A 72,089-nucleotide genomic window follows, 5' to 3' on the forward strand; every position below is an offset into this window, starting at 1 on the left:
CCCAATCCTGGAGCTTTTTTGAAGCGTACAATTTTCAGGATTGGCCTCCCCATGCTTTGAAATAAGCTTCCTGTGTGGGGGTTGTTCAGTTGCTACCTCTAGTCATGTTGGTCTTAAAGCAAGGAACACATGTATTTATAGTAAAACACATTTTCATATTTAACAGTGAAGAGAAAAAACCCAGAACCCCCAGATTTTATGTACTTTGAAAATATATTTAAAAACATTAAAAATTCTATATTTAAAACATATATTATATGTTAATTGGTACACTTAAATAGAACCTGTATTTACAATAGGCTTCTGATGTGGTTAAATTTTAATGCCAATTTTTCAATAACATAATTATATAAATATACTAAAATACAATAAATATTTTTCTTGTTTTACATGGTGAATATCTTTACCATAGAGAGAACAAGGCCACAGACATTTACTTACAGTTTCAATGGGAATCACTATAAAAAAGCAACAGGCCTGCTGCCATGCATGAAACATTTCTGCCAAAAAGAGACCACAGCAAGACTTTAAAAACAAAACAGAACAGAACAGAACAGAACCAGAACCAGAACAAACAGAAACGAAGAAGAGATTTTAAAAATAAATTTCAGGTCAACACAAACCACCAAACATGTAACTATGATGTATGTTATTGGGTAAGAGAGCGAGCCACTGACCACACAGTTGCTGAGTGTCTCCTATGAAGCCACTTAACAGACATGGCTCTTGGAATACTGTAAGACTGTGATGGGGATTCTTTTGTTTGTTTGACTGATGTCTCTTGGAATGAAGCTGCAAAAGTTAACATAGAGCAGATATTCCAAACATCCCTTAATAGGTTAAAGAGCAATGACAAAGATTAATGTTGTCAAACGTCACAAAACAATCTATGCTACATAAAGTCTTTCTTTCATGTATTCAGTGGTACTCCAAAGACTAAAGGAAACATTGGACAAAAAGAAAGTTTGCTGATGGTATCTTCACTCCCTGAGTCACAATGGACATTCACTTTTGTTCATCCTTTCCCCTCCTAAGATGAAGCAATTGCTTGCCTCTTTTCTGATGCACAAGGAACCCAGATAAGTAACCACTAAGGCATTCACGCTCGGAAGAAGGCTGAATACTAATTCTCACTGGGTCCATTCATTCAGGCTACCAACCTGATGTCTAACCCCAAAGGGCGATGTACAGAAAGGACCCTTGCCGTGCATAGACAGAATTGCAGGAGATTTTTGTGCCCTTCTCTGGAGGAAAATTTTCTCCTGTGTTCTTGCCTCTTTCACAGTGCAAAGTACCTCTTTCGTCTTGTCTCTGCCCAGAACGTCTAGTCTTTGCTGACAATGATCATTCCGTCTGAGTTTTGGTGCCTTTTTCTTTTTTTCTTTTCCTTCTACCAAAACATCTCAAATAAATAAATAAATAAATAAAGAAGTAAACCCCAGACTTCCTGAAGTCTAGGTTCAAAGCAAGTAAGTCTCCTCAAAACAAACATTTTCTAACACATTGCGTTAATTTCATCATCAAAAAATGCCGCATTTGGATCCAAGCCCGCTCCAGGTTAATCCAACTTTTCACACAATTAGGAATGGATGGAGGGCATAGACGGACGCAAGTGTGGGTCTCCAGTGGAGAACCTCTTAATAACGGCTAGGTAATGTAGGCACTTAAAGCAGGGGGTCTAAACTTCTTGACACATCATTCCACGGCCTACTCTGAAGGGTGCTTCTGTGCCTTCCTTTCGGAATGTCTCAAGTACCGTTCCCCACCTCCACCTAGACCTCAGGCTGACCACTCAGAAATTCCTCCTGCATTGCCAGGAAATGGTATGTCAGCTCCACTTAACCTCCACAGGGCCATTCTGCTGCATTTCAATGGCAGTGTGGATTTCTGCTCTGACTTAAGGGTCTGACTGTACTTAGTCACTTTTACCTGCAAAACATTGTTAGGACTTACAATAATTTACCCAATGCTTACAACTTACTTAAAGCAAAAGCAAAAACAAAAACAAAAACAAAAACCCCAATATTTTGGGTTACTTTTTTCTTGTTCTTTTTCTCTTTGGGAGGAGGGGAGAAAAAAAAATCACTGTTTTCTATGAGTGCCATCATATGGCACACTTTCTTCACCTGTTCACAGTGGTGATAAAATATTTTAAAGCGCGCAACTAAATTTTCCTTCTTAAGATAAAACAAAACAAAAAGAAATGACCAAAGACGGAGGAGAGAGGGAAGAATGTACTTGGAACACATGCGGGTCTTCCTGATAAAATCAGCTTTCCCTGACCAATGCCAGAAGGGTGAGCTGGGGACCAGAGAGATGCATCATGGGCAGTGGAGTGTGAGCACTTCGTTCAGTTGCCTTAGTTTTTATTTACTTCCAGTCATCTGATTGGATTTTTGCAAACATCTTTACAACATACAAATGCAGCGTTTTATCAACCAGAATGGATACTGAAGACAGTGTCTCCATCCCTACTCCTGGTGGAACTAAAAAAACAAAACAAACAAACAAACAAAATAAAACACAAAACAAACAGAAATATACCCCTCCCATCCCCCAGCCCCCTAAGCCAGTAAAGCAATGACAACAGCACCTTGACATTGTTTTAATTCCAACGCTATCAGAAGTCGAAAGCAGTAAAACAGAGTACTAACAAGAACGAAGATACTTAGTGTCTAAAATGTAAACGGAATGTTTTGGTTCAAATTTTTGTTCTTTTTTTTGTTGTTTTTTTTTTGTTTTGTCTGTTTTCTGAAAGAGGGACAGTTTATTATCAATTCACAATTAAAGCAGCATGCAATTTATTATTTTTTTTTAACTTTTTGTTTTCAATTCTTGGCAACGGCAACAAACCACAACATTATCGAGGAATGTAATGCAGACTTTTTAAAGTTGTGCGCAAATGACTGTTTCCTTTCTGGTCATGGATATGTCCAATAAATAGATTGTAGAACCACTGTACTGTATAAACTTCATTTATACATGCAGTTCATAAAATTATTTTTTCTTAACTGAATAATTTACCCTGTTATGTATATATACAAATAGATAATTTTTGTCTCAATATAATCTATACACCATAAATCCACTATCTTCCCCTTTTAATGGTCAGTGTACACACACAGGAAGTGTCTATCCTTATGAATCGCCAGCCAATTCTCTTTTTGCTATCCATAGTAAGCGCCCGAACATACGACTGGGTCGTTCGGCATTGCGAGTTCCAGTGCCTTTTGTCTATGCCCCTGCAGCCTTCCTTCGTGTATCCCATGGGATTACACTTGGTCTCGTAGAAATATTGCTTCAGTTGGCCTTTTGATACCGGGACTTTCTCCAGGACCGTGACCGTCCCACCCGACATGTCCACTGCAGTCTTTTTATCTGCCGCTGTAACCCACTCGCTAATACTGTCACACACGCTCAGCTCCCCACGGCGGGCTGGGTCAGAGTGGCGTCGGACCCTCATAGACATGTTTGCGGCATCCAGGTAATTTTTGTATTCCTCTAACAGAAAGAGCAGAGGAGGCTCCAAAGGCACTTGACTGCTGAGCATCACCCGGGAAGTATACAAGTCCGCGTCCTTATGGTTTTCTTCGTTGGGCCGAACCTTCTGGTCCTCATCCAGCAGCTCTTCGATCACGTGTTCAAAAGTGTCAGCCAGCGACGTCGTCAGACCTCTCGAACCTGCCCTGGGCCCATTCACGCTCTCCAGAGTCCCATGGGTCCGCACACCTGGGTAGGCCAAGCTGCCCTGTCCATGGACGTTTGCCTCCTTCATGGGCGCAGCCTTCATGCAACCGAAGTATGAAATAACCATAGTAAGGAAAAGGATGGTCATCACTCTTCTCACCTGGTGGAACTGTGGGAAGGAAGCAGAGGGAGACACAGAACAGGTTAGAGCTTGTTTGCTCCTGGACACCGAGCGGCCCTGTCTGATTGTAATTCCAGACCACTCTGCGAGGGTTTTTTCCCCCCACCCTAATGTCTTAGTGATCCACTCCAGCTGCAGGGGACAAAAATCAGTGTCAGTTAGTGTGCTGTATGTGGCTTAATGTAAACCAGAGACATGCAATGTTTTCCGCAAGATTTACACGTAAGCCTGAGAGTAAACGGTTTCTAAGCGAGTGAACACAGCTTCACGGCTCCCACTTCCTCCTGCTTTAGCAGCTTTGGGAGTTTAATTTTTAATGATCTCTGCTCACGCTGTCACCAGAAACACAATCACAAATGTTACTAAGCAACAACTGTAAGTGGAATAGTAATCTTCCTTTCAAGTCAGCAACACGGTCCTTGGTAGGAATGTGTGAGGGAACCAATAGTGGCTCCAGGGCCAATGGGTCTCGTAGCTCTGAGGAGTCTGAGCAAGAACCCTATAATAAAACAGCAGACAGAGCTGAGAGGGGCCTTTCTCTCCCAGAGAGGATGTGGCAAGTTTGGACCACCTGTTTTGCAGCTAGGGGCCACACAGGACTTGCCTGGTGTCAGGGAAGAAACTTTCTATTGGAACTAGAGATAACCATCTCCGAGGTTCTACTCGGAGTCTCAAAAGGTTTTGTTTATTTCCAAACAATTCCTTTTCAATAGATTGGTTCTAATGATATGCCTGAGGCAGGTCTGAAAACAATGGGTCTCTTTAGAGAAAGCTGGATTGTCAGCAGAGAAAAGCATTTAAGCCAGCACCACTGGGCCTCACGTGCAGACTGCCCTCACCTCACACTCAGCTCTCCCTGACTCTCAGAAGGCACTTAGCCTCAGGGCTTATTTAGGTTAATTCGGAGATCTAACTGAGAAAGCTCAATAGCTCTTTATAGGAACACCTCTACTCCCCGCGGGTGTGTGTGGTGTGTGGACATGCTGTTGTCATACCTTTACCAACTGAGTAGTGTTTTACACACTTTGGAATAGGTAGCCGGGGGTTCTTTCTGTGCATTTGCAGTTTCCTACAAAGTCTCCCAAGAGCACACCGCACAGTTAAATCACTTCTTGTTTGCCGTCAGCTGCCTTTGCATCATAAGCATGCTCTACAAACCCCATTAAAAGTGAATAACAAGCAAAATTAAAACATACCTATAGACCAAACCAAGGTTACGTCAGGTGGTGGAAGACTTCGAATTACTTACCTGAAGCACTGTGCCCCTTAGTAGTAAAGAGTGGCTTCCTCCTAACTTAACACACTAAGTTTATTTCTCCTTATCAGCCCAGGAACATGAACTTGTAAAGACATACACGTACACCACATGCACTGGTTATTAGGCTGGGTAAATCCACAGGGAAGTATGTTTCTTCCCATGATGTGTTGCTGAGCACAAAAACAACCTACCTCCAATCTATAAGATGCAGAAATGGTCAAAATCCCTAGTACTAAAAACTGAAGTTTCTATTGCTCACTTTTGAAAGAGATAGCGTATTCTAAGTCAAGAGGCTTTATATCATCCCCAATACAAATGTCCTCATATATTCACCTTTGATTTGCATAAATGGTAAACGGACTCAGAACTGCCTAGACTGGAGGGGCAGCTGAGCAGCGAGAGAAGGTGGCCACTATCGTATGTGGTACCCTGGGCAGGGAACAAGAAGAGCTTCTACTACACACACTGTGGCGATTCTCATTAGAATGGGACATGAAGGCTCTCCCCAAGTCTACAGTGGCATGAACATTACCTTGAGGCTGCTTTCCCTCGGAAAGGCGGTGCACACAATAGTCCAGACTCTCTGTTAAAGACTCCACCAACCACCCAGAGGAAGCACAGTCAGACAGGCAGGAAAGGGAGTGAGACATCTTGAATTTACAATCCAGGCAATGATTTAAGACTAGTGCAGCATCCTTCTGAAAGAGGCTGTCATCTTCCTTCCTGAGGAGACTGGACACTCTACCTAAACCCTTCTCCCCTGTTCTGTATAGCATCTCCACTACTTGGTCACCCTTAGTGAAGGGTATTGAGCCCCTTGCCCCTCTGTGTCCTAGGACTTTTTGTTGCTTATGTTTTCTGTAGACTATCTTTGCAGCCCTTAGCCTAAGCATGATGAGCCAATGTCAGATTTTAAATTGCTCAGAGTAAGAACTGTTTGTGTTTGCTTGCTTGTATGTTTCGTACTACTGACTAATCGAAGTTCAATATGAATAAATAGGTTGCCAACACTAACAAAATCTATAAATAGACAGATTTTTCTTTAGAGAGACTTACTTGGACCACATAGTGATTTAAGGTTAGAAAGGCAAACTGCTTTGAGGAAAACGCACCTGTTAATATTGCTAATATCTAAAGTTTTAGGAGGGTTTGTATCCAGTACCATTTCAGAAATGGATCCTGCTTGGAGGTTTCCGATCTGCACAGGTGGTACTTACGTCATTGAGAGAAAATTTTTTCCCAGTATCCCAAGTCCACATCTAAAGAACCCAAGGGGCTCTTCCAATTTGAGTCAATGGAAGGACACATATTTAAACTATTTTATGTTGGTACATGCTTTTAAACACAGCACTCAGGAGACAGAGACAAATGGATCTTTGTGATTTTGAGGCCAGCCTATTGGCCAACCAGGGATACACAGTGAGCCGTTATCTCAATAATAAGTAAATAAACAATTATTTTAGTTATCTATATCTCATTGGTGAAGATTTGCCATTATTGGCTATTTTTATATCACATTTGACCAAATTTAAGATACTTTTATTTAAAAACACACAAGTTTAGGCTTGGAGAGATAGTTCAGCAGTTAAAAGCACTTGCTACTCTTGCAGAGGATACCAGTTCCAATCCTAGAACCCACATGGCTGCTCAGAACTGTAACTTCAGTTTTAGGAGATCTGATGCCCTCTTCTGGCTTCCATGTACACTGCACACACATCGCACCCATACATATGTACAGACAAAAAAAAAAAAAACACCATATATAAAAATAAATTTTTTAGCCAGGCAGTGGTGGTTCATGACTTTAATCCCAGCACTCGGGAGGAGAGGCAGGCTGATCTCTGTGAGTTAGAGGCCAGCCTGGTCTACAAGAGCTAGCTCCGGGACAGGCACCAAAGCTACAGAGAAACCTTGTCTCAATATATATAAAATATATAATAATATATTTTAAAGGCCTGCCAATTTATGCTCATTGAGAAAGAAAACTATGCTTTCAAACTTTGCTTTTTCACTTCTGACATTGATTCTTTACTAACACAATTCTTTTAGACTTATTTGGATATAATTTATCCTGTATAACTTTGATGTACACATAAAATAGAAAAACAAAAAAAAATGAAGGCAAAGGAAGGTATATAATGATTGGCTAGCCAAGAATAACAAAATGATATCCACAGGAGGATACAATCCAACTTAAAATGTTGAAACAAAAAAAGAAAAAGTTGAATTTTAGAACTAATGAGATCAAGACATAAAAAAGTTACCAAATGACTGTATGATTTAAAATCTTAGCTACAGAGGTACTGAGGCTTCTTAGCTACAGAGTTAGAAACTTGTTTTATAACTATTACACTAATGAGTCTTTGGGGGTGGGGGTTGAAATAAGGTTTCTCTGTATAGCCTTGCTTGTCCTAAAACTAGCCATGTAGACCAGGCTGGCTTCAAACTCACAGAGATCTGCCTGTCTCAGCCTCTTGAGTGGTGGGATTAAAGGGATGAGCCACCACCACCCGGCCACTGATAAGACTTTTCAAGTTATGTTTTTCCTCAACCTTTCATGGGTCTCATTTACCTTTTATGTTTTTATCATTCTGATAAGAAAAGTAATTAATGCTTTGTGTATTATTCTCTCATCAATTACATAAGCAAATTCCAAGTAAACAATTGACATCTGAATACATATGACTTAGATCTCAGTCTAAGTCTACATATAAATATTGCCCCAAGCTGAGCATCTAAATAAATTCCGTAATTAGCTAGATGGTAACAGCCCCACCCCTCTCACACCCTCTGAGTGGTAATCCAGCATTTTTTCTTTTTTTGGCCTATTTGCTGAAAGGATTTAGAAAATGCCTTGAAAAGTGACTCAATACTTTTTGTGAGCACACTGCCACGAAGTACTTTCCTGTTTATTATATGTTACTTCCTGTGTTCCCCAGGATGGCCTTGGTTCCAACCTCCATCCTATTGTCTTGGTTTCTGAAGTGTTGGGGATATAGACAGACACCATTGTGCCCAGCTGTACTCTGTTTTCTAACTATGGTTTTCTGATATTTTGGGTCATCTTGGAGTTGGCTGAAATGTTCAGAATAAATTCTTATATAAAGTTTAATGACACATTTCCTGTATAACCTTCAAATCTAGTCAGTAAAGGCATTTACTGATGTTTCCTTTCAAACATTCTACCAATATCTCTTTCTCCAGCACACTGCCGCTATAATAGCCCAGTCTTTGTTATCTAACTTTTTGACTACATGTCCCCGTGTTGTTTGCGATACCCTTTCTGCCCTAGAAAACTCCTGGCAAAACACTCCTGTATTATTCTCTTACACAAAAGCTTACAATGGCTTCACTTCTGTTCTGACCAGGCCAGGTACTTGAGGGTCTTGGTCATCACTGGAAATGATTTGATTTTCTCTGCAAATAGAAAATTTCTCTCCTCTATGCCTCTAGGAAACTGAGTCTTGGTCATCTTTTATGACCTGGTTTAAAAATTAAAACTTGCCATACCTGCCACCTTCTCTAATTATTCCAGCACACACTGTCTTCTTTCCTCTCATTAATTCTACATTATTATCATCTTTAGTACTTCATGCCCCCCATATCTCTCATTAACAATACTTAGTAGTTATGGCCAGTCTTCTGTAAGTAAATAAGCTCTCCAAGGAAAGGGATCATGTCATATCTCTCATACTGCTAATACAGAAAAATTGGCCAGGCAGTGGTGGCGCACTCCTTTAATCCCAGCACTCAGGAGGCAGAGGCAGGTGAATCTCTGTGAGTTCCAGGCCAGCTTGGCCTACAAGAGCTAGTTCCAGGACAGGCCCCAAAGCCACAAAGAAATCCTGTCTCAAAAAACAAACAAACAAAAAAACAAAAACAAAAAACAGAAAAATTGTCAGTAATAATCAATAAACATCCATTTATTAATCCAAGAGAAAGAAGGGTTCTGATGTCATTTTTTCACAAGAAGACTTAACATTTGAATGTACTGAAAGCTTTAGCTAAATTCTTGATAATTTTTAGTGTATAATATAAATATACATATACATATATATTAGGTAAATTATAATTACAAATTTTAAACTTAGCAATTTAACAGCTGATATTTATCATCTACCAAAAAATTCTCAAGTTTTAATGGAATAAAACATTGAGTTATTAAAAAGCAGAAAACACTGCGCTACACGCAGCTCTTTCAGTGGATCAGTGAGTGGGAGGTATGGGTTGGAGTCAGTGCTAATAGCAATAATAATGAGAGCAAAATTTGGAATGTCTATCCTTTAGCTTTCTTTTCTATACTCCTCTAAATTCTTCCACTATATTAGGAAGACAAAAGACTAATAAGGGTTTCCGAATATATATCCAAAGCTCTGCATATGAAACGCTCCTCACAGACTCTACGTCTAAGGCACAGTCCTTGGCGGGTGCTATTTTGGGAAGTACTGGGAACTTTAGGAAGTAGGGTCTTGGTACAGAAGCAGTCAGTTGGGACACCAGAGAAGCATATTTTGTCCATGGACCATTTTTCTTCGCTTTCTGACTGTCATAGGTCAGAAGCTTCCCTCCACCATGCCAGTCATTGGTTGGTAAATATTTCCTCTTTTCAACTTTTTCTCTTCGGTAACAAAACCAATACAGCTCAAGATAAATCTCATCATCCAAAAACAAAGGGACTGTGCAGTGCTTCTATGTAGATGATTAGTCTACATAGTTATTTTTCCAAAGGCTTAACAGCAATCCACTCTACCCTACCTATAAAGTTCTAGGAAGACTTTCTTAGCCTCATCTCAGTAAAGTTAATATAGTGTATGGCACTTTTTTAAAAAAAGGCATCAGTGAGGTAAAAGGAAAGCTTAGTTAGAAGCATGACTCAAAAGACCTAAACATCTGGCCAGAAGATATGCATGATCGCTCGTTCCTCTACTGCAGTGCTACAATAACTGTGTTGTCTAAAAGATTATAGAACATTCTTAATCTTCTTCAAATTGGATTTTCACAAAGAGAGGACAGTTCATGTCATCATGATCACACAGGTACAGCAATTACACTTCAGACAGAGAAGTACTCTGTAAAAAGCTAATAGATCACTGTCTTCTCACCCAAGCTCTTACTACCAGAAAACAATGCCAGTTTTTGAATATCAATCACAGGAAAGAGAAAGGCTTTGACAAAAAGGGAGTTTATAAAACTTGGAAACCCTTTTACACAGTTATACCATATCCCAGAGATCAACGATCTGAAGCCAGCACCATGGAGGACTGCTAGAACTGTTTTTAGTCTTTGTCATGATGCAGATGGTCCCCTTGTGAGTTGAAGTGTTAATCCTCACTGCAGCTATGTACAGAGGTGGGCTTTTAGATAGTGAATATATCATGAGGGTTCTCATCTCATAAATAGATATACCATTGATGTATTAATAATTAAATGGTCAATGGTGCAAGGTAGAAGCCAAAGGAGGTAGGCCCTTCATCATGTTCTGCCTTATAAAGACCAACAAGCAGTGGAGCCAGTGGATCATGAAGTAAAACCTCTGAGGTGTGAGGCAAAATAGTCTTTTCTCCTCTTTAAGTTAGTCATATTAGAACTACATTTTCATAGCCAAAATTGAGAAAAAGAACAAAATAACCGTACAGAAAAACCAGGAAATTGGTAATGAGAGGACCATAAAAGATTTAACTGCTACTAATTTCTTTGGGTTTTGTATGTAAGCATGTAACCAAAGAAAACACAGTTTAATGACAGGGTGAGTAATTTTAGACAGTCCCATGACTACCAAGGATGATGATAATGTTAAAGAAAGATCAGCTAATATTTAATTCTGTCATAAAGGATACAAACTTATTAAAACCACATTAATGGAAATCTGTAAAAATAACACTAAACTGTTTAACTTGAATCTGATTTCACTACATCCCTATATCAACCTTACTTCTGTTTGTTCAATTATAAGGCAAGGGGTCTATCTTCTAGTTCCATAGTCTAAGAAGGAAGCAAGACCAATGTGGAAAAAAAATACTGGGAAGGAGTAGATGAAATTCTAGAAGGGGAAAGATTCTAGGTAAGAAAGGAAGAGATAATCTGTAAGGATTTCAAAGGATTCGGGGATCTCCAAATAAGACAGTAGGAGATGATGTTTGTTTGATGGAGCAGGTTAGAGGTGAGAAAGAATGGAATTAGAATATGAAGAGAAGAGCTCTGGATTAGAAGTAATAAGAGACAAGTCCAAACAATTGGCCAACTTCATAAAGTTCTAGGGATGATAACAAACAGATTGGAAGCTCCTTTATGGTCACTGAAGAGCCAGTTTCCTGAGTAGGGAGGACTGTTTAACACTGTCCACCCAAGACTTCTTGGATTGGCAGACTAGAAGAAACAAATGAATTCAACAATTGCCTTGTTATTGAATAGTGAACTTAAAAAAAATAAATACTAAGTAGTTGTTTACATGTGGAACTATGGATCTGAGTCAATCTATTTACTGAAACATGTTTCAAGATGGGTGGTCACAGAAGTGGGCAGGATTAGGTAAAAACCATCAGTAATGTCTGGTTTGGCAAAATAACAGGGCATAGAGAGATGGAGATAAGGAAAAACGACAAACTTTCGTTCCAATTATATTTGTACTGAACTCTGGTTCTATGGCTCAGCACTTTTAATTCAAAGCTCTCCAAGTGCTTTGCAAATATTAAGTAATTAAGACTCATAGGACCCAGGGGGTAAAGGTAACTATAATTATCTCCATTTTGTGCTGGAGGAAAGAGAAGCAGAGTTTTTAATCAACTCATCCCCTCAGTGTGGTTCCCTTGGTAGAATGAGGTCAGAACCTAGATTCCAGGAGAAGTTTGGCCTTACACTAAAGGTACTAATTTGTTTCTTCCTTCTACCTCATTTCCGTGTTATTTTCTCATGGATTGCTAAACCAAGATTCAACAAACAAACAAACAAAAAATAAGACAACACTAAAGACACCCACACGTTTCTCAAAGAAAGTAATTGAAGTTGAAATTCATGATTAAAATGGAAAAATATATAGTGATCATTACAGATATTCACCTAATTAGCTGGTTGTCTATTTGATTGAAGTTAATAAATAGTTTTGAAAATAATATTAGATGATGCAGATGTTTCAAAGCTTTTAGAAATATCTCTATAATATGATTTTTAAACCATTTGTATCTTAAGATATTCTGATACCGTTGAGCAAGGGTTAAATTTAGGGATTAATTTGAGTAGACGACGAAATGTTGTTTTGAGGCGTGGCTTTGTTTCCAAAGGAGATTGTGAGATAAATTGGTGGACTGAATGGAAAAGTCTGTCCACGATTATGGGTGGACACAATCCATATCATTGACTGGTCCCCAAACAGAACATGAGAGAAAAAGTGACTGAATATTTCTTTCTGATGCGGGAGAATTGTCTGTATTCTGTCAATCATATTTTAATAAAACGCTGATTGGCCAGGCAGGCAATATAGGTGGAAAAACCAGACAGGAAGTAGAGGTGATGCAATGAGAACAGGAGAATTCTGGGAAGCAGGGAGGTTCCTCAGCCACTCCTGCGCAGACCACTGAAGAGGCAACATGTAAGCTGTCACACTGAGAAAGGTACTGAGCCATTATGGCTAACATAGATAATGATAATGGATTAATATAAGTTACAAGGACTAATAAGAAGCCTGACCTAATGGGCCAATCAGCTTTATAGCTTATAGAGATCTCTGTTTGATTGATTTTCCTTGGGGCTTGCTGGCTTGTTGGGGTACCGGGCGGGACAGAAACCCCAACAAGTCGGCCCCCACATGTTACATCTTTCCTAACTGTTCTACACTCTTCTTTTCCAAGGCTCATTGTCATAGAGAGACAAATTCTCACATTAGACATCAGAACTTTCAGATCTTTGGACTTGTACCCTGATCCTCAGGCTCTCAGACTTCAGACTTGGACCAAGTCATGTTACAGCACAACAGAGTCTACAGTTTGCAAACAACCCCTCATGGACCTCTCACCATCATAATTAAATGTGCCAACTTCTGTAATTTGCCTGTGTTCAAACATCTATAACTACATTGGTTCTGGAATGCTGAAAACCATAATGCAATTTTCTATAAAACATAGTCTTTCATATCAGAGTACTCTAACCCCCTGGCTTTTCCATGGCGTTGAATGACACAAACTTTATTTAATGATAATATAAGAACCAAAGAATTTGATGAGTCTTAGTATATACCTGTAGTAAAAAAGGATAGGTAAATTCCATCAGAAAAAAATGCATATTTTACTGAAATATTGATTTGACAGATAAATTGACATGCCAACCTTTGATAGAATGCCAATCTTCTGCTATCATCTTCTACTCCCCTCCCCTAACATAAACAAAAAAACATGATTTTCCCATTGGCAGAAGACTTACCTTTGTTTTTGGAGAAAAACTAGGTGACCTGCTAAGGACAGAGACTGAGTATTCTCCCTGGAATTATTACCCTGAGTAAGTTGTACAGTATACTATATCAACTAGATTCACCAGATACTGAGCGACCCAATTCTTTTTCTGTTGGTGCTATTGGCACATAATTTGGGGGAAGGTCTTGAGGCATGTGACCTCCACATACACAGTATGGTGCCATGTACACACATTCACATACATGGATGTGAAGGAATGCTCACATATTATACATTCAAACAATAACATAGATTCAGTAAGAGCTTGTTGAGAAAAATATTCCAACAAAACAAGAGATTTGTGGATTTAAACTGAAATTAGAGTTTTAGAAAACGTAGGTTTCCTAATTCAATGTACTCCAACTAATGAGCCCTTACTTCTTTCTGAAAGTGTGATCAATGAACATAGTGCGATGACACCACCAAAGAACTCATAAGAAGTGCAGAATCTCAGCTTTCCCTCTCTCATCTGATTTCTTCTATCCACTGTCAGAACCTGCAGTTCAACTAGATTCAGGCACTTGAAGTAGATTAAAAACCTCATCAAAGCTGAGAGATGTAACAGACCAAATAATACAGAGAAAGGTGGCCAAGGAGGGTGGAAGGAAATGGGCTACATCAAATTGAGCACTATGGTACTGTCTTAGTAAGCCATGGGGTTACTCACCGTATTTCCTTTTTGACTTCCACACTCATTGCTCATTACATGGGAAAATATTGTTGCTTTTGTAAAGGTATTAAAAAAAAAACAAAAACTTGACTCTCTTTTTTGCTAACTGGCTTTTCTACTCTTTTATAGGTATGGCAAGGGATATACGGGATGCCCATAAATGAGCATTTATAGGGTACTGCTGATATAAATCTGGACTGTTATTCAATTAGTAATTTTTCCCAAGTGCTATGAGGCAGATGCAAACATATTTAGCCTTCCTAATCACTTCACACAGTCTGATATCACCCACTCAATGAGAACCATGCTGGAGATGACATGACTAACTAGATCTGAGAGTAGATTTCCAAGCACTCAGCCAGATGTCATGTTGCTTTCAGCCAGATGTCTCTGGTCCTTTGTGTTCTGAAGTGGTAAAGGAGAGACAGAGGCAGCGAGAACTCACCCCCACAGGCAGATTTATTTTTAGAGCTGGTCCTGAAATCGACAAATCTCCAGCACTCTCTTACCATGTGCACATTTCATGTATGATTCAAAGTAAGATTAAGTCCCACTCAGCTAGGCAGTGCTGGCAACAAAACCGTAATATACATTGTACGTGTATGTGTATGTATCAAGGATTAGAATTATTCCTCCAATTTAAACCTGTTACTACAACAAATGCCCAGTAGGTAGCACAATTTCTCAGTTAGCACCTAATATTTGAAATCAGTTGCTTCAAGACAGAGGTGCCTTAAATGACTTTTGGAAAGTTAAAAAAATGAAAGAAATGCTTAAAATTTTTGGAATTGAACACAAATATGAGGGAGTTGTCAAAGCAATTTTTTAAGTAGAACTGGAGTCTGGTCCACTGTTGAACTCTTCATAAAAGATTGTGAAGACTGCTAGATTCTAAACACCAAAAACTCACCAGGTTCACCAGTTCACACGTATACGCCATGCACTGGGAACCCCGCCAGTGTGGCAAACCGTGTGCAATGTCATTGGTCTGACATGACTTTGAGTCTTACTTTCTCAGGTGATGTCTCAAATACTGTTGAGTTCTGTCTTGAAAGGGAGGTTGAAAGGCCCAGATGGCCACATGCTAAAGGACTGCCTTTCTCAGATTTTACACAGGCGCATCTATAGGCAGAGAATAATGGGAAAGCAAAGCAGGACACTGTCTTCTTGCCTCCAAGAGTGAGCGGGCTGTGCACCAGAAACAAAATGCAAGATGGAGAAAGTAGCATTCTTTGTCCGTAAAGGGAGAGCATGTGGTAACTCTTAGCTCTGAGGATGAAGGGAATCCCCTTTAAGTAGTATTTTTTTTTATCATTATGTGTTGATTGGAAACATTCCAGGATCATCACAATTCAAAACAATAGAGAGAGAAAGGAAGTGAAAGCAGTCTGCCTTATTTCAATCTTTTTTCATAATTAGGTACTTTAATCAAATTCTGTCTGTAGAGTACTGTTGAACAGCCCTGTGTTCCTGTCATCATATATTATCAGGATTCTTACTCTTGAGAACCAACACATCACCAGAGACCACAGTTACACAGCCACACAGCCACACACACCTAATGAAGCCTGGAGCATGGTAAAGACATGGACTTGCCAGCTTTTCTACAGATGAATCTCTTGTAATGACTATCGGTACAATTTCCACTACAGAAAGAATAAGTATACAATATAAATTTATAAACATAAACCCATCTTAGGACCAAACTTGTAGACTTAACATAATCTCTTCAGAAAGATGACTATGTTTTATCTCAGCAAAGGATCACTCTCGATTAGACTGTATCTTCTGGAAACACAGAACACCAAACTTAAAGAAGTGAAGTAAAAATATGTGGAGGAAGAAACTAGGAAGATAAGTTGCCTCTGGCAACAGAAGAACAACATTCCTTTTCCAATGACCATCATGATATCCTGGGGGAAAGATACACTTAGCAAGAGAAGGTTACTAACTCTTTGTTGCTCACCTTTAAGACACCATTTTCCGCAATCAGTTTGTTCTACTCCACTGAGGCACAGAGGCACACACCACAACCTTTCTCCAGCGATGCAGAGTCATACCGTACAAAAGTGTGTGGGTAGGAGGCAAAACATGTATGGACATGCAACCCCATTCTGTAGAAACTCAATGCTCTGAGTATTAGCGAGGATTAGCCTGGGCACATGGAGAAAACTGGTGGTTCCACACATCCAGTTGTCCTTCGGGTTATACTTGCAACCAACTCTATAATTTCTTTTAATTGCTTACTGCAATGCACAAGAAAGCGCTCATTATTTGGAGCTTAATGTGGGAGGAAAAATAAAATATGTTTCCCTGCTCACTGCCTCACTCCAGCTCTCAGTTCCTCTAAGTGTTACTGGAAGGGAATTTTGTGCACTGTGCATAATCATCCACATGAACCATATTCAGGATCCTGACTGTGTTCTGAGCTAAAACATTGAAGGAAAGCAGCACCATCTCAGATGACGTGGGATCTATTTGACTAGTCAAAACATACCACCACCACTGAAGCCCTGGTGTGGGAATAGTCAAACCTGTAGTGCCGTGCGTAGCAGGGCAGTGAGAGCTCCAGCCTTCCCTCTTTTCACCAAATATAAGTTTCTAGAAGTGACATGAAAACTCACATCGATATATTTAATCTAAGTAAAGGAATGCGGACTATGTGTCTACCTATACTCTCTAAATAAAAGACATTGTTGGTCGTAGTCACGTGGGAGGAGAACGGAGTTTCGAAGATGCTCTGGGCAGCTGTATAAATACTAAGGATTACTAATCTGCTTTTATTGTGTCAAATGGCCACCGAACAGTTAATGCTCATTAATTAGTAGTCATATAATAAAATCAGCCACAATTTACAACTGTTGGTTTGGCTTTTCTGTATTGATTCAGTTGTGGATATGGTGATTTCAATTTTGAACGTGGTGAAGATATTCTGGAATCTCTACACTCCATATTTTTTGATTTACTTCAGCAGAATCCTATATGAAAACTTCTCATACACGATGTGTTTAAAGTCTAATTCCATGGAGTTTGAATATAACCCTAAAGTTACTTTGTTACTCCCTGTCCCTAACATGGGGTTACTCCCTTAAGGTGCCAATCATACAATACATACAGGCCAGGCAAGAGTGTCAACGTTATGCATGAGGGTAACTCGTTAGTTATGCCACATATTTTTTTCCCTGGGAATTCTTTGGACATTGAAACATAACCACGTTCTTTATAGACCACTAACATTGCTACCAGATGCTTCTCTGCCAACTCAGCTGGAGTAAGAATGATTTCAATTAAGACCCAAATGCTATGTGCCTTTAAAGAAACATGCCCGTGACATAATATTTTTGTAACACCTTAACTGAATACTTCCCATGTCTGGATGTCTAATACTATATGACACCTTATTTTTGACCTCCTTCCTACTTTTTAAGACTGTAGCTTAGGGGCAAAGGTATTCCCAGAAAGAAAATTCTCAAATGTAGAATTTGAGGAATTTTGAATTGCAGGACAATCTCAAATGTATTCTCAAGAAGTAGTGAAAGCCACAAAGGTGGCAGAGGAAATGGTTCAGCCTGAAGCCAGCAGCAGTCTCAGGGCTGGGGGAGGGGCGACTGACATCTTTAATTCATGTGTTAAGTCATATGACAAATAGAACATCTTGCTTCTAGCCATCATCAGCCCTTGGAAGAGAGGAGACTCAGAGAGAAACACCTCCAAGGAGCCTGAGAAGAGACTGGAAATGCCTGCTGTGAAAACCTTTGCAAGTATCATTAACAAAATCATGTATGTCTTTGTCACTGTACATCAGTTAACTTTTGGAAGTCTACTTCCACACCCAGGAACAGTCTCTTGTGTAGACCAAATACACTCATTCCTGCAACTCTCTAAGTTCAACTGCTCTGCAGAGAGGAAGAACGTGATTTTCTTTTTAACATGACCCTGCCAGAATTCTGCTTTAGAAAATCTTGTTTAGCCAGGGATGGTGGCTCATCTGCAATCCATGCAGTGAGGAAGGAGGCAGAGGCAGAAGGATTGCCCCAAGTTCAAAGTCAGTCTGGGCTGTGTAGTGAGTTCTGGGCCATCCAGGGCTAGAGTGAGACTATTTTTCATAGGCAAGCAAACAAGTATGAAAATGGATACATGGATGCCTGTGTGGATTGGGTAACCACTCTGCCATGCTCCATTTGCCACATTCTCCTAGGCAGTGAGACTGGCAGAATTTCTATTTTTCCAAAAAAGGCACACTATTCTGTGAGAAAAAATGAACCCGAGAATCAACCCAATAAGAATGGTCAGAGTTATGGGAGGATGACCTAGAATACATGCCATTCACAATGTCAAGATGCTATCTGAGTCATAAATCACGCTGCTTTCATATGATTCCCTATTTGCATAATGCAGGAGGCTGCCTGGCAACACAGAAGACAAAGTGTACTGACGGTGCACAATAGTTCCGTGCTTATATTGTGCTCTGGAATTTTAGTTTATCATATAAGGTACTAATTATTTAATTATGAATGCTCTTAGCAAGACTTCTCTGTGCCTGGAGGTGCATAGCTTGAAGTCAGCCCTGGAGATGAGGGTGGTAACAGAAAAGAGAACATTGAAAGCCAAGGATAGAGAATATCATGGTGGAAAAAAAATTCTTTTCTGTTCCAATAAACACTTGAGCTCTTTAGAGCCTACCTTGCTGGTCAGGTGAATAATGAATGTATGCCCAACTTTCCATTACAGAGAGTTCTGCAAGTGGCAACGTCGGCTCATTCTGTATGACACCAGAGTTGTCATAAGCCCATGTGCACAGTGAGACATGATGCCTACTGTGTCATGGTCCCACTGATTTTAGACAATGTTCACTTGGAGGTGTCTCTCCATTCCTCATCTGACAGCAGCAACACCATAGATAAATTTACAGAGAGACGGATGTTCTCATACACTGTTAGTGGGAGTACAAACTGCTGCATCCTGGTTAGGAAGTTTTAGGGAAATGCTATCAAAATAGTAAGTGAACTTTCCCACAATATAGGTGCTCCACTGTCAAGAATACATATATAGATAGGTGCACAGGTGAAAACATGCATATACACACATGCATGAGTACACATATACGTAACACATATGATCAACAATTACAACATGTATAATAGAAAAAGCCCAGCTTTCGGCTATGGGAAAATAGAAACACAGTAATTACATAAAGTCAAATCTAGGCAGCTATGAAGAACATGCTCTTTCCTTCATAAGATGGAATGGAAAGGTCTCTGAAATATATTTGTTTATTAAAAATTTCCACTTCCTCCCCACCTCTCTTTTCCCTCCCCCTCCCTTCTTCCCCCTCCCTCTCCAGTTCTAAGAGCAGTCAGGGTTCCCTACCCCGTGGGAAGTCCAAGGTCCTCCCCTCTCCATCCAGGCCTATGAAGGTAAGCATCCAAACAAACCAGGCTCCGGTATAAACTTTTAAATGAACCCAAGGCCTAGATGGTGCATGCTGGAAATTTCTGTATGTGGGAGGAAGTGGCAGGATGACCAAGAACTCAAGGTTGTCCTGAGCTACACAGTGAGTTCAAGTCCAGCCTACACTACACAGGACTCTTTAAAAAAATCAACTAATTAACCAATTAACTCACTAAAAAAGAATTTTTTTTAAAAAAGTATTTAACCCACAGACTTCACTTTTGAAGGCCCCTATCCCCACTGTCGTGGTGTTGTGGTACATTTTTTAAAATTCATCTTTTGGTACATTTCCCTAGAAGAAATTAATAGAAGGGCAGGGATGGAGCCTGGGAATTAAAGACACAAATTCTGATCTTTTCTCTTGCATTTTGTATAATGCCAACCCCATTAAGTAGCTATTTGACCATTTTTTACCAGCAAAACTGAACAAACTCATAGGTGGACAGATTTAAGGACCTGTGCCTCGCCTCTGTGATACACTGAAGAGTAAGAATACTAACCTTTCTGGATTCAGAGCCTCTTTGAAAAAGAGCTGGTATATGGGCAAGAGGTAACTCTACAAACAACTCTTGTGATGCACAAACAGAGGAGGGGAAGTATTTAAGATGCTGAAATAGTGAATAATAAAGTGAGCTTCCCAAAGAAAGAATGAAAATACAAACACAAAAGAACAAACTGCCATACAGAGACTTCAAGAAGAAGGCGTGTGGTTAAAGGATTCCATGTGTGGTTATCCTCGGTGTCTTACATTCTGTGAAGTCTAGCAGCGGAACTTTCCAGGCAGTTGTAGTAGAAACTCTAAGGACACAGACATGAACATAAACAAGAGATCTATGTTGAACATAAGACCCCGTAGGACGGCCCTTACTCTGTGAACAGCACAGTTGCTGGAGCAAGTGCCCACTTCACTCAGGTGGCTTCCAACTTACTTCCAAAATCAGATGGGAACTTCAAACATTTCTGGAAGTGTTCCCCAGATTCCCCAGAGGACCATTTACCCGAAATTAGAGACTGAATGAAAAACCATTCTTTAAAAAAGGCACCTCTGCTCAAAAAAGAAAAAAAAAAAACCCTTCTCATCTCCGTATGTACAGTCATCTGGAAAGCAGACTCACCACTAAACGGATGGTCAAAGCTGCCCCACAACGTTAAACTAATCAAGGAAATATAAGCGTTGCTTTCCTCACCTTCCTGGAGTGAAACATTCCAAGAGGCTGGAAATAACCACATGTTGGTGCTGTAACCTGGGGCTGACTGGCAGTGCTCTGACTCCCTGCCAATATCCAGATGCTGGGACAGAAAACCAGCTACTTGGAACCCAGGAAAGTAAGTAGAGCCCACCTTTCTATTTTGATTAGTGAGGGCCTCTCTGTGAAGCCCCTGGTTCTTGGCTCAAGCAGGGTCTAATCCTGCTTCCAGCTGTGTTTGAGCTGGCTAACTCATACAACACACACGAGGACCTCTCATTAATGGAAGGAGGGACCTGCACACATCACATAACATAGAAGACAGATTTAGTGGGACCTGTCAGTGATATTAATCAAAGTGATGCTGATGGCAATCTGGCAGGAGCAATCACCCTCAGCTAGCACTCCTCCGAAGCAAGCCCTCTTGAGCAACAGAGGATGAGGAAATGATTTCCCTAAACATACTTGCAGACCTCAGAACTTACACACCTTTCTCAAGATCAAAGGGCAAATAAGAGGTAAGTTGGAGCCAAATTTAATCATTAGACCCAGGAAAGGCACCAGGCATGGGCTACTTCATGCAAGTTCTATTTCAGAAATATTTCTGTGATATAAAGAAAACGGACTACCCTTAGATGCTTTAAATCATGGCTTCCGACGACAGCATTGTCTCCAGAGCTCCTGACATCTAGTCTGACAGAGACACGATACACAACAATGATTTAATGGTTATACAGTTAACCACTATGTTTGAAGATGCAGAAAACAACTCAGACTTGTCATGGACAGGAGCCTTTTTGGTGGGAACAGAATTAAAGAACTGGTGTAATTGTGTGAGGAGAAAGTAATAATCAAATTAGACTCAGAGAATTGTAGGAGACTTCTGATCTTGTTATTGTTGTAAAGTAAAGCTCATTTAGGCAGTGTGCTAGTGAGGCATTTTGCTTCTTTTTCTGGATTTGAGACGTGCTAAGAGTATAGCTCAGTGTTAATGGCAAGTGGCAGTCTAAACTTTACACATATTAACACATTTAATCCCCCACTACCCTGTCAAGAGTTTGAAGCACAGAGTAAGTGACTGGCCAGGATCACAGACTTAGTGGATATCAGACAAACTCCACCCCTGGGTTCAGGAATATGTACTTTGGTCTTTTGCTCCTCTTTGAAAGTCTCTGATAAAAAATTCCTTCCAAGTCAGAACAATATTTAATAGGCCTACCATTCAGAGTCTCTGAACATCTGGTTATTTGGAAGGCTGCAAATCTCTTCTAGCCACGTTCTAATCTAGGTATTTGGGCAATGAAGTAACTGATTAGTCCCTTTAAATCATAGGCTATTAAGTTTATGTGGCTTCTAGTACAGGAGATGTCAAATCTCCTGTTTCTGTACAACTGTGCAAATTGCTAAACACAATACATTCCCAGGCTCAGTCTTAGATTCTAGGACCCCACATCTATTGCTAAAGGTTTGAAGGGCATTTCTGATGGTTATGAGGTTTGGAATTGGCACTCTTTATGTCCTATTTTACTTATACCTCCAACAGTTCACTTACCTTGACCGTCAGCTTTATGAAATATGTGCACAAAATCCCATATCCACCCCCTTTGTTTTTGCTTACAATACTTTCACATTATAAGGAAATCATTATCATGAACATGAAGACTATAAAGAATGAGGTGGGCTAGATGTGTAACCCAATGGGGACATTTAGTTAGCATGCTCAAGACTCTGGGTTTAATCTTTAGTAGAAAAAAAGAAAGATGAAGAAAACGAAATATTCAGTAAATTCAGGAGAAACATTTTGAAATAAATATTAATGCTATTATAATACATTTTAATGATGAATAAATGCTTAGCTGTTGCTTTTCTTCTGTTATAAACTATGATTTCCAAAGTTTAACAATGGGAAGCTTTGCACCCTTTTAAAGGAAATCCACCTTTCACATTACTCTTTGCTGAATACTCTGAATCGGGAGGCAGTTGCAACTCTCCACATAAGAAATTGGCACAGAAATATTTGGGGAACTGATACCTTCACAGGAAACAAGCAATATTTCAACATTACTGTGCTATGGACTTCTACCTATTAACTTTTTTTGAGAAAAAAAAAATCACTTACCAAGGAAATTTTGTGGTGTGGAGAGTCAAAAGATCTCTAGAAGGGGTGCGTTTGAGTTTGAGGAGCAGAGATAGCATGCTGTTTGCCTGTTCTGCAACTAGATCAGAGTTGCATATTTTACACACACACACACATGTACACATACATACACGTGCATGTACACACATACGGGTTCTGTGTATGATTTTATTAAGGAAAAATTATGTGGTACTCTGTCACGCTTTCTAGGTTTTACAACATGAACCTAGAGGCTAAAAGACACATGTTTGTTTTTCCAATTTTGTTTCACAGAGCAGATTAAGAAGTAACTTCTACCACTAGACAATAGGTTTGTATTACATAGGAGGCCAGACCATTTGCTATCTACTAATCATACGGGTACCTCTACCCCAGTTCTTCCTTCCTTCTTCTTTTTAAGATTCACAAAATAATTATGTGAAAACTTGCTTCCTTGCATGTTGGGAAGTTAACTGTTTCTGCGTTGGTGATGTCAATTATGCTGTACTTATATGGTGATAAAGACATGGCCCAGGGGTACAACAAACATATCAACATGACAGATATTTGAGTAAAACCACTTCCTGAGTTCAATATTAAGTAAACCAATGATTTGCTTCTTCATTTGTGTATTATACTTCTATAAGCTTGGCCCAAACTTGCAGTAGCTCCATGAACAGCTCCTGCTTATACTGAACCTGCAATTATTTAAAACACTCAAGTTTGCCCTTCCTGCCATCTGCTGATAAGTCAGCCTCCAAGTCCATACCCTTAGCTCCCTATTCTGTCCTGCCGAGTTTTTCAAAATTCAACAAGGGCTGGGACAATAGCTCAGCTGTAAAGCACTTGTCTCCAAATAGCAAGGGACAAAGTTCTGTCCCCATACACCCCACAACAAGTGAAACGGCGTGTATTTGTAATCCCAGCACCACAACAGTGGAGACAAGGGGATGCCTGGAGTTCAACGGCTGGCCAGCCTAATGTACTTGGTGGGCTCTAGGTCAAGGAGACACCTGTCTCAAATAACAAGGTAGATGGCATCTCTAAGGAATGACACCCAAAGTTTTCCTCTGGTCTCTACACACAAACATTGGCACATGCTTCCGCCCACGAACACACATAAACATATAATTCACATGCACACAACAGACACAAGAAATGACAGTATTTCACATTAAATAAATGTAAACGATCCAACTTTTATCTAGCAGCAGAATGCCTGCAGTGTCTGTTGGCTTTATGTTTTGATGTGATAAGCATATCGTCTGTGCCTTCAGACACATCATCAGCCAACACTCCGTGCTGGGTGTGCTTTCCCAGGGTTGCATAAGAGAGAACACCTTGGAGCCCTTGGTCTAGGAATGTGGCCTGGGACTCTGCCAAGCATCTCCCTCCAGCATCATGGCTGTAGATTTCTCAACTTGCAGAGTCTACGTAATGTAAGATAAAGTCTGTGTTTAAAAACACATCCGATACATAAGTGCACATGTGAAAACACAGAGAAAGTTGTTTCAACTTGGGCCCAGGTTCAGGTTTCAAAGGCAGAGGAGTCCACAGAAAACGCAGTTGCTGAAACAGAAGCTCTGAATCCAAGACTGTTTAGACTCAGTGCCAGGTGACAAAACTTTACTGAATGAGAGTTTCCTTCTCTTTTTCTCTTGGGATGAGGTTGGGAGTAGAGGAAGGTGCTTTCTCCCTCTCTCCCTCCCTCCTTCCCTCCCTCCTTTTCTCCCTTCCTTCTTTTCTTTTTTTCTTATTTATTTATTTTTCCTGAATAAGAATGTTTTCTGATAGCTCCTATGGAGGTAGAGTATAGTTACCTTTTTTTGTTGACACACTGTCTGTTCTTTCTTTCCAGACACTGGCACACATTTAATACATACTACATTCAGTGCCTGAAACACGCAGGAACCAGCATCACTGCTCACACCCGAAAACTTAAAGATAGTAAAAAAAAATTCCACCCTTAGTTTGCAGTTTCTGTCTCAATCAGCTTTAACATGTCAGATATTCTGACCATAATTTCATGAGTGAAGTAAATCACGCATGGAAAATTTTAGAACTGAGTTAATAAATGACTTTTATAATAGGTGCTGGAGAAAAATGAATATTATTAAATATTTCCTCCAATTTTTTGCTTCCCTGCCTGCCAAATAAATGAACACATTTTTTTTTCTAAAATTATGTCATTCTTTCATCAATGACATCAACAAACATAGAATCTCAGGCAGCTACTAATAAATCTATCTGTTCCTTTAGCACCTTTTCCCAATGTACCCCCTTACTAGCCCTGTTCTGGATGCTGATGTGAGATCATGCAGAGGTTCACTAACCAAACATAAGTTTATGTAACTGGGGAGAAGTCTGAGTCAACTTAAAATTACTGATTCCTGTTTTCATTCCTTTTGGATGCTATTGACTCCTAGGCTGATGGTATCTTTATCATTTCTTTCTACTTCTTTTATTTTCCTTATTTTTGAGGGCAGGGGTGTAGTGTGAGTGGAGTGGTATTTACCGGTGATGGTCCATGTCTTTAATATCAGCACTCGGGAGGCAGAGACAGGCAGATCTCTGTGAGTTCGGGGCCAGCCTGGTCTATAAGAGCTAGTCCAGGACAGGCCCAAAGCTACAGAGAAACCCTGTCTCAAAAAAACAAACAAAAAAATCCATTTACAGTTTTACCAAAAACAATCTACAGATTTAATGCAATGCCCAGCAAAATTCTTAACAGACCTTGAAAGAACAATACTCAACTTCATATGGAAAAGCAAAAAACCCAGAATAATCAAAACAATCCTGTACAATAAAGGAACTTCTGGAGGCATCATGATCCCTAACTTCAAGCTCTACTACAGAGCTACAGTACTGAAAACAGCCTGGTATTGGCATAAGAACAGACAGGAGAAACAATGGAACTGAATCAAAGACCTGGATATCAATCCATACACTTATGAAAACCTAATCTTTGATAAAGAAGAAAAAAATATAAAATGGAACAAAAGGAAACATATTTAGCAAATGGTGCTGGCATAACTGGATATTAACATGTAGAAGAATGAAAATAGATCCTTATCTATTGCCATGCACAAAACTCAAATCTTTTCAAGTGGATCAAAGACCTCAACATAATACCAACCATATTGAAAGTGGGAAGTACACTTGAATGCATTGGTATAGGAGACCACTTCTTAAATATAACTCCAGTAGCACAGACACTGAGAGAAACAATTAAGAAATGGGACCTCCTGAAACTGAGAAGTTTCTGTAAAGCAAAGGACATGGTCAACAAGACAAAACAACAGCCTACAGAATGAGAAAAGATCTTCACCAAGCCCCCATCAGACAGAGGTCTGATCTCCAAAATATACAAAGAACTCAAGAAATTGGTCATCAAAAGACCAAATAATCCAATAAATAAATGGGGTACAGTCCTAAATAGAGAACTCTCTACAGAAGAATCTAAAATGAGTAAAAGACACTTAAGGAAATATTCAACATCCTTAGTCTTCAGAGAAACGCAAATTAAAATCATTCTGAGATTCCATCTTACACCTGTAAGAATGGCCAAGATCAAACACACTGATGACAACTTACGCTGGAGAGGATGTGGGGTAAAGGGAACACTTCTCTATTGCTGGTGGGAGTGCAAACTTGTACAGCCACTTTGGAAATCAGTATGGTCATTTCTCAGAAAATTAGGATACAACCTACCTCAAGACCCAGCAATACCAATTTTGAGTATATACCCAAAGGACGCTCCATCATACTACAAGGACGTGTGCTCAGTTATGTTCATAGCAGCATTGTTTGTCATAGCCAGAAGCTGGAAACAATCTAAATGCCCCTTGATTGAATAATGGATAAAGAAGATTTGATCCATTTGCACAATGGAGTACTACACAGCAGAGAAAAACAATTATATCTTGAAGGTAAATGGATGGCTCTAGAAAAAAACATATTCAGTGAGGTAACCCAGACCCAGAAAGACAAATATAATGTGTACTCCTCATAAGTGACTTTTAGACATAAAGAAAAGAATACCAGTCTACAATTCACAACCCTAAAGAACCTAGACAACAAAGAGAATCCTAAGAGGGACATATATGGATCTAATCTATATGGGAAGTCGAAAAAGACAAGACCTCCTGAGTTAATTGCGAGAGTGAGGATCATGAGGTAGGGTAGAGGGGGAAGGGGGAAGAAGGAAGGGGAGCAGAGAAAACTATACAGCTAAATAAAATCAATTAAAAAAAATCCCACCCTACTTATTACCGTCTATTTTATTATTAAATTTTTTCAAATCATTAAAGTTAGATGGGAGATGAAAGACATTCCTTAAGATCTTTCTACTCCATTTGTTTGACTCTTTGTATCTCAGAAAGTGGAATGAATTGCCTTTGGCAACAGAGTAAAATCAAAACCTTTGTATTCAGTGGTACAGTGCAAACCCTTGAAGATAAATAAATGAGGCAGTGGGGAAGAGCAACCCTTGATGACTGGCAGCTAATTTTGCACTGACTAGCATATTAAAATTCTTAAAAGAACTTAGTGTGTAAGTTTGAGCTGTGGAGTTCTTTACTTTAAAAGTCACCTGCAAGGACAGATGTTACTCCATCTTCTCCCTCACCCCTTGACACACTTCCCGAGTCTGCACAGGGTGGCAAGGAAGGTTAGTCAGTGAAGCAGTGAAAAGTTTGTGTGGCAACAAGCTGGCTTCCTGGTGCGGCTAGGGAAATGCTTTAGTAGGCACTATGACTTCAAAGTTGGATGAATTTCTTAAATTAATTTGAAATGTTTTTCTAACTTTTATTACAAACTTAGCAAATTTCGTATAGACAAGTTACAATTAAAAAACAGACTGTTGTTGTGGTGGTGTTTGTGTGTGTGTGTTAAAAACAACCTGAAGTACAGTGATTTAAAAGGAATCATGTAATTTTTACGTATTTCCTGGTTGTATTGAAATTAAGATAGCCTCCTTTCCCTGCCCTCCTTTTTCCAAAAATGCAGAGGCATATCAAAACCACAGAAAGTCGTCATAAAATCCCAGTCAAACCAAAGCAACCAAGATGAAAGCACATTTAAGAGCTCTGAGGTTCTGTAAGCTTTCAAAGCCAGGACATTACTACCATGACAACCAATGAAAAGCTCTTTCAAGTGAACCTTTGGGGGAAACTATGTAACATTCGTTACTCTCTGGGCTCTTTGGAAAGAAACTTTTACTTTATTATGCCTGCCACTGAAGCTTGTAAACTATGTTACCCCCTCAGTCTGTCTCCCATTCTATACCCCTCCCCCTCCCTCCTCCAATGCAACCCATCCAAGAACTTCAGCCCATCTATAAAGGAAGCCTCAGGGCCATAAGCTACTTCATAGCTATCCACTCTATTTGGTCAGATTTGCCTCACCAGCAGTGTGTCTCATAGTTTGTATTTGCACTTGAGTATTTATATAAATGAAAGTTGCCATAGTACTTGTGATAAGTTCTCTCTGTGTATATATATATATATACATATATAGAACATATATATCATGTATATATGTGATATATATTGTTATAAACTATGTATGAAAACATTCCCTTCCCCTAAATAATTTTCAAATATCAATGCAACTACTGAGTTTCATTATTTTTCATCTGCCAACAATGACTCCATACATTCAATAATTGGGTCTATAACTTTCTGAAGTTTCCGGTATCCCTGGGATGGAGTGATGGAAATCCAGTGATTTCACTGAAATAGGAAATTATTTAGGATTTAATAATCTCATGCCCTAAATCGAAATTTGAGGAACTTTAAGAATGCACATCCCTAACTTTAAAAGTCCTAAAGCCTTACTAATGGCTCCAAGGGTTAACTTCCTCCTGCTAGTGACAGAAGGATTCCATTTGCCAACATCATTTATTGCTTAGCATTACTCTAAACTAGACAGAATAAATGCAGGCATAGTGTAACCGGTATGTCTGCTCATTCACTTCTGACGCCCATCTGTGCATGTCATCCATCCTAATAAAGAAAATTTATCATAATGCAACTTAATGTGATTATCCTTCAAATGGCTCCTGCCTCCATTGAACAACAGCCAGCATTTTTAACTTGGAATTCTGCAAAACTCTCTTCTGAATCCTCTTTAAAATGCAATTCACAGCTTGAGATCACAGAGCCTGCCAGTGGCTGAATGACTGCACTAGGCGGCTGAGAGTCCTTCAATTAAGCAGCAATTTTGCAATTAGTGGAAACGGAGTGCTCCATAACAATTGTTTGAAAACAAGTTGAGACAAGTGAGCAATTACCCTATTAAAGAGATATACTCACTTTCACGGGACTAAAAGAGCCCCCTCACACAAACCGAAACCTTCCCCACAAGAAGACAAACACAGGCTGGAAACTATGTTGTAATCATTAGAATGAAATCAGTACAATATCCCTGTTGCAGCAGCAGTCCCTTTCACAAACGACAATCAGAGGTTTAGCTGTGGTCCCGTTTCTGTGTTCTGTTTTCATTCAGGAAATCCACGACTGCTCTTTGCTCTACTCGAGGACTAGATTTCTACATTTTAAATTCTTAATGAAGTACTTGTGTGTGACCTTCCCTTCCAAGGTGTACATCTTAGATCTCTTGATGCTCAGATGCTTAGATAATGTTTATGGAACCCAAACCTGGCTGTGCTACACTTTACAACGTATAGGCATATCGAGTTGAGTGGGAGAAGGATGGGGGAGGGATTTTACTGAAGGCTCTAAAGATGAACGTAAAAAAGAATGAAAACAAGCTGGTTGCTATACTATCAGGTGGGCGTGCTCAGCCTGTTCTATGTGCTAAGCTACAATCCAGAGCTATTTAGATTTGGAAGAGATGTGATTATCAATCATTTACATTTTGACTATTAAAAAGTTGGAACTCTTACAACATTTTGGGAAGCAGGGAACAGCTTACGTTCTAATGTTGCCTCCCACCCCCTTTAAAAAGAAAACCCAAGGACTAGGAGCTAGGATTTTAGAAATTTGCATTTACATTTATCATGATTTCTCCTCCCAGCAAGCCAAAATGAACTAGAAATAACCCAGCTCCTTCTCCCTCTTGGGACCTTTAGGAGATTTAAACAACCAATTTACATAGCACAAACGTGTTCTGCGATGAGGCTGACTGCACTCTGGGCAAATGATCACTTTCTAGGTGCTTCTTGTTTGCAATTAAAAGTCACATGCTTCCAGGGCATCATAAAACAGATTTCCCAGATGCCTTAATTTCTAGATGCATAAAGGTTGGCTATTCTTTCGAATGACCTCAAGTAGCACCCTAATATAAACATGATGTCTAACTACCAACTTAGCCCTGAATGGGCTGTGTGAGAGATTCTAGAAGTATGTGAAAAATTACTGTTACTCTGTTTTAAAAAAATGTTATGTCTAAGTGTGTCTGCAGTGGTAATGCTTCAAGATGTGTACGTCATGCACACCAGCCTTGTTTGTCTGGAAATAATTTCTTTCTTCCTAAATCATTTATAAACAGGAACATTTTAATTACTTAAAACAGTTCTCTATACAACATGCGTTCTCTGCCATAGTTTTTACTATTAATATTTACCAATGTGTCCCATTTTACAAAATAACATAGAAGAAAAACAGAAAACAACTTTATGGTTCTGGAATTCCAATAATGGTAACTACCATATTTCAAATTCCAGTAAAGATTACATTTCAACAAGTGTCTGCTTCCTTTTTCTTACCTTCAGAGGTAAACTTGAAAAATATAAAACAAAACAAAAACTTCAACCTTTTGCAAAACCAGGGAACTGCAGTAATTACTTCAAAAACTCCCTAGTGTTATTTCAGACCCCTGTGCAACGGATTAAGTCAATTATGTGTAACAACTTGAAGCGCTCCTGTTCTAACCTCAGATACTTCCGACCTGAAAATCTGTCGCCTGTGACAAACTTAGAGGGGTCCGGATGCTTATTGGAATTAAACCCGTAAATAAATAAATAAATAAATAATGCAAAAAAACAAAAATCAATCGTAAGATCAAAATGGCTTTTGACCTTATAACTAATGTATAAAAAAATCGATTTTGGAGAAGAATTAAAAGAGGGTTATATTTTTCAGTAAGTTGATCTAATTGTTGGGAAGGGTAACTCATTTAACCTTTTTTACATAATTGGATAACAATGATTGTTCCTAATTATACACCACTTTCTTTGGAAATATAACTTCTTGAAGGCTTAATAAACAGGGAGAAATATGCTTCTAGCCAAGAACAGCCTGCATTCTTGTAAAAAAAAAAAAAAAAGAAAAGAGTTCATTGGTTTTTGTTGACACTTAGAAGTATATTGCGCGATACGGAGAGGACCCTGAAGTGAGATCCATAAAGTCCCAGCTCATCGTCAAGGGTGGATCATCAAAGTACCCCAGCGACTCAAGGAAAGCAGCGCAACAAGTCAAAATTCCCAACCCGAGCCGCACATCTCAGGAAGCTGGTTCGAAACACCTTTCAACAAGTTTTTCCTTACACCCCCCCCCCACTCAAGATCTGCAAAACTGCCCCGAAGAACCTCCCCACCCCCATCCGACCGCCCCCAGCAGCTGCTCTTGGAAGAGTGGCCGGCAGAGGGCACCCTCTACCTTCCTAGCGCAGCTCTCCTGGCCCTCCTCTCCTCCCTCTTCTGGATCCTCCCTCTTTACCTCTTGCTCTCCCCCACCCTCCCCAACCCGTCCCCATACCCTGTTTCCCAGTCAAGGCTCCACCCCCCCCCAACTCACCAACTGTTTTCACTAAAACACCAGCTCACCCCCCGCAGCCTGAGGCTCACCCACCCCCAATCGCCCCCAGACAGCCCCGGGGCTGCAATTCCCCCTTCTTCCTCATCATCAAGCACAAAGCCCAAAGACCCCATCCTCAGTTATTTCTTCTAGGCTTAGCTCACTCATCCATTCCTCTTCCTGTTTCAGCATCCCCAGAAACCAAAACCAGTCGTTTCATCCTCCAAAGATACAAATCTACTCCCCAACGAAAGTCAAAACTTTCACTTCCTTGGGAGGATGCCCTAAGGGAGGCGCGCAAGATGGGCAGAGGGTCGGATGCAGGCTGTCCGGGAGTTCTGCAGATCATTTCAGGCCCTAAGGGCAAGAATGGTTCCAAGGCTTTCTAGTTACGTTGGCCTTGGACCAGTAAGTAAGCTATGGTATTGCTCCCTGGACAGCAGGTGACAGTGTACAGCCTGTGTGATGCCCAGGGAAGGAGACGAGGGCGGAGGGCGCAAAGATCCACTCCCGAACCCCACACCACCGAGGTCCAACTCCGTTTGGAGAGTGCCTCGCTGATGGTAAGGGATCCCATCCCAGCCCTGACCCGGTGCCCTCCGTCTGAGCTCCCGACAGCTGGCGCCCTACATCTCTCTCACCACCCTTCCTCGTCTGCGGGACGACTTCTGGGATCCCCTGAACGCAGGCTTAGCTCCCATGGTGCAAGACGTCCTATCCCCTTGGCCTTTTCTCTCGCACTGCTGGAATTCCCGGGGTCCCGCTGTCCCTCCGGGCCGTGGGCTCCAAGGAGAACGCTCCTCAGGAGCAACCCCGCCCCTCTGCTGTCACAGGACGAAGGTGAAGCCGGAGTTCTGCAGTCCTACAACTTCTCATTCCCCCAGCCAACTTTCCCGGGCGCACGCGCCGCCGGCTCCCGCGCTTAGCCCCACGCCCCGCAGTCGCCTACCTCGGGGTCCACACAAAGCTCTCGGATCCCCGGCAGCGGAGTCACATCGTTGTCACTCTCTTGGCCCCTGCGCCCTGCCCCGGGCCCGGTGCGCTTTCCCGTCCGCTTCACAGCAGCGGTGGCAGAGGGAGGAAGCCGGTCTCATCAAAGATTCCCCAGGCGGAGGTGGCGCGTTGCCCCAGGCGGCCTCCTTCTCCAGGCCCGGGAGTCCCCGGCGCGGCGGGGACGGTGCGACTGCCAGCCAGCGGGTGCGCCCTGGCGCGGCGGCAGCGGCGGGCACCCAGAGCTCAGCCAGCGCCAGGCACTGGGGTCAGACATTTAGCTCTTCGGTTGAGCTTCGATTGGTCAGACAGCGCCGCCCCTATCCCCTCCCTGCTCCACCGCGCCACCGATACCCGTTCGGGGCGGCCGCTTAAAGGGGACGCTGCGCCTTTTCCTCGTGGGGGCTTAGCCCCCGAGAGTCCTCTGGGAACTCCTGACCGCCCCGCACCGACTTCTCGCCATTTCTCCGGAGCTCGCCGCTTAACCCCAAAGCCCTGCTTCTGCTCTCAGCGGCCTCCCCAGGGTGCCCTGAGCTAAGAGGGGTGGTCTAATCCCAGTTTCCAGGAACCCTGCTCCTGGCAATGTGCCCCAGAGCAGGAGAAAGCGCATGTGAATTCCAGGCGCCTAAATCTTTTTTCCCCCAGGTTTACAACTCTCCCCATCTTTCCCATCCCTGCACCCAAGTTCTGTGGGAGAGGGCGCGCGTTTCCCCCGCCCCAGACACACCTTCCCGCACCTTTCCTCACCACAGAGCTAGGAAAAAAACGAGCACACAATGAAATTGCAGAGTTTGCGGGGTTATGGTTTACTCCTCTACCTTAAACACATCAGCTTAACCAGAGTTCGCGCCCTGACCTCTCCGGAGTTTGCCTAATAGAATTCAATCAAGATAATAACAGTATTTTTTATTAATGAATAACCCCGGATAACATTACACCAAGTTACTGCTTCTAGCCGGGAAGCCCAGGCAATGACAGACCTCACTAAAGCCATATGCTTCCCAGCAGAACAAACGGGGGGGGGGGGGGTGGAGAAAGGGAAAGAGAAAGAAAAGAAACCCACCTTTTTCAGTCACTACTTGTCAAAGTAAACATCAAGACAGCTGCTCTGGGGAAAACCGGTCCCCAAGGTCCTAGACTCTTACTATATTTTCCCCCTTCTCTTCGGTTAAAAGGGGGAGGGGGACGAGTCTTTGGTGGCCGGTATGTACTCCTGTTCTGCAGCAAAGAAGTTAAATTATTGATAGTGGAAATTGCATGGCGGAGGTAATACTCGCACGCCTTCAGCGAGAAGCTCCATTTGATCTAGGCAGAGGCTGGGAGATTTCATGCTAGCTCCGGGGGTGGGTGGGGGGGAGCGGCCGCGCGAGCAATCCTCTCCTCGGTGAATGGGAAAGTGGGTGGGAGTCCACGAGAGGGCTCCACGCTGCCTTGACGTGAGCCGTCATATGATACCTCCTCTGCCTCGAAATAGACACTCTAGTGCACGAATTACCAGAATCAGAATTCCGCGCATTTAAAATGATACATCTTTTATTAGAAGAATTCCGTTCCAGGGCCTTTCATGCTTTGTAGATGTTTTCACTTCCAGTTCTAGCGAATGCACACACAGACACAAGCCAAACCTTTCATTATCTGGGCAACAACACATCCAAAAAAAAAAAAATCTCTAAGGAGAGTTTAGGGTGAGGGGTGGGTGGGGTGGAGTGAATTGCCCACTAAGCCCCTCCTCCTCTGGAGTAGTGGTCTTTACGCTTTTCTTTTGCCTGTAGTTGAGAGAGCAATTACAAGACAAGGGGCTGGAGGATTTTTTTTCATTTAGATGTTTGATAAACTCTGCCCAGCATCTACCTGGAATCCTGCTTTATTAAACGTTCCTCCTTTAATCCAACCAATTAGTAAACACTGGGACAGATCTTAATTTTTAAAAGAAAAAGAAGAAAAGGAACAAGAGGGCATTACTGAGTGCGGGAGTGTGGAGTACCCACCTCTTGTTAACATAATCACCTGCATGCGTTCATTAACGTGTGTGTGTAGGAGGGGGTTCTTTTTCTGAGGTTGACCTTTAGCATGGCTAATAAGGCAAGGCCCGAGAATTTGCATTTCAATAAGCTATTCCTTTGCAGACAGTCTCAAGTCATACCACGAAAGACTCATATGTGACTCATTGAGAAGGCAAGAAACTTTGGCACCCCAACTTCTGTGGGCCCTTGTGTGTGAATGTGCATTTTTGTTGAATCTTAATGACTTAATCATTGCTAAGGCAGTGCTGTATGGATGTCTTTAAATGTTTGAACATTAAATTTGCCAGAGGAGAAGAGTTCCTTTTCCCGGATATCTTGTGATTATCAAGAATGAGCTAAAGAACAGAATATAAGATATTATTGTAAACTGAGCTTCATTTACCCAGGGACTGATAGTTAATAAAGTGAATTTACTAACATTTGCTATTTGAGAGCTTCCAAAACCTGCTGACAGACACTGCTTCTGTTTTCTCAGCCAAGAACCAGAGACTCAAGATCCCACAATAGTTTAGCTGAGTGCATAGTCATTTACTCAAGCATGTATGTCAGAGATATACCTTAAAGGGCTCAACAGCTCCAGCTAGAAATGGCCCCTGCTTTACTCTCTGCCCTTCAGTAAAGGGAAGTGATCAGAATTGAAGGTCCTTCATAGTCCCTTTGCAAACTGTCTGTGTGAACAACCAAGTTATTCAAATTTATGCATATTCTTAGAGTGTCACTCACAGTTGACATTGCACCTCTGTCAATTCGACGGAGCACGTGACCAATTGAAAGGATCCTACAGCACAGATGGCGGAGTTTATTGTGCATTAGCTACTGTGTATGAAATGTGCAAAAGAAAGAGAGAGCAATAGAGGAGATGAGTTTGGGTTTGGGCCCCTACAAGACTCTCTGTATTTCTTCCTAGGGTATAGGCTGAAGGCAACTATGATTTCTTCAATTGCTATAACTTAAGTCGCTATGTTATAATCTTTCAAAACTACCTGTCCATCTTTTCAAAGGACTGGAGTAGTCCTAACCCCAACTTTAAAAGGATAAAATAGCTTTAAGTCAGCTTCAAACTGATGCCTACTTTCCAAATGTATACTAATCAAGAATGTACACTAACAAAGAACCTGTTGTTATTTATTTCTTTTCTGAAAAACACCCTTGCAAGCAAATGTCCTTGCTAGCATTGCCATTGCTGCTCAGATAGACGCTCTGTCTAATCCTCCATCTGCAGAACTCACATTGCCCTGCTAGCGCTCCCATGGCAAGGCTGCTCTTGTCATCCCCCTCTCCCTTGACATTATAGAAATAAATGTTCGTGTCTTCCCTTTCCAGTGGGTGGTGCATTTTTACTGAGAAAAAGACATACGAGTCAGAAATGCAGGAGTGTTTTGGGCAGAAGATCAAGTGCCAATTCGGATAAGTCTGACGAAATAGACTTCTTCTCACTTTTGAGTATCTCCAAATTTCCTGATTTGTGAATACGGCAATAACTGAGCAGTAAGAGGCCAGACTAAAGACATTTATCTATTTGCCATAGAAAGGTCCCCTTACTCTGAAGAACAACAAAGCCAAGATGAATCAGGTACCAGCACTCTGCCGAAAGTTATAAATTCTTTTTTAGAAAATTCATACTGGTAATATGTTTAGCTAGTTTTGGGGGCCTAAGGTCTAACTTTGAACAGAAGGCATTCCCTTTATTTTAGGCAGACTTGTTATTCTGCTCATGCTGGCTTTGGACTTGAACTCTTGAGTGCCCTGCAGTATAGGTGCATGCTAAAGCATTAACATTACTTTCGTATTTTGCTCAAAGGCAATGTTTAATAAAATTAAACGCGTGTTTTCTTTTTTTTTTTTAAGATTGGCTTCTAACATAAAAGATTGTTATTGGGAGCAAAAGTTCCTTCTAAGTTTGTGATGCCAACTACTATTAAAGGGAACAAAAAAAAACCTACGAAGAAAAGGAATACCATTGCTTTGGGGCTTAAAAGTTAATTTTGAGTGAGTCCAAGTCTTAAAATTCCTTTGGTTTCTTGCCTAATACTCAATATTTCAAGTGAGGCAGAAATGTGACTTCCCATCTATTCTTGTCAGGAAATACAAACTAATCCTCATTACCCAAGTGGGAACAGAGGCAATAGGATCAGATTTGATGCTAACATATTTTTCTATTAATAATTTTAATTGGCTGAGGTCAGTTCTGCTCTCGTCATAAGCATTTTATGTTTAATTGCGTTTACTGAAGTCTCTTGGTTACTTCCATCTTTATTCTTCTTCGAAAAAATGTCTAGTATCAAATGAAATGACCCCAAACACTGCTGAAAATTAGAGGAAGTAATTAACATAGGAAAATAGTAAGTAAACAGAAAACTTCTCTGAAGAGTAGGGTGACAAATATGTTTTCAAATCCGTGCTGCATGATTTCCAAGGTCTAGTTTCGCCTTGAACTGTGTCAGTCATAGTCTTTCCGATCATTGAATGAGACCTGTTCTGAGATAAATACCTTAAGAGAAAACAGTTTCCTTATTCATTGGGTAGGACTTCTCTGTAAGTGTCTAACAAAGCATAAAAATAACTCTATATCATACTGAGACGTGGCCAAATTAGCCAACACCTGTTATAGGAATTATGTATCCTGGCAGCCTGGTATTGAAAGATAAAAGCAAGGGAACGGGAATGGAGCAGGAAAGATTACAAAGGCCTAGGTATTGAGTGTTGAAAAGGAGGGTGGAAAAAGTCCCATCTGGAAATACTTGTCTAGTTCAAGATGAACACCATAAAAACCATTATGAAGCTATTGAGGCTAATCCCCCAAACATTTGAGAATTGTCTACTTGTGAGCCTTCCTCTAAGTTAACCGATCTTCCCTGAGAACACAGAAAGATTAACAATGAAAGCGACATTAATTTACTCATTATAATATGGTTATGAACATAGTCACAAGGGTACAAAACTGTTGGCTTGGAAAATAAGAGCTGGAGTTACAAACCAGGGTGTTTGTTGTTTGTGGTGGGAGAAGAGCCATGGAAAGCATGGACAAACTTAAATTACTGGGTTTCAGGACAATGAAGCAGATATCCAGAGAATTTTTGAGATGCAACTATTTTTTTTAAATATATGATGGTTTAAGTGAGAGATTTTCTGCTATTAAATGTCACATTTTTCGTGGATAAAAGAAAAGTCTGAAAACAAAATAATCATGGTGCTTCCCAAAGTCGTAGTAAGAGCATGCATCAAGAACTTGGGCTATTTTTCCTGTAATTTTGATATGTGTGTCTTTGTTAAGTGAACTTTGTATTGAAAGACCTGGGCGGGTTGTACAATTCTCTCTTGGTTCTACCTAGACACGTGGTGGTGGTGGTGGTAATGGTGGTGGGACTCCACAGCACATTCATGCAGCAAGGTTAAGTTTTGGAACTGTCTAACACATAATATCAATCTGGAAGTATCCAGAAGTCACCACTTTATCAATTTCAGCTTCCCATCACTTCATGATTAAATTCATTCAATTGGTTATAATTTGTTGGCCATCAACAAAGTGTTAACCATTATTCTACATGTTAGGACACAAACAGATAAATAAAAAAATGTCTACATACTTTAGGAGTTTATCATCTTGGCCATGAGTGACAGTGTAGTTCAAGGGCCATTTGTGAATTTGCCAAAGATAAAAGCATGCGCTGTTTTGTCTTCGGCTTATTATCCAGTATAGATCATCTGCATGTCCCACATATTAGAAACTTTCCTCTGAGGCTGAGGGGTATGTAAGGGTTGGGGGGCACGCTAGAGTTAGCTGGCATTCATGGTGAGCTGTGCTTTCATAAAACAAGCAAAGAAGAATGGAAAGAGTGGTTGAGAAGAAATGGGGCAAGTGATATTTACTAGAGGTAAATAATTTTTTGGCAAATGATTAGGTAACTTTTTTCCTAAAAAGATTCTTTGTGTATGTCTGTGTACCACATGTGTATGTCTGTGTACCACATGTTTGCAGGTGCCTGGGACTGGAATTTTAGGCAGTTGTCAACCACCTGTTGTGGGCTCTAGGAACAAAACCTGGGTCCCCTGCCTGAGCAGTACGTGCTCCTATCTGCAGAGCCATCGCTCTAGCCCCTAGGTAGTTTGTTTTTAAGATAAGCCTGGAAGTGGTATGTGTGGGTGTGTTTATCTGTGTATTTATGTGGATTTAAAGGCATAAGTATATGATTGCGGAGGAGGTCAGATGTCAAGCTTGGGTGTTGTTCCTCGGGCACTTTTCCTTCCTAAAGTACCACCACCTTGCTTTTCTGGAGAAAGGGTCTCTCACTGGCTGGAGCTGCTGGTTAGGCTATGGTACCTGATTAACAAATTCCAGGGATCTGCCTGTCTGAACCTCGACAAGTAACCACACCTGGCATTTTAAATGGGTTCTGAAGGTCAAACTCGGGTCTTCTTAATTTGGAGCAAATACTTTTCAGACTGCGCTGTCTCCCAGCTCCTGGGATGGCTGTTTGGGGTCTTCCTCTCTACTTAATAGGCCTAGCATTATAGAGCAGGGAAGTAGATTAAGTCTCCTTCTCAGAGCTTCTGGAATCTAGCGTTGCTAGCACTTGGAAGCTCCTTCTTATAGCATATTTTCATTGTTGTTACAGTTCGTATCTTATTTCACTTCATCCAACCTTACTGCAGATGAAGAACAGCTGCTTATTAACTTCCTGGTGTTGCTAAGTCACCACTCACACTTTTCTCGTAGCAGATCAAATCTCACAACCTTCTTCGTAAACTCCTGCTTCCAGCCCATTCATCACTTCCCTTCCTCTACTCTGGACCTCCTCCAAGGTCTCCATATTCTTCTGAAAATGTGTAGCCCTGCATTCAACATGTGTGTGAAATTAACCAGGACTCAGGAAACATGGGAATCTTGAGTTATCTGAACACAGCTGTAAGGGGGAAAACCAAGGGAGAAGAGTCAATCAGATTGACAAATCATCCCTTGCAAGTTAGAGACAGACATGGTTGTTTTAGAAAAGAACAAGTCTTTATATCAAAGCTGAATCTTTATCCTTAGCATAAACATGCTGCATTTTTTTTTTAAAAGAACAGATCCTGGACAGGATACTCAGTACTCCGACCCCAACCCAGTCACACACAATACTGTTTAGGAGTAAATGATGTTCAGTGCTCTACTTAGTATCTCAAATTGTGGACTTTTAACAATTAAATTACTATTTAATTGTATTGAATACTGTTTTCAAGTTTGTGTTACCACTTTTGTATAATCTCTTAGAAAAATAAGGGCTATGTAATACTACATTACCATTGAAACTTTTATTCCCTGAAAACCATTTTGTTAACACATAAAACCTAAGTAGAATGAAGTTAATAGAATAAATCTAATCACATAAAAATTACACTAACCAGTCTGATACCTAGAATCACACTTTCCTGTCTGTTTCATCCATCATCATGACTTTACAGTCCACAGCAAATGTATAAAGAATCCAATGTCCTTCCTTGCCCAAATTGGGATAGAATTGGAATAAGTTCTTTCCATAGACCTCAGCATCTTTAACCCCTCATGTGTCTTTAGCATCTCTGAAAACACCACTGACTTGTGCTAAGACTTATCAACATGCCTTCAATCAATCATTTTGAATCATGCTGTTTTTGTAAGTTGCTTCCTAGGTGAAAGATGAATGCAATTTTTCAAGAAGACATCCAAGAAGATTCATGACTCCCTTTTCTATGCAGCTACTTATCTAGAGCTGGTGTTTTTACTTCTGAGTTGGTATAAGACACAAAGGACCCAGATACCATTCCTGGCATTCTCCCAAATGAGATGGATTTCCAGAGAGATTTCAAGTTTGGAGTGGAGCCCTTAGAGGAAGAACACTGAATTGCACAAGGAAAGCCAATAAACATCTTAGTCCCCAGCAGGAACTATAAGCCTGCAATTACGTTTCAGGCTGCGCTTGTCCATTTTCTTCTTCTCCATATCTGTAAACAACATGTAACTTTTGGAGGTTTGTCATCGACTGTGTGTCTTTGGAGAGGGTGTTCCTCATCTGAGCATCTGCAGCACCACAGCCAGTAACAGTTAGAAAAGGCAAACTTATGAAATGGCTTCTAAACACACTAAATCCCAATCTAAACAATTTATAACGTTTCTTACTCAATAACTCTTAGAAGTCAACTCATTTGAAACTGTTCTAAACAAGAAAGGAGTGAGACAGCCTCCATTGGGAAATCAGCAGAAGTGAGTGTAAGAACGTGCAGGTAAGAGCCTCAGACCTCTAGCTGGGCTAGATACTAAGTTTTGGCAAATTCTGTATTGATAGTGTCTGAGACACGAGACCAATTTTAACGGCGAAAATTGCATAAAGATATGCAGGTTAGGTTAATAATTAAAAGAGAGCTTCGGCATTAGAAAGCCACAGGTTAGAGCCCAGCGTTGCCAGATTGCTATAAAATGAAAAGTAACAATCACTCACTTGAAAGTCTTCCATCAGCTAGCAAATATTATAACTAGTGTTTCTAGCCACCAAAATTGAGACTATCGCCTATTGTAAAGAGGTGTGGTGAAGACTGCTTAAGAAGATACCCTGATTGCCTGGTGTGGTGGCACACCCCTTTAATACCGGCACTGGGGAGGCAGAGACAGGCAAATCTCTGTAAATTTGAGGCCAGCCTGGTCTACAGAGCTAGTTTCGGGACAGCCATGGCTATTACACAATAAAACCCTGTCTCAAAAACAAACAAACAAACAAAAAACAAAAAAAAGAAAAGAAAGAAAAAAGAAGGAAAACAAAAAGAAACACATGTCTAAGGCATCTGAAATTGAAAGGAAGGCTTTCATGGCGCCAAGTATCTCCCTCCCTCCCTCCCTCCCTCCCTCTCTCCCTCCCTCCTTCCTTCCCTTCACTCCTTTCCCTCCCTCCCACCCTCCCTTCCTCCTCATTCCTTTCCCTCCCTCCCACCCTCCCTTCCTCCTCATTCCTTCCCCTCCCTTCCTTTTCTTCTCCCATCCTTTGTATTGGGAATTGAACCTAGGGTCTCACACATGCTAGGCAAATATTCTACCTGTGAGTCATGTCCTCAGCTTTATTTATGTATTTATTTTATATTTTAAGATAGAATCTCCACATGTTATCCAAACAGGCCTTGAACTCGCCTCCTTCCAACTTCGACCTCCTGAAAAAGTTGGATTATAGGCCTCCACCAAAAGACCTGGCTTAGAAGGCAGGATTTTAAATCAGCGCAGAAGTCAGAAAACTTTAGGTCTGAAGTTCAGCTTCTCCACTTAAGATTTACTGTGTTTGTTTGGGCAAATGACTTAAACTCCGTGAGCTCTAGTTTCCTTGTTTATATAATTAGGATATAATCTGTCCCCGAGAGTTACTGTGAGGGTCAAATAATATATGTCCAGCACAAAGCAAAGAGCTTAGGGCAGGCTGAATGCAAAACAGATGTCCCCTCACCTCACAATTTGTGTAACTGTAGCCATGACAAACATGGGAGAGACTTCAGACTGGTTGAGTTTGTGGAGGTTGTACTAGCTTTCTGGGGACAGCAGTCCCCTAAGTTAATGGCCAGATCTTAAACTTTGAAGATCTGTTTTGAGGGGGTGACTGTGTTGGTGATCAAACCCAGGACTTAATGTATGCTAAGCAAGCACTCTATCACTGAGCTATATCCCACCTCCTGAACTTCCTATCCTTTTCACAGGAGGCATCAATTTCTAGAGCTGTGGAGTTGTGAGGCCAATACTAAGAATACACGTTAGGATAAAAGGGAGTGCAAAGGAAAAGCACCCACCACATCGTGACTGTCTATCTCCTCACTTGGTCTTCTACCCACTGTGTAGCTTGTTTAACAGCAAAAGTGAATTTAACATATTTTCTTCTAATGACAATTTCCTTGCCAGAAAGGAAAACCAAATGGCTAATGTTGACATTGGCTAAATTCACATTCCTGAATCAATGCTATGTTAATAAGTGCCTCCTGCATGTTCTATTGTCAAACGTGTAGGGGATATTATCCAGTAGTATTTGCAGACTTTATTACAAGTAGAAGTTAGACATCCCAATTGTTAGTTATTTCAGAATATATGAGTGCCTAAGTATCAAAAAAATAATTTTGCTGCTAGATCTTATTCAATATAAGAGAAGATATATTTCTATGTCACACAAAATGTTACATTTTTATATTACTATTGCTGTATATAATGGAATTGATTTCCTCAGTAACCATAGACGCTTTATTATATTCATTTTGAAGTAGTATTCTGAGATGAGTCTACAAAGGGTTTATCAGACTGCCAAGAGTTTATGCTACACACACACACTAAGACTACAAATCTCATGTTCAACATGTTGGAAAAAATAGCTTAATTCTTGAATATTGATTATGGAAGTAGTTGGAGAGGAAGAAGTTCTCAGAGGAGGATGAAGGTGAAAGTCAAAAAACCCCACTGTTTCCTACTGAAGTAATTAGAACAATTATGAGCATGGAAGGCAGAGATCAGACCCTGGGGGGAAAAGGCCTGAAGGAATACTCACAGAGTCCCCAGATTATGTCTCTACTCAGTTTACTATACATTTCCCCTACTTTTCCATTCATCCATCCAGCCATGCTCCACTTCACATTTCGGGAACTTTCATGCAAACACTTAATTTGCATATTTCATCTTACAAAGGTTTTAATATTTAAAGATTGTGGGTATTTGATATGTTTCCTTGAACCTCAAGAGATCTTAGCTCTAACTTATTCTGGTACTGATATAGATTATGAGGGATTTCTAGATATCACAGCACTTACCACATATTCTGGTACCAAAATCTTCACATTTTCTTCTGCTCTTGGCTGCTACTTTCTAGTTTTCAAGTAGGATGCCTTCACTCAGAGGTTAAAAACAGTGGAAAAGTCATTTCTATTTCCCACAGTAATCCAGAGAAATTCCCTTATTTGTTTAACATATCGCATATATGTAGCATGAATAATAAAAACCCAGAGATAGATTATACATGTTTCTACCAGCTTCAGGTTGAATTGCTAATTTGGGAATTACAAAATGCTAAAAGGCTAGCTTATAGAAACTTTCCTTAAGGTCTATTTTTTAAAGTTAATACTTTGAAATATATTTTGCCATTTGTCTAAAATAGAATTCAAGAGTGATGTCTGTCATCCCTAGTGCATCAGAAGTTATTTTAAATATGGCATCTTTATAAAAGTCAATAGCTGCCTCATCAAAGGGCAATCATGTCCAGTGTGGGTGGCTGTGCCAATTGTTTTTGAACTACTGCAGCAGTCTAGCCAATCCCAGGGAAGGGCTTGCAGTCTTTCTACACCCACATTTTTTCTTAATTATCTCCACCAGGCTGAGTTAGCTAAGGACAGATCTATAGCATTTCCTGGATGTCCAAATGCCCACACACCTTCTGCAGGCCTTGAGTTACCAGTTCTCTTTCATGTTTCTCTTGGTTGGTCCATCTAATTATCAATGATCACATACTTATAATGCATTATTTGTAAAAACAAGACACTTACGGCATGCAATATCTTTAATTTTAAAAAGAAATGACATAAAAATAGAACAAAAATTTTACAAAGAAAACATCATAAAATTTGATGGTGTGATCATACCACATTGTTTCCCTAAAAATGAGTCTGAAGAAATGTAAGGCTATATTCTATCATCATCATCATCATTTTTGAGAAAAACAGTAAATTAAGCTCTCATATTCCACCTATGTGGGTCTCAAATAAATTGCATTTAAGTTTCTAAAGCTATATTTAGAAAGTAAAAAATTGATAGTCCCTATTGAAGTTTAGGGTAACTTAAACTCTACTTCTCATGAAGAAATGGGAAATTATTCCAGTGCAAATCTCCTATAATACTGGGGAATGACTTCCAGAATCTAATGCATACCAGGCATATGTGCTACCTTTGAACTGCTTCAGCTGTCTTTCTACTTTCCATTTTGAGACAGGGTTCCACCAAGTTGCCCAAACTGACTTTGAATTCACTCTGTAGGCCAGGTAGGCCTTGAACTTGTAATCCTTCTATTTCAGCCTCCTGTGTGTCCATATATCCCACCCAGGTTGTATCTTGTGTATCAGTCAAACATAGTACAGAAATGTGCTTTAGAATTTCTCCTGAAAACATATTTTCTGTTCTTGGGTAAGGAAACAGAAACTAATTTGAATGACCTTTTAGCTATTAATAATGAGTTGAGGATAAAGCTTGAACTATGGCTTTAAATCTGAGTCACTGTGTTTTGTTGAAGAAAGTACAAATCCAGATGTCTGTATTCACCAAGGAACCAGATTTTGTCACCAGTCTACAAGTTCTAGCAAGATAAGGATCATTCAGTCTTGCTCATGGCTGAATCTTCCAATTCTGATACAGTTTGGGACTCATAATTAATTGATATTTAATATGTATAGAATAAAATTGTGGCTGGTAATTTTCTGCAGAAGGCAGACTTTGGGAACAAATGTCATCATGATCCACTTAAGATATGCAAACATTATCCTACCAAGGTAAACAAGTATCCAGGAATCCAAGACCAGGATGAAATTCCAGAGGGTTGAAAGAAAGCAAGCCAGCATGAACTCATACATCGGATATGGGCTGGGCTAAGTGACCTCTGACAAATATCTAGCCATTAGATTCTATGACTCATGAGTAAAAGTAATGTACTTCTTGGCTTTGGCCTATCTTCTGTGTTTGTTTTTTGGGAGAATTAGTGACTGTGACTTAGCTAGTGTGTCAGCCACAGGAAGATTCCTGCCTCCTTTGAGCCTCCAACTTAGAGAGAGAGGAAGAAGAATTTAGCAAGGCAAGGTCATGGACTGGTTAAAATTTTCCAATAGCTTGACCTCCTTTGGATAATGTTTGTAGATCTTTATTTTTAAAATTAAGTAAATCAAACTAGGGAGAAATTATATCTAAAATTTCCTCATAGGCCTTAGTTATGTCTGTGGTGGTATGATGGACACTGGACAGTTGTAATCCTTGACATCTGAAGGGACAGATTCTGAGTCCACAGCCTGTCCATGTCCACTTTGGTATGTCTCTGCAGCTTGGCACTCCAGTTGCCTCTGTAAAAGGCCATAATGAATCCCACCCCACATAGCCCATATGGAAATTAAATGAAGAAAGCTATAGTGAGTTGTCTAAATACCTCCTGAAATGCTCTTACTAGGAAATACACATTTGTAGTACTGCACAATAGTTAAAAAAAAATTTACAGGATTCTTTAACAGTGTTTCCATGAAAGAGAAAAGGGGAAGGAGGGGAAAAAGATGAAGATTTGCCTAAATTAGAAACAATCAAACAAAAAACTCACCAAGTAGGAATGGAGGCAGAATAATAACTCAATATTTTGACCCGTGGTGTCAAACTGGGGTGGTGGTGGTTACTGTTTATAGAACATATGTTTTTTTCTCAAGAGACACTTGTGAAAGCAACAGCTTTACATTTCCAAATAAAAGATGTAAGACTTTATAGTCTTGAAATTATACTCACTCTGAAGCCAGAAGGGGAGAGAACATTTTATTGTTTAAAAATTTAATCTTCTCCACTTAAGGCAACCCCTTCACTTCCACAGCACTCAGTCGTGGTAAACGTTCACTGAATGCTAATGTTTATTTTATTATTAACTACTACACAGTGTTCTTTATGGGGATTACGGTATGTAATTTTAAGAGACTAGCTGCTTGTTAAACTCCCACTAGAAATACACATACACACACATACACACACAGAGAGACACACCACTAACAGATCAGCAGAGGAAAAAAAATCAGCAAAAGAAAGATAATTTGAGATACTTCTGAGGTAGCAGTTGTAAAATTAAAATAGGCAACTCATTAAATTATCCATAGAGTGAAAAAAAGCTACAAAAATAGATATTTTTCTGGCAAGTCAGTGCTGTTCTGTACAAATTTAGTTTTCAGCAGAGTTTTTATATCAGATGATATCAGTTTATATTCACTAGAATCACTTGCAGGGTTGGACAAGTTTGCTCTAATTAAAAGCAAAAATTACGTAGAAGAATGTATTTAGTAAGAAAACCACCTCTTCAGTAGGACATCATTTTATCTAACAGACGAAGTATTGTGACCAAATGAATGCTATCTGAGTGATTTGGAGCATGGCCTCAAGATCACAGAATAAATGAAAAAAACCCAACCACCTTTTGTAAGTCATTTTTTAGTTTGAACTGCCTCAATCCACTTGCTGACTTTTGTGGCTGCTTTTCTGCTGTGTGGTTACCCACTGTCTTGTATTCTCTCTCATTGCTGGTGTTGATTCTTATGAAAGTTTCCCCTAGAAGACAGGCCAGGAAAAGGAAAGTCGCTAAATTCACCAGCTTTTCTCATTAAGAATTTAAAGACTCGGTAGGGAAAGTGCAAATGAAAGCTGCAGCTTACACAGGTAGATCCTTTTCAAAGCGTCTCTCCAGTTCACACTGATAGATAACTGACAATATTTAGCAAGTCAATTAATCACTTGCTTTTAACAATCTCCATTTGCTGCCTTGACCATACAGATGAGACGATCTTCTTAATTAGTAAGGGCTCTGGTTCAATCAAGTACAAACTCTGAAGGCATAGTGATGTAGCCCACTTCTGGAGTGGCAGTTTGCAAAGCCTATTCAGACAGCTTTTTTCCCCCCCTGTCCTCTAAAATTTGCTGTGTTGTGGGTCTTATTATCAATACTGGAAAAGGTTTTGGCAAGATGAAAGTGGAACGTATTTACATCTGATACAGTACTTATACATCCCACTAAGGGAGTTTTTAACAAGGTAAAAATCTAACCTACAGACATGTAGGTTAATATTAAAATGATAAGGTCAAAATCTCTCCCCCTTTTTTCTCCCCATCTCTTTCTCCCTCCTTCTCCACTTACTTACTACCATCTTTAATCTTCTGACTCTCAAAAGAACAATTGAAATTCTTTGCTTTTATGTTAATATATAAAAATAGTGAATTCCAGGGGCACCATTCTTAAAGTGACAGTCGAAACCATCTCTCCTTACAAGTCAAGGATGCTTGGGTGTAAGAGGATGACGTGACACTTTTGAGGCGTATTTAGTTGTTAAAAAAATACCAAGGTTAAAATAATTAGACTGGAAAGTATTTTCCCCCCTTGCCGCCCACCGACATGATACCTACAATTTTCTCCGTTCAACTGCCAGACAAATTGTCAAGTGGACTAAAAACATAATATTCCCTTAACGAAGCGTTCCTCTAAAACCCTAGCAACTGTATTAGGCAGCCCCAAGTATTCGCAAGCAAGGCATGGCGCGGGAGGAAAACTCTGCAATTTAGAATGACAGATGATTTTTTCCCCCTATCCATTAAGCCTCCTCGAAATGTCACAATATTTACACCTCTTCCTTAGTGAATTAGATCCAAAGATAGGCAGACATAAAGAAAAAAAAAAGAAGGAAAGAAGGAAAAAAGAAAAGAAGAAAAAAAAATATCCAACCGGTTGCCGCTGGGTTGGGGAAAAGCAGGCGTTGCACCTTTAAATTCTGTCCCTTGGTTCCCTGTCCCCGGCCCCCCTTCTCAGGATTTTGCAATAAATCTCCCAGTTCTGCGTTCAGCCCTGCAGATCCGTATTTAAAACAGCACCATCTGGGAAGGGTGGGTGGCGATGGTGATGCGGGCGCCTTGGAGTTCCTTTGCAGCACGCTTGGAATTGCATCAGACTGATCCGAAATCCCCCCGCCCCCAAGCCCGGCCCCTCCCGCCACGCTTCCCTCCCGGCCCCTCCCCTCCGCTCCCTTCACGTAGATCTGACTGAGAAAACGCCTGGATCCCGGAACTGTCTGTGCCCCATTCGCTGCAGGCTTGATCCGTAAACCCTGCCCTACGCTCCCTTTGTGTGGCGAACAGCCTATGGGCAGTCATCTGATCCAACTGCCTGTCCCACCCCCCCAAATTTCCACAATATCCTCACATCGCCTATGAATCCATCATTTCCACCTGCGCAGAGTTGGAATTCTTTCCTTCATTTAAAATAATCTTGAGTTTCATAAATCGTCCCCCTCCCCAAATAACGTCCCTTACCCACATCCCAAGCCTTATTTGGGGAGGGGTCTGGAGGCACCAAGCCTTGGATAGAAAGCTGCGGCAGGGCAAGGCTCCTGGCCTGAACAAAGGGCCATGGGAGCGGTGGGAATGAGGGCTGTAGGAGTGTGGATAGGTGCCCTCACCCCTCCCCCAGGGGCGCGCAAGTCCCTGAACTCCCGGAAGAGAAGCTGGAGGACAGCGCGGCAGCACGCTCTGGGCGCTCTAGGTCCCCCGGGGGCGCAGGCGGGGGCAGGGGAGTTGGAGGAGAAGGCTGGGCGGCTCCCAGCCCGCGTCTAGCTTACCCCCATTCCCTCCATCTCCACTCCCTGCTAAGCTACCAGCCCACCCAGGTGGTGGCGGCAGTTCGGCGGAGAGCCTAGGCCCTCCACCGGCGTCAGTGGACACAACCTCGCCCGACTGGGCGTTTTGCGCGCCCCGCTGATTGGTGGCTCTGTCCAGCCGCCGCACGGAGCTACGAGTATTCTCCACCTCCGCTAGCCTCCCAGGCCCCCTCCCCGGGCCGCTCCCGGACTCCTGGATCCAGAAAGGACCTTCCACTTCCCGAGCGGAGTCCCCCCTTTCCCTGAGTTACCCCGACTGACTCGGACCTGGGCTCAATGAGGCATCCGGCCCGGCAGGGAGTGGAGCACAGTCTCAGCGGCTCCCCTTCCCTTGAGAAAGCGGGAGCCTTCCAAGCCAGAACCCGGAACTCTCGGGAGGGAAGATAGAAAGGGGAAAAAATTAAAAACAAACAAACAAACAAACAAAAAACCCAAAACATAAAGAACTATCCAGCGAGGATCGCGAGGGCTAAGGAGAGGTAGAGAGAAAATGAGGGAGGGATGGAGGCAGGAGGAGGGGGCGGGGTGGAAGAAGGGGGGCGGGAAGGAGGGAGGGAGGGGGAAGAGAGGGAGGCAGGGATCCTGAGAGAATGAATCCTCCTCACTAGAGGAGCTGAAATTACCTTGATTCATTTTGTGGGTATTTAGCTAGCCTCCTTCCCTCTTTCCAGCCTCCACCTCCTCTTTCCCACTGCACACTCCCTCCATCGTCTGATTTTAAATGGTACAAAGTCACATTTTAGGAAATCGAATGTTGTGTAAAAGCTTCATAATTAGTAATGAATCTACTGTACACGCATACACACCACACACAAGCAAAAAGAACGGAAAAGAGGGAGGGGAAGGGGGGGACTAAGAGAGGTCTTACATTTGAATCAGATATTTGCGGTTCCAAGTTAACTAAACTCACTATATCCGCAGGAAGGTTGAGCTTCCCCCACCTCGATTTGCCCCCAGGTTCTCACCTAGGGTAATTTAAACTGGGCAAATACCAAGAAACAACCCTTTCTCATGCTCTCCCTCCACTTCCTCCGCTCCACTACGTGTCCTTTCCGGAAGATCGAGTATCAAAATAGCTCAAGAATTGGGGATGCAGGGTCCCCGCCCCGGTGCTTACCTTCTTTGCGGCTTACACCACCCCGGTGGCTAGATCCTGGAGATAAACACTTGCATTTCCCAAAGTTAACCCAGTATACCAACCCGGAGCTTGCCAAGAGTCTATTCCAGCCTACACCGCTAGGAAGCCAACTTCAGCGAGCTCAATGAGGGGACCAAACTGGGGCTCGCTCTCCAAACGCTCCGCTCCAAAATCTGACTCTCTCTCCAGCCCCGATCTCAGTGTGAGCCGAACCTCGGAAAAGACGCTTTTTAAGGGCGACACCGGGTTGGCTTGACAGCGAGGAAAAGAATACCTGGATGAAGTACTACCACCTCGGACAAATCCGCTGGCTCTGTCCAAGGTGCTGAATGGACTCTGCTAGCCCGGATCACACACCCGGCGCAGCAGGAGGAAAAGGCTAAAAAAATCTCTAATTAAGTGGTACTTGATATTGCTCTAGTCGGTTTCTTCCACTTCCTTACGTTTTGTCACGTGCGGATGGCTTTGCCAAAGCCATCCTGTTAATAGTTGATCACATGTTGATGAGACCCTTTTCATGTATGAGAGCATTACCCATTTTATTATCGATGACAGGGACTTCTGGCTTATTCCTCTCTCCCCCAACTCCACCTTAACTCTTAGTCTCTACCCAATTCTTACCCTCTCCACTCCCAACCCCAACCTATAACAGCATTATTGTTTTTAGATGGAAATTAACCCCTTTGCGGATGTCAATTACATGCCCACATATAAATCATACAATATGCTCATACACCATACAGTAAAGCAAAGAATGGAATACAAGACGGCTGGCAGACAAGCGTCAGCTTTGAACAGCCAGTATAACAACCCCCTCCAGTTCCAAGTTTGTTCCACGCAGTTCCACACTGCTGTGTTAAATCTCAAATGATTCCAATTAAAGTTGCAGTGGGTAAAACCCGATTCCCCTGGCCTGAATAGCTGCTGTTCTTTGGCGTGTGAAGTGCCAGGAAGAACCGTGATATTCCTGTTGTTAGGCAACATGTCAAGATTTTCAATTATTATGCAGGGTTTATTGCTACTCACCATTGTGGCTTTGCTGTCCTGGAGACTCAGTGTCTTAAAATCTCGTCTCTCCAACAGATGCTGGAAGGTAATGTGTCTTGTTTGAAGTCATCATGTGAGAAGTTCGGCTTTGCTCAGTGGATCGCCCACCACTTGGTGTGACTTATGAATCTAATAACCCTTTGCAATATCCGCAAGCTTAAACTCTCAACCACCTTGACGAATACAGAAGACAAAGCAACTGGCATCGATGTTGAAAACCTATAGATTTACGCAAACGCCCTCGTTTTGAGAGACACGTTTCCCTTTGAGTTCATACGTGATTCTAATGAATGAGCGAGGTTACCAATGACTGTCCAATTGCCCTGCTATATAGCGAGTGTTTTCTCAAGCATCCTTCTCGCCGCCTGTCACTGCGTCCTAGCACAAAAAGTTCCCAGAGAAAGTGAGGGAGTTTCAGAGTACCCCCATAAAAATAATTCAGTCTGCACACCGCTCCTTTGCCCACTACTCAGGTCATACCCGGGGCTCTGGCAAAGATGAGCTCGGCTCAGGAGATTTCCCTGTCTCCAGGTAAGAAAACCTTCGCCTTGTCAGACTAGGGCGGGAAGACCGCTGGGGAACTTGTTGCTTTTCTGCACCAGCGGGCTACCGCTTTAATAAGAATACCAGAAACGCGCAACGGGGAGGGGGCGAGGGGAGGGGGCAAGGACAGCCGCTCTGAGCTGATTACGTGACCAACTCACTGTGACTCCCCTGGTAAAAAGGAAACTTCTTAGAAAAGTTCATGCCCTTCCCCCTCCCCCACCATGACTAAGGGTCTCCAGCGGACGTGGTCGTGAGTGATGATCCAATTGGGGGAGGGTGGTGGTGGAGCGGGAGTGACTTGTCCTAAGGAACAACTGCGTGCATGGAAGAGCGCATCAGCCCGGTAACTTTCCCTTTTCCTCTTAGGGACTGATGACTAGGCGAGAGGCACCCGGGCGAGCCACTAGTTGCCCGCAGGAACCTGTGTAAGCCGAGCTCTCAAGCGGCTTGAGTTGAATGAAGTTATGACTGCGTTTACTCTAATGGCTTATGGCTTCTCAAAAGCGAGTTAGCAGCCCCTGCGTGCAGCTAGGTCCGCCCCGCAAGCTCTAGAGGCTCCTAGCGCAGGGGAAAGGCTTGGGGCTTGCTGGGGGGATTGTGTAAGGGGGGTGATCGGTGCTAGGCTCTGGGCTTCACGTCGGCTCGGAGCTTCCTTCCTCGATATGCTGCCTTATCACAGGTACCTCCTGTTAGCAGGGGTTGAGAGCTGGTGCCACGCTCAAAAAGGTGGGCTTCGGAAGCGAGTACCGGGAGGGGGTTCTATCAGGAAGCCCCGCACTGGCCACAACACTTCCACCAGTGACTGCGCAGGCTGGGAGAGGTCACGTGTTGGCGGAAAGTAAGTTGAAAGGAAAAAGATGAACTTCAAGAAGGAGGCACAATAAATTCCCCCACCCCCAGTGTGCTTACGTGTGTGCTTGTATAAAATAAAGAGAAAGGCGGATGCGGAGGGGGAGGGGCGCAGTGGGGGAAGGGCGAGGCGCTGGGTTGAAGTCCTGGGCAAAACTCCGGAAATCTCTAGAAATGAACTGTTAATCACATCCCCCAACGTTGGGAGGCGCTAGCTCCAGGTATCTTTTAACTAGAGCGATCCTTTGCCTATCCTCGGCTTCCCCTGCGCCGCGGAGTCGTGGAGCCGAGGAAGAGCGAAAACCAGTTGTTATGGAGATGCCGGTAGCTCCGAGGAGCGCGAGTGCCCTGGGAAGTCCCCAGACGCTTTTCAGGTTTCGCCGTTTTGGCAGCGACATCATGATTTTACTCTCCCTCCAGAGTTCCTACCAATGGAACCCACCAACCGCGTCACTGGCCCTGGAAGTGGCGCTATTGACTGCAGGGAAGAGACAGAGGGATGTTGCAGAAGATGGTGGAGAGCTCTGGAGTTTTAGACCACCAGTCCTTTTTAATTTCCAGTTGCTTTATTCCAATCAGATGTGCTGTGTTCGAATGGAATGCGTACTTCCTGGTGTATAAAATCAGAGTTACACATAGGATATGTTAGAAGAAGAGCAGGCAGTGGCTGCTTCAATGTTCAGCTCCCCCGTACACTCCAAGGAAGCTTACTTGAGGGAAATTAAGCTTTACTTCCTAACTATTATGGGTTTCTGTTCTTGAAACCTCTGTTGGTACTAGATTCTTAGTATCAGCAAGTAAGTCCAGTGTTGAATATTCAAATGTATCTCTAGAGAGATGTTTCCAAAGTCCCCGTCCAGCCCACCTTGGGCTCCAGCAAGCATATATTTATACAAAGACTTTCTTCAGCTCATAGACTTGCCCGGCTCCTAGAGACTTGGGGTGATCATCATTAAGAGATGACCTTTCACACATTACAGTCACCAAGGCAACAGTTACCTCCAACTAAAAGAAATGTTCATATTGTTCACAAATTGTCACTTTTTGTCCATCCATGAATTAACCAGCAGATGCTGCCCTAAGACTAGGACAGCTGGGAGAAACCACCCTCAGAGGTCTTGGGGTACAAGACTTGTGGGCAAAGCCAATATAATGAGAATGCAATTCATAAAGCTCGTTGTAAGCTCTCTTGCCTGTTGATGAATTCAGACTGGTCTGAAATCTTAAAATGACATGGCAGAATGATCTGTATGTGAACATATTTATTTCTTATTGTCATCTGTCTGACTTTGTCGACTGTTTCTGGCTTCTGTAGGGAAGAACCTTCTATAACAGATTTTTATTCTGAAAATTAATGCTATGTTTTAGGGGTACACTAAATTGATGGTTTATGTATTTCTGGATTCAAAATATGAACGAGTGATTAGATTTGAATTATTTATACAGCGCAGGATTGCACTGAAAATATTTCCAAAAGAATATTTTTCTACCTTCCTTGCTTGGATTTGTTATTAAAAACAATATAACTTACGGACCAAGATGGGTGATGAGAATTGCTATATAGTGAGATTTATTGTAGTGGATTGTCGAGAAGAGTGAAGAGATATTTGAACTACATAAATATGTGTTATGTATGTGTATAATGAGTACACATGTGTCTATTTTCCTTTCTTCATTTCTCAGTGACCCGAAGGAGAATTCTCATCTCTTGGTTCCTTATCAGCTCAGATTCACTTATTTGCTCAGATTCACTTATATAATTCCTTTCTGTTTTCCATCTGTAGGAATCCAGTACCTAATACAGGCAAAGACTGCGGTCATTTTATTTGCTAAAATAGATGCCAACCAGCGTACCTGCTACAATTTTAATCTTGGGAGTACTTGTTCTGCAGTCATGTTGTTCTTTCCCACACAATTTTAGTCAGCTGTGATATGAATATCACACATCACTAAGTTCATATGACCCCATTCATTTAATTTTAACAATGATAGGACCATTGCAAAGTAATTGCTAAACAAGCTGCTGAACTACCATAGTCTGAAAACGCAGTTGAATTTAAAGTAAAATACGAACAAAACCTAGCAGGAATGAGTTTTGCTTTGTTTATGTTCACATGGTCTTCTACCAATGCCATAATTTAAAAAGCTTGTCTTCTACCTGTTTATAAAGATGAGCACAAAAATGAGTAAGCACTCCACAGAAGTAGACAGTACAAGAGTACAACCGAATAGATGGTTGAAGCATCTTAGAATTAGTGGAAAAGGGTAACACAAAACAGAATGAAAAAAGTAATGCTTTTTCCTTAGCAAATTAAGAGATACTTGGATATCTTTTGAAATATTTCAGTTTTTGAATGGAAATTTATAATACCACATTCAACAGGATAAACTAGGAATTCCTATAGTATGTCAACATGGGTGTGGATGACATAGTACTCATGTTCTTTCCTCCCAAGTATGTTCACCAAATCAATTTGTTGTTGTTGATGATGAGTTCTCCATTTCACATGTTTTTCAGGTCATATTTTCTTTCTCTGTTACTACTACTTGTAATCCTTCCTCTTGTACTTAATCTGTGGCAGGAAGATTGATAAGGGCTACTGAAGCATATATTAATAATGACTTAAAGCATCATTGAATTTCAGAGTTGAGTGTGGTTAATTATGACAAGATACTAATAGTGCCCCCTTTCCTTCCCTCAATGTTCTCTTTTCTTATTCCTTACCTCGAGATTGCTAGTTAACAATGTCTACAGAAAGGTTTCACATAGTAACAGAGTTGCTGACTTGGAATCTAAGAAAACAGGTAACAAAAATTTTCTGTTTATGACATAAGAAGTGATTCTGTCCAGGTAGGAAGAAAGATTGGCTTTCTTAGTCACTTCCTGATTCCTAATGGTTCTCCACAGGCAATAGAAGGAGAGGCAGAGAATCACGAAGCACAATTTGGAAAGCTTTCTGAAAACAAGAATGGGTAATGATTGCCAAGAACCTGGTGTTGAGCTCATATTTAAAAAGAACTCACGAAATCTTCCATCTACCAAACCTAGTTTAGCTGGAAAGAAAATGATTATGATCAGAACATCAAAGGGGGCAGGGAGGGACACACACACACACACACACACACACACACACACAGAGAGAGAGAGAGAGAGAGAGAGAGAGAGGTGGAAGACCTTTTGGAAACTCATGATTTAGTCTACAATAGCAGCTTTGGTGTATTCCTCGCTTGACAACTAAGTCTGACATAGAAACTTTAAATATGACTTAACTCAGTTTCAGAAAACCAGACAACCTCCCAATGAAGCTGAAATAAGACCACATGGAATTTGGAGCTTGAGCTGAGTGGTTCTTCTCAAACCATCTTACAGGCAAAGATGAATAAAAGGAAATAAAAAGAATGGATCACCAGAGTTAAGATCATGGAAAGGCAAATGGAAATTAGTGAGGAACAGAGACTGAATGTAATGTGGGGGGCTTAGCAAGAGAGAAACTTGAGCTCTCTTCTGCTTGCAGTATCTGGAGGGAATATCTCACAGCTGCTGAACTGTGGTTCTCATAATTTCATATACACACAGATCTCCTTGGCGGCTTGTTAGAAAGCAGAGTCCGTGTCTGGGATAGGAACCAAGATTTGGCATTTTCAACAAATTTCCAGGTGACAGAGTTGCATTGTTTTGCACAGCTGAGTGCTGAAGCATGTTCTTCCAGGCAATGGTTTTACTCACATTATGGTGTGATTGACAGCTAAGAAATCTCCCGAGTAACTGTAGTGAACGTTATACCGTTTTTAAAAAATCAAGGGAAAAAAATTAAATCATCCGATTTTTAAACCTTAATTCTGTATAAACCACAGGCTTTAACCCCTTCCATAGCTTATTACTTCTGGAATTGTCTTGATTGTAGTGAACATCATTTTCTTGTAATAAATAGTACTGGACTAGAGTTTGAATATGTGACATTTAACATGTACTGAAATAAAAGGACGATATGCTCCATTTGAGATACACTGAATAAATTGCAGAATGGAAGAGAAGTTGGAGCAAACTATTCTAGTCATATAAAGAGAAGCAGTTAGGTCATATGATGAGTCCTGAGCTCATTCTGGGTTTCGTTCTATAAATAGGATATTTTGGAACTAGAGAAGGCATAGCAGAAGGCAACTAGAATGACAGAGGGATTTGGGGAATTTGCTGAAAGGTTAAAGAAACTAGGTCTGTTTTCCTTTGAAAAGAGAGGAAAAGACGTGTCTCACTGAGGTGATACCACTCTGAAAACAGTGGAAGTAATAGGGCGAGACAAGAGTGTCTTAGGGAAGCAAGGATAGAAGCATTCTGGCAAGAAATGAAGACCAGAAAATGGTTGTTGCCTTTCTTAAAGGGCCTCCGCAAGTAGTGGTCCTGTTGGCAAGCCCACCGCTCACAGGCCAGGAAATAAAGGAAAGACAGAGAATGAGGAAGTATCTCTTTGTTCACTGAGGAAATGTTCAAATGGTGGTGTATTAATTCTATGGGAACCCTAACTCGAGCATATGGTGAACTTTACCAGTGTTCCCCAGGCTCAAGGGCTCTGTTTCTATAACACATCACATTTCTGCCTCATCCCAAAATGGCACTTACTTCTCTTCAGTTCAGCACAGAAACGGGAATAGCTTCATTGTACAGGGTGCTTTCTCTACGTGATGTTTTCTTTCACGTGATTCCTGGAGAACCGTCTCTTTTTCACTTGATAGAAAAGACTTGCTGGTGACTTTACGTATGCATTCCCAGCAGCTTTATCCTGTCCGTGAAGTTCAAAGATGGTAGGACTTGCAGATAATTTAGGCTGTTACCATCATCTTCTATCAGAGAAACACAGTGTTTATTGGATTGACCTCTACTCAGTGCTGTCTGTATGGTATTGGATATGTATGCAGGCTAGAAACCGAATATTTCCCAGTGAGTTTGTTGGCAAATGCCAGCCATTCCCAAAATTATCAAAAGACTGTAGTCTAATTCAGTTTTATATGTTTTTAGTAGGATAACCCTCAGAAAGAACTTCTGTAAGTCCTCTGCTTTGGGTGGTCTTAGGTGACTGCCAGTGGCAAGTAATTCAGCAAGCAGGTAGGAGAAAGAGGCAGCTTCCTAGAGTGTCTTCCTAGAAGTAATTATCTGATGGCCTTGCATATTCTATTGTCTGTAACTGCCTCCTCCAACCAAAACAACCAAGACCACACATTCTCACTCCCCATATAGCCCACTTACCTATGCTTTTAAATAAGGCTTGGCCTGATCAAGGAGGGTGGGAAAGAATACTCCAGGCTGAAAAACTAGCCAGTATAAAACTCTCAACATGCTGTTAGTTTGCTAATCCATGTAGCAAACCATTTTAAAACTAGTAGCTTTAAAAAAATGCTCATTTGTTACTTAGATTTTATTTTTGTTGGTTTTTCAAGACAGGGTTTCTTTGTGTAGCTTTGGAGCCTGTCCTGGAACTCACTCTGCACATGCATCTGCCTTCCAAGTGCTGGGATTAGATGGCTGTACCCCCACCACTCCACTGTTAATCAGATTTTCTATGATCTAGGAATTCTGAATCAGTTTAGCTCAGCATTTCTGACTGTGGGGGAAGAATGGTGTCTCCTGAAGATGGTGAAGTCAAGATTTAGTCAAGGCTGCAGTGACGTCAGACATCCTTCTGTAATGTGTTGCTTTTATTGGTTGATGAATTTGCGTGGGAAGTCCTTCTGTCTATGTGTTGTTTTTATTGGTTAATGAGTAAAGAATAGCCTTGGCCTGTGACAGGGTGGAGTAGAGGTAGGTGGTGAAAACTAACAGAATGCTGGGAGAAAGAAGGCAGAATCAGGAGAAGCCATGGAGCTGCTGCTGGGAACAGATGAGCCAGAACCTTGCTGGTAAGCCACAGCCATGTGGCAATACACAGATTAATAGAAATGGGTTAAATTAAGATGTAAGAGTTAGTCAGCCAATAAGAATCTAGAACTAATTGGTCAAGCAGTGATTTAATTAATACAGTTTCTGTGTGTTTTGGGGCTAAGCAGCCAGGAACAAACAAGCAGTCTCCCACAACAATGAATAAAGCTGTTTTGGCCAATGGCTTAGCAGAGAAAAGCCAGGTGAGAAATCCAAACAGAGATATATAGAGAAAAAAGGCGCAGTCAAGGAGACACCATGTAGCTGCCCAAGGAACGAGGTAACAAACCACAAGCCTCATGATAAAATAAAAAATAATGGAAGTGGGTTAATTTAAGATGTAAGGGATAGTTAATAAGAAACCTAAGCTATTAGCCAAACAGTGATGTAATTAATATAGTTTTTATGTGATTATTCAGGTTTGGGTGGCTGAGAATCAAACAAATAGTCTCTGTTTAAAAAATGGTGCCCACCATCTGGGGAATGGCTCTACATAAGACTTTTAAAAAGCTCAAGATAAAAAGAGGGCTTCTAGCCATTGACAATGGCATTGGGTCTTGTTTCCTCTGCATGTACTGGCTGTTTGGGATCTGAGTCTGTTTGAATGCTCACCTTCCTGGACCTGGAGGGAGGGGGGAGGAACTTGAACTTCCCACAGGGCAGGAAACCCTGACTGCTCTTTGGACTGGAGAGGGAGTGGGGGGAATGGGAGGGTATGGGGAGGAGGGGAGGAAGTGGAAATTTGTATAAACAAACAAATAAAAAAAAGAGGGCTTCTAGACCCACAAAAGGGAGCCAAGCACAGCTTCTTGGTAGCCACATATTTTTTCAGATAGGCTCTGTTTGATGGCAGCAAGCAGAGGCGTGGCCCCTTTAAGAGAAGGCTTCCTGGCTCATACCACCAGGATTTACTGCTATGGAAAACTTGAATGGGGGTCTGTGAGCAGCATGTTACAAATTGCTTCATAATGACAGACACCCACTGCACCCCTGAAGCTGGGGCAGTGAGCATGGATAGCAAAGGCTGCGGCCATGTTGGACAGGGTGGAGTCAACAGGCAGAGCCACAGGGTTGGTTCTAGTCAAGACCACTTATCATTTAGAAAAAGAAAAAAGGTGCTCCTGGTCAGAAAATGATTATAGATGTGCAATAAAAACAGATTCAGATGAAAAAGGTCTCTGAATGGGTCAAGTGTTGGATAAATGTACATAGGCTTATGAGAGAGATGAAAGAGTACAGAAAATCATAGATTAAAGGAGTGAAGATAATTAAATATTAAAAAGTAATTGAGTAAAAAAAAAGCCAAGATGGATAATATGCAGAGAGTCTGGGTTATACATATTATTCTGTTTTCTTTGATTTTATTTTTACTTCAGAGAGAGAGAGATTTGATTCTGGGAGCTACTAAGTTAAACCAACATAAAAGTTTCCTCACTTCAAAAGTTGGGTTTTTATGTTGCTTTGGAAAAGAGATTCTTCTTTTGTTTCCACAAAAGAACCTGTGGATTCCTTCTAGGCTAATGTGGTTTGACGGAACAAGACCCCCCAAAAGGTCTCCATGAGCCGTAAAAATAAAGTACCCAACAAGTAGCAAGAAGCACTTTGTGGAAAACAGCACCCAAATTCTTAAAATGCTTGTTTATAAATGTTTGTTTTCATTTGAAGGAGGATATGATATAGAGATGAATATTTTGCATTGGTACTGATTTTGGTTTATTGATACCAAATTTAAGGTCAATTTTGTTATATGCACATTTCTACTCTTGTTTAAGATTTTATGCTTATATAGCTCATTAAAATGTAATGTATAATTTAAAATTACAGATTAATAGTCATTTATAATAGTCAAACTTGTAGTCATGTTAGTTAAATTTTCTAGCTATACAGAGATGTATTTCAGTAAGATATTCTTCAACACTTCAAAAACCTACAGCATATAGCATTTAAAATGTTTTAAGAACTTTGACTTTTTTCAAGAATGAGACATTGCTGCTTCGGCAGCAATACTTACTTCAGAGAGGTTGATGGGTATTGAAGAAAGTTGTTATGGAATTTGCCTTCAATGTGACAAGGCTAGCCATTTGGGCAAGAAACTGCTCTTGCCTGGACTGCTTAATGGCATGCTGTGTAAGCTACACACACAGGACCCATAGAAAAATGACTGCTGAACTTGCTAAAAGAAAATGAGGTGGTCATTCTGGGTCCCTGCTTCATGAAAGGGTCTGACAGACATCCTGCGGGACACAGAAGAAAGCAACTGATGAACTTTACCAGTACAAGGCAGAACACATCTTCAAATTTCCTGCTTCATCAAAAGTGTGCCAGATACTATGGGCCTATAGGTTGAAGATGGATGCCCCAACGTTACAGAAGAACTTTGAGTGACTGTCCAGGCAGCAAGATGTCTCAGTCAATTCTAGAACTTTGGAAGTTACTTACAATGCACTTCTTATTTATTTAGGCAACATTATATCCCTCTGAGGTCTCTGAAGAGTTGAAGACAAGTAGTTAAAGTTGTAGTTTTCCTTAGTTATGATAAAAAGATAAATTAGTTATAAAACTTTAGACTCACAAAGATAAGGTAGATGATAGAGTATTTTCCTTAATTTGCCAAATGTAAATGGACTAAATATTATAGTTCTTATTTGATAACTCTTTTGTATATACAATTTTACTATGTTAAAATTAAAACCTTCCTTTTTATTTAGAATGAAAAGAGGAAATGATGTGGAATATCCTTCTGTATATGTCTTTCTTTTATTGGTTGGTGAATAAAGCTGTTTTGGCCAATGACTTAGTAGAGTAAAGCCAGGCAGGAAATCTGAACAGAGATTACAGAGAAAGAAGGCAGAGTCAAGGAGATGCCATGTAGCTGCCCAAGAGCAAGAGGTAACAAACTTGTGGTAAAATAAAAAAATAATAGAAATGGGTTCATTTAAGGTGTAAGAGATAGTTAATAAGTAGCCTAATCTATTATCAAACAGTGTTGTAATTAATATAGTTTTGTGTAATTATTCAGGTCTGGGCAGCCAGGAAATGAATGATCAGTCTTTGTTTACACTGCAGTCATATGAAGATGTAATTGGCTACCCTGTGAATACTTAGAGGATTATAGATTTAGAGTCTAGGTTGGAGTTCACTATGGTTTCCCGGTGGAAAATGGCAGACTAAGAGAAATGAGTATGTCTTTAACATAAATCAAAAGGAGACAGGTGTGGGTGTGGGTGTGGAGAGATGGCTTAGCCTGTAAGAGCACTAGCTGTTTGTCCTGAGGATCTGGTTTTGATTCCCAGCATCCACATGGTGACTCATAATTATCTGTAACTTTGATTCCAGAAAATTTGATGTTCCCTTCTGGCTTCTGTTGACACTAAACATACATATGTTGCACAGTTATACATGCAGGCGAGATACTCATATGAGAGAGGGAGAGTGAGAGTGAGGTGAAGGGGAGAGAAAGGAAGGGAAGGAAAGAAGGAAGGAGGAAGGGAGGGAGGGAGGAAGGGAGGGAGAGAGAGAGAAAGAGAGAGAGAGAGAGAGAGAGAGAGAGAGAGAGAGAGAGAGAGATTGAGAACGAATTGGGAATAGAACCTCAATTAAGAATTGTCTCTATCAATATGACTAATGGGTATTTCTTCAGTATTGTCTTAAGTTAATTTGTGAAGACCCAGCTCACAGTGGGTATGATCATTCCTTAGGGAGGAGACCCCAAACTGTATGAAAATGGAAAAATTGAGTTAAACAAAAGTGGGAAAAATGCATGCATTAATTTTTCTCTGCTTTTGGCTTTAGATGTGATGGTACTAGCTATTTGAAGTTCCTGTTTTGAGTTCCTAACCCAATGATGTACTGTTACCTGGAATTATAAGACAAATAAAACCCCTCAAAGGAAGCAAGCAAGCAAAAGAGAGAGTTTACGGCAGTGTCTCCTTGGGGACATCTGACAGGCATGCACTTTCCATTGTCTTAACTGCTCCCCTTGTCCCAGACAACATGGGACTATGAATTCCCTCTTATGACATCCTGTCTTCTCTGCTTCTGCCTGGGTTATGGAGCTTGAAGAATAGGGAAAGTTCTGGCATGACCAACTGGATGTTTGAAGAAATCATTCAAGAGGTAGAAAAGATCGGAGAAAAATAATATTTGCAAGGTTGTTGAGGGATAGGAAAGATCAAAGGTGTCAGTTGTTCACTTCCTACAGGCATGTTAGGAGCATGGAAATGGTAGCTACATGTACTGGGCACTGATTTATGCCAGGTTCTCTGTCTCTACCTATGTGCTTCTGCTTAAACCTCTTACTAACAAACCATGGGCTGCAAGATTTGCAACTGATAAAATGAGAATTAAAAACTATGAGATTTTAGCTTTCAAAATTCATAATTTTGACCAGTAGATCATATAAATCTTATCTGCCATGTCCTTCTCTCAATGCATAGTTGTTTTGCTGAAATTCGCTTCATGTTGTGACAAGTCAGTTTCACTCAACTATACTGCCTCCTCCTCTCCCCCAATACCATAGTAATATATAATAGAAGCTAAGTACAATTTTATTAGGTGACTTAGAATTAAATTGCTCCTTTTATCTCTGGGAAGACATGTCTTTTAATCTCATACAGCAGGGAAACATAGATTAGAATACAAGGAGAGACTGGAAAAAGAGCATTGAGTACCAATTGTCCTACATTTCCCTAGAGACTTTAACAACTTCTTCTGCCCTCTCTATCCTAGAAGGTAGCAGATGCATCCGAGAAGAAGCCTAGACAGAGTATAAGTCAATTCCTTTCTAAGATGCAGGTTATTCTTGAAATCCAAGAGCTACAAATCAAAGATGGGGTATACACTGCAAATTAGGGGGCACTAATGCGATGACTCAGAGTACCAGAATGGGTCTAAGTTTGCAAATTACTGTGGCGATGTTCCCAAAGTCTTGACAGATCTATGTTAAGGTAAAAACAAGGACATCATATTCTCCAATATTGCTGTGATTCAGAATCTAAATAGTGACCTGCACTCTAGAAATGTCAGCCAAGAAATGGGAAGAATGAATATCTCAGAGATCCGGGTGTGCTGAGAAGCCCATGACCTCAGTGTCCTCTGATAAAGGTGGTTGTAAGAGCCTGTAATTTCTAAAGAAAAGGGGATTCTTTAGTCCTCACACTAAGCTTTGTATTGCTCCCACAACACAGGATAAATCATGGGAAAATTGTCCCAGTATTTTTTTTAATCGGCTGCATGGGAAAGAGTTCTCATTCTTACAACTAAATATTGAATTGTCTAATCTTGTCAATTTTTTTTCTCTTAACCTAAAAGCACTAGATTTGACATTTGTTGTGAAGTAAATTGATCATCTTCTCCCTTCCCACCAGTTTCATATATGATACTTCTAATCTGTAGTGTATTAGAGTATGTCATGTTTAGAACTGGGTTGTAAAAGAGCCTTTTAATTTAAGATGAGGATGTAGTGTGTAACCACAATCTAGTGTTTCTCATAGAAAAATGCCTCTAGGGATGTGCATGCACAGTAGAGAGATTCTGTGAGGACACAACAGCAGGAGAGCCATGGGACCACTACAGAGAGAGACCTCAGAGGTATCAAACTCATCCTATGTTCTGTTTCGAGAAATATGGGAAAATAACTTCCTGCTTTTGAGACCACCCCAAGAATGGTCTTTATTTTTGCAAATCAGCAAACTCATGGAGACTTCAAAAGGCTAAATTATCTGCCTTTTGGGCCTTATAAAAGTTTCATTCTGTATGTTTAGTTTGGGATAGATAAGTTGATTGCAACTAGCATCTTGGAGCTACTATAGTGGGAAGATGTGAGATTTCATGGAAACAAAGAAGGGCTACCTAGGTCCCACTGACAGTTTGCCCTGAGGTGCTAGGCCTGTGAATGAAGCTGTCTTGAGTCCTCCAGACTAGGCAGCCATTAGTTTTCATTAGTTTTCTAAGTGGCACGGGTCAGTGCCACCTTAAGGGACCTACCTGAATTTTAAACCAATGGCTGTCATGGATATAAGATGGCTGCTGATATCAACCATTAACATTTGGAATTTGCTTTAATAACAACACAATAAACATCTTTAAACTGATTTATTTGGTACTTATAGTTCTGTCAGTTCTACATAGCTTTATTTTCACTTCCTCACCTTGTGCCAAGAAAGGAAGTAAGCTGGTCTTGTTAGGGGTTTGGACATGGCACTGGAACTAGATTCTGGTAAGCTATAGACAAGTTGTTGGTTTTGCTTAAGACAAGTCACTTGGCATCTGAGTCTCCATCTCTTCATCACAAAAGGATGAAAAATGTGACTGTTATGTGGAAGTTTGTGAGGCGTTAGGGTGTTAGATACCATTTTAGAAGGCAGATAGTAGTAAATGAGTGGTTGTCACCATTATCGTATGTGTAATGCAACTGCAGCTGATGGTGGTGACAAAATTGGGTCAAGCTGTCTGCCACTGGCAGCAATGCTGGGTGAAGTTTCCCTACCAAATAAGGAGGCAAGAACCCACCAGAGCGTCCTATGAATTGCGGCGTTCTGGTTTAAGGATTTAATAGCTTTTAAATTTGCAGTTACATTCAGCAAAATTAACGTATATAAAATATTACGAATGGGAAGCAGTGTAACAAAGTGGGATTGTATATGATTTAATGAAGTTTCGAATTAATTTTGGCTGCAAATAGCTCCAGAACCCCTCCCCAAACAACAACAGCAACAAAAACCAATGTGGGCTGAAGTTGCAGTTTTGGACATGGATGATGAATCCTTGCATTCAAGGGCATTGCTTAAACAAAACCTGAGTGAGTAAAGGTTGAAAGAAATCATCTTTGTGATTTTTTTTTTGAGCATTTTATCAAATCAGAAATAGTATTAGAAGTTAGGGTATTTGTTAGTCCCATAGACATAGTATTAATTACCGTCACTTAAGAGAGATTGAAGAGGAAATCTGGGAGGTGATTTGTCTAAAGTCATACAGGTTGTTAGTGCCCAGGCCAGCACTGGCACACTCTGCACACATGACCCTGGTTCTAGTCCTACCTTGACTGATCTACGTACTATGTGACTTTCAGATAGGCTTCTCCCGAAACAAAGTCAGATGTGCAGTGGAGTAAATGGTCCACGACACTTGGACAGACCCTGAAAGATAGGAATTTCCAGGCACTACAATATGTTGGGGAAGTATGATATGGAAACCAGCTTGCAATCAGAAAGAATGTTCGAGTAAACATTTCTGGGAAATTGACAAACGGCTGGAAAATCAAAGGCTCTTCTCTTCAAGACTGTAACAGCTTGTTGTGATCTCTTCCTCCAAGCAAATGTCGGACCTAAGGTTTTATTTGTAGCATTTTATTGGTTGTCCAAGAGGGTTCCCCAGATTGCATACACTTCAGAGCTTACAAAACCTGAATCCACTCCCTGTTTTCAAGGCAAAATTTAGTAAAAGTCAAAAGAATGAATTTGAGAGATTTTGAGAATTGTTTAAATCTGGAAAAAATAAAACCAAAACCAACCAAACAAACAAACAAAGAAGCAAACAAAACCAAGCAAAGCAGGGACCTAAACCAGAAGGGCAAATCCACTAGAGAGTTAAGACAGGCTTAGGAAGCAACTATACATTGAACACAGTGCTTTTGCTTATATTTGTTTGTACTGACAAATCTTGTGGTTGCACAAGCTGGGAAACACAGATGAGATTCAAAACACCCATGTGCCTAGCTAAGTGTCAGGAATTCTACTGCCAAGGAAGAAAATTTTGGATTATCAAAATTATCAAAGAAACTCAGGGATTATCAGGCTACACCTGAGATTTGTGGAAGTTTTTTTCTAGGAAAGGGCCTCCTTTTCTGCTGGAATATTTTTATGACCTGTATCTAATCTCCACTATAATAAATCACACACTGTGTAGTTTGGATCTGGAATCTCCTAAAGTCCAGTGTGTTAAAGTTTAGGTCCTCAGCTTAGTACTATTGAAATGCAATAGAAACCAAAGCGGGGAACATCCAGTAGGAAGTCATCCGGTTACTGGACGTGGATAATTGAAGATATTATGGGGTACCCATCTTGGTTTGCTTCTCTCTCTCTCCCTCCCCCACACCACAACATAAGTGGGTTTGCTCTGTCACACATACTTGGCATGACATGTAACCATAGACCAATTACAGGCTGAGATCTGTAAACTGTGAGCCAAAATAAAACTCACTTTTTATTTTTTATATTATTCACTTAGGTATTTGTGATAGCAAAGGAAAGCTGATTAATAAACTCAGCCTTCTGGAAGACTCTCTTGGACTCATATTAGTTTCTCCAGACAGAGTAACGGCTTTTGAAAAGCAAAAACTGGCTGGGGTTGGGGATTTAGTTCAGTGGTACAATGTTTGCCTAGCAAGTGTCAGGCCCTGGGACAGCTCAGGAGAGAGAGTGGGGGTGGGTGGGGGAGAAGGAAAAGCCAAGCATCATTCATCATTGCAAATTTCCAGGACTGGAGCAGAGGGCTGAGGACAGAAAACACAGTAATAATAGTCCCCTAATTAAATTAAATTAAGGAGCATGTGGACTTAGGAATACAAAACAGTTCTAACTCAGTTTTTTTTTTTTAACTTTGTGAAGGTTTACGCCTCAGTTTCCTTCTGTGACACAGAAGTTAGAGCTATTGATCTCAGGCTTACAGTTCTGAACCTTACATGTGTGAACTAATCAACATCTTGCACTTTGTATTCTCAGGGTGCAGGCTTTATACCTTGAACTGAGGTGAAATCCAATCCCAAGGCCCCGTGTTCATTAAAAAGGCCCATAGCATCAGCTTAGAAGTGTCAGAAGCTGGCCTGACTGAATTCTAGCGGGGATAATTGCATTCCAACTGCCTCAGGTTCCCTTGTATTCATCAGTTCGAAAAGGTAAGCTTTGCTCCCTGTCCCACATTATTTTAAAATGCTGTCCTTGGCTATTAAACAGAGATGTCACCTCATTTGTAAGCCATTTTGTTCCTTCTTTAGTAGGGCTATGTAAATTTACTTAGGTTTAATAATCATTTTAACCAGTTAAGACGCCGTAATTTCTATGGAAGGGAAGCTGCTCCTGCATGCTCTACCGGAAGTCTTTTAGGATATTCCTTGCTCTTCAGTGCTGAAGGCAGTCACTTGGAATAGCCTGAAAATTTTATTACAATCATCTTTTCCTGTGCTCTTGGGAGGAGAGTGAAATGAGATGAGAATTCAAATTCTCCTTTGTGTAGACACACAGAATTGGTTCTAGAAATTTCCAAGGGTAATGCATGTTGTTTAGTCAATTAAATAGATACAGATGTCAATGGGTTAGGTGTTGGCTCAGGCAGGCCACACCTGTCCTCATAACCCTTGAAACATAATAAAGAAATGAAAACGTGTGGGAAAGGATGCTGGAAACTGAGGTGTTTCCAGAATTTTGGTGTGATTGGGATGGCATTTATTTGTTGGTTTTTGCCTTTGTTGTGAGATGCCTTAGCTCTGTCCTCGTACTTAGTTCCTGTCAGATATTTCCAGCCTGTGCAAGCATGTGTTTTTATACTGAGGAGGCAATTTAACGAATTTTTATCAGGCCTTATTTTATTTGAAGCTGCTCTAGTAAGTCTGCATCTAATCATTCTTCTTTGGCTTAGAGCACCATCCTTAGCCTCATGATGATGGAGTTTCCCCCCACTTCTTTAATATCTGTGCTGATTGCCATCTATTTTCATACTTAAGTGTGGAATTGGAGTGAGCTCCTTCCTTCCTCTGTCTGCAGCTCTTCACTGAAGTGAAGTTGTGAACACAGTGACACCAAATCCAACCCAAACTTGAGGTAGAAGCCAATCCTGCTTCACAGCAGAGTCTCTTTGGCAACACAGACATAGTTTGCTCATTCCTTCCACCACCAAATGTCTCTTGAGCACGTCTTCTGATTAAAAATTGGGCATGAGGAGAGTGTTATGTTAGATATGGCCCTTTCCCCCTTGATCCTCAGTAATATGTATCTTGGGGAATAAATGAACCATTTTGTAAGTTTTACCTAAAGTTAGGATGAATGCGGATGGGACATGGAAGAAAGAATAATGGGTGGGTGTGTGTCAAGATCATGATGGGGAAACCCACAGGGACGGCTGACCCAAGCTCCTGGGAGCTCATGGACTTGGGACTGACAGCAGGAGAGTTTGCATGGGGCCAAATTAGGCCCTCTGAATGTGAGTGTGGTGTGGTCTTTTTGCATGGGGCCCCTCGCAGTGGGAGGAGGTTTGAACTCTAGTGCATGAACTGGCTTTTTGGAGACCATTCCTTGTGGTGGAATACAATGCTCAGCCTGATATAGCAGGGAAAGGCTTGGTCCTGCCACAACTTGATATGCCTGGCTTTGTTGATTCCCCATGGGAGGTCTTACCGTTTAAGAGGAGTGGATGGAGGGGTGAGGGTAAGATGGAGGTAAAGGGAAGGAAAGGAGGGAGGGGGAACTGTGGTTGATATGTAAAATAAATAAGAAAATAAAGATAGGAAACAAAGTGGAGAAAAAGATAATTTGGTTTAACAATGCAAAGAAAAGGTCTATAGGGAATTTTCTACATTATTTTTGGATTTTATCTGAACTACCCTCTCTGGAAAATATAACCACATTTCTAATTTTAGAAGATTCCTAGATTCCGTAGAATCCTCCATGTGGGGGCCAGCCATGATAAGCTGAGTTCGGGCAGGTCACCCAAAGGAAGTTCTTTACTTTCAACCATTATCACCTGCCAGAGTAGAACTCAGACATTCATAAATTTAATAAGAGGCTTGAGTCTCAGTAGCTTACCCTGAGGCAGTACCTGGTTGCAGGAGGAACCACAAGCTGAGATTACCGGACTACTGCTCCCAAAACAGACCATCCAAAGGAAATGCCTAGCATTCCAACCTCTGTAGACAGGATCACCTGCCAGCTCACATTCACCAGGACACCCCTAGACAAATGTCAGCCAATCAGGGGTCTTGAATCTCAGAAACCCCTCACCCCCACTTTTATACTATAAAAACCCAACTCTAACTGAGCTCGGGGCTCTCCATTTATTCCAATACGTTGGACATGCGGAGAGACTGAGTTTGTAAACTTGATTAAAATAAATACTCTTTGCTTTTACATACGGGACTTAGTCTCCTTGTTGACTTTTGCGGGGACTTCGCGAATTTGGGCATAACACTCCATGACACCTAGAACCACAGCAGGAGGTGTAGACAAAGCAGATAAAATGTGGAAGTTCCTACACAAAGCCTGTGATGTGGTACTGTTACCCATCTTAATATTGCCCCTGTAATCAGTGACCTCGCTCCAGGGTTTTACATGTTACTCACATGTCACCCAAGACAGGAGCTTATTTTAAAACAGCCAGAGCTGCGGTCTGACCTCAAGCTTGCCATTTTCCTTATCGTCAGAATTTTGTCTTGTGACGGCTTTGTGGATGGTTAGGCAGTCTTCGAATTGTGTATGTTTTCAGTCATTTTGATCTGATTTAGGGAATTGTCAGTGCCTTGTAGGTAAAAGACTAAAGACAGAACTATGACATGGTATTTGTACAACTTCTAAGCTAAATCTGTTCACTAATGCTTCATTTGTGTTTGACTCCGACAAGCCTAGCAAAAACGATTTTTAACAAAATTAATAGCCACGGCTAGCAATGAGTTTAGAAAGAGTGACAATGGGAGAGTTCTAGAAAGAGTGACAATGGGAGAGTTCTAGAAAGAGTGACAATGGGAGAGTTCTAGAAAGAGTGACAATGGGAGAGTTCTAGAAAGAGTGACAATGGGAGAGTTCTAGAGCAATACAGGTTCTTTTGGCAAACAAGGCGACTCAAAATTTCTACTGTCATGGGTTATGAGACAGAAAGAAGCAAGGTGTGTGTGTGTGTGTGTGTGTGTGTGTGTGTGTGTGTGAGAATATAATATTTGAATCAAATATTTGAGTCTCTTTCAGGTGGAAATGAAAGAATTTGGCAGTCTATTTATGAAAAACTTCTAGTAAATGCTCAATAAATGTTAGTTGAATAACAAAACTACCACATTTGTGTAAAGAAGCCAGCAGAAGTATTGCTGATATTCTTAAAATCCACCATCCTTCTTTGTAACCGGATTAAATGAACACTTAATATTCTTCTTCCAAGGGAGTCAAAGATTCACGCTCTTTTTTTCTAAAGATATTTACTTCTAGTGAGTTTGGAAAGTACCTATGTAGATTCCTTCCTTGCTCCTATATTATACACTTCTTAATGACCGTGGTGCATTCTCAATATGAACTTGTATGTAGTCTTTTAATATCTTTTAAAGCTTTGGAAAAGCCTTCCTAATTTGAGTTGTACTGATCAATAAAATTAATTTGCCATCATATATCTAGGGGATAGAGAGGCATCTTTGGCATCAAGAAGACCATAATTATCAATAAAATGAGTGTTTCTTAAATATTTGCTATATGTTAAACAAAGTTCTCACCAATATATCATCATAGCTGTGTCCTACAGATGAAAAAAAACTACCTAAAGAGATCCTATTGTCCTTTGAAAAGTAAAGAATTATTTTGAAAGCAAGGCACTATTCTTTGATATCTGTTTGATGAGATCAACACCTTACTGAATTTTCTTTGTGTACCACACTCCTAAGAGGGGAAAAGGGGGCTCAATATCAATCATCTCTCTGGGATATGAGATGAAGGAGAACAAGTAGGAAGAAACGGTTTTCCAGAGACAGCCAATGCACAGCAGAAAAGCAAAGTTAAAGACACCCAAAGTTGTGAAAAGAATATGGAAACTAAAATTCTGTACTAATCTCTTCTCCCCTCCATTGAACACAGAAAAAAAATTCATTTCTTTTCCCTTCCCTAATGAAATCAGATATCTGATCCCTGTTAGATTAGCTTTCTTAAGAACATCTAATCCGCAATATGTTAACAAAGCATAGAAGAATTTTTTTTAAGTGAGGCATATCAATGTAGCAGGGGTTTTCCTTAGAACCCATGGAAGATTTAAAAAGGTGATGTGTATTTACACACACAATGCAAAGAGAAATGCTGCAGCTGCACAGAGGCTTCATGTATGACATTTGTTAAAGGGTAAAATAAACATGCATACCACTGAGACAATTTTGAGCCCCATTGAAAGGTTTCAAATAACTTTGTTTTCTGGCTCACTCTTTCTTCTTAGTGACTCCTGAGCTTAAAGCATGTTTTGATACTGGTGATGCCTATTGTACACCAAATAATAATGAAAATAATAGCTATTTGGGTATTTTTTGAGGGCCAGGAACTGTCCAGGGAGCTCGGTTTATGTGTCTTGACATTTAACTTTCTTGAGAGCCCTGGGAAGTAGATACTGTTGTTATCCCAACAACAATTAATTGATAATTAATTTAGCCAATGTTGTACAGCTAATAATGAAATGAGAAGTCTCATAGTCTGGCTCTCATACTTCCTCTTACCT

General features: G+C 40.9%; 1 protein-coding gene across 6 annotated transcripts; it reads right to left on the reverse strand.

Annotated features, from left to right (window-relative positions):
• Nucleotides 1–2,349: 2,349 nt before the first annotated feature.
• Nucleotides 2,350–51,884, reverse strand: Bdnf (brain derived neurotrophic factor). 6 transcript variants are annotated; one of them, XM_048443706.3, is made up of 2 exons: nucleotides 51,320–51,884; nucleotides 2,350–3,856 (listed from the first exon to the last, which is right to left on the reverse strand). In XM_048443706.3, exons 1-2 carry the CDS (start codon nucleotides 51,320–51,322, stop codon nucleotides 3,089–3,091), a joined length of 771 nt encoding a protein of 256 aa, XP_048299663.1. In that variant the 5' UTR covers nucleotides 51,323–51,884; the 3' UTR covers nucleotides 2,350–3,088. The 6 variants fall into 6 exon arrangements, with proteins under 6 accessions (XP_048299663.1, XP_085552870.1, XP_048299665.1 ...); XM_085696744.2 differs by lacking the exon at nucleotides 51,320–51,884 and adding an exon at nucleotides 50,356–50,713; XM_048443708.3 differs by lacking the exon at nucleotides 51,320–51,884 and adding an exon at nucleotides 50,273–50,713.
• Between the last annotated feature and the right edge of the window lie 20,205 nt (nucleotides 51,885–72,089).

The sequence above is a fragment of the Myodes glareolus genome, chromosome 10 (genome assembly GCF_982192425.1).
Source record: "Myodes glareolus chromosome 10, mMyoGla1.1, whole genome shotgun sequence".
Lineage (NCBI taxonomy): Eukaryota > Metazoa > Chordata > Mammalia > Rodentia > Cricetidae > Myodes > Myodes glareolus.

Excerpts from the sequence above, each read along its gene's own strand:
- Bdnf (XM_085696743.2), bottom strand. The coding sequence starts at position 32,451 with ATGGGAGCTAAGCCTGCGTTCAGGGGATCCCAGAAGTCGTCCCGCAGA. Across the intron at positions 3,857-32,391 it reads CCCGCAGACGAGGAAGGGTG|TTCCACCAGGTGAGAAGAGT; the intron begins GTGAGAGAGATG and ends TCCTTCCCACAG.